Source organism: Acanthaster planci, linkage group LG19, assembly GCF_054643075.1.
Source record: "Acanthaster planci isolate LZ-2023a linkage group LG19, COTS_SCS, whole genome shotgun sequence".
Taxonomy (NCBI): domain Eukaryota; kingdom Metazoa; phylum Echinodermata; class Asteroidea; order Valvatida; family Acanthasteridae; genus Acanthaster; species Acanthaster planci.
In genome coordinates, this window is record NC_141795.1 from 12,168,294 (window position 1) to 12,226,944 (window position 58,651).

At 40.4% G+C, this 58,651-nt stretch overlaps 1 protein-coding gene and 1 long non-coding RNA gene across 2 annotated transcripts; one reads left to right on the forward strand and one right to left on the reverse strand.

Annotated features, from left to right (window-relative positions):
• Window positions 1-10,407: 10,407 nt before the first annotated feature.
• LOC110987869 (uncharacterized) lies at window positions 10,408-15,828 on the reverse strand. Its single transcript, XR_002599341.2, has 3 exons — window positions 15,515-15,828; window positions 14,604-14,746; window positions 10,408-13,835 (listed from the first exon to the last, which is right to left on the reverse strand). It is a non-coding gene; the product is annotated as an uncharacterized LOC110987869 (long non-coding RNA).
• A 3,315-nt stretch (window positions 15,829-19,143) lies between these two features.
• LOC110987872 (uncharacterized) lies at window positions 19,144-30,497 on the forward strand. Its single transcript, XM_022250997.2, has 5 exons — window positions 19,144-19,554; window positions 24,376-24,544; window positions 26,904-27,079; window positions 28,178-28,796; window positions 29,003-30,497. Exons 2-5 carry the CDS (start codon window positions 24,403-24,405, stop codon window positions 29,404-29,406), a joined length of 1,341 nt encoding a protein of 446 aa, XP_022106689.2. The 5' UTR covers window positions 19,144-19,554; window positions 24,376-24,402; the 3' UTR covers window positions 29,407-30,497.
• The last annotated feature ends 28,154 nt before the right edge of the window (window positions 30,498-58,651 follow it).

Genomic DNA, 58,651 nt, shown 5'->3' on the forward strand with positions numbered 1-58,651 from the left:
CTGTACAATGTGTTATTCAGAAACACGGACTAATACCATTGAAAGTGCGGTGATGATGAAGTTAACGAAGAAGACTGACCAAAACGAAGACCTAAGACAGAATATTCTGAGGAAAATATACAGTGTTGTAGTCGTCGAGACTGGTCTTGGCCTCCAGACCAGTCTCGAGACCAATTTGAAGGTGGTCTTGGTCTCGAACATGCTGGTCTTGGTCTCGAATCATTGGTTTCGGTCTTGGTCTTGATCTCGTGCTTCCTGTTCTCTGAATGTTCGGCCGAGACCAGTACAAGACCAATTGAAAAATGCACTTTGCACCCTTTTATACCTGATTGGTGATGAATTTCGATTGTTTGTAGGCCTACGAAAAACTTGAATCGAGACCCCGCAAGACGTAGGTACGGCCGTTTAGGACTGTGCGTACTAGCGTTCGTTGTGGTTACAGCTGGCAGTGGCGTGTAATGCGCAAACTTCACCCTCTGCGCGAATTACATGTGCACCCAAGGTTAAAACTTGCGCGGCCAAAGTTTAAAGCTTTTGCACTCGCAGTTAAACTTGTGCACGCAAATTTGAAGCTTGCACATCAGGAAAAAGATAGCGCGTGACAGCCCCCAAAATAATTGTCACTGATTACTGGATATGTGATATGTGATTTGTTGTCGTCGGGTTACCTGTGAATCCGTAATCAAATTGCGTGGTCTGGTAACTAGACGCTTATTTATGCACTGTTTGTTGATCTCAAACTTGACTAACAAGACACCATTCCGTGATAGCGTTTTTGGCACAACGTGTGCCGCCGCGTGCCTTTGCCTTGGTGGTGCGTAAGTCCTTGATGTCATGATTACTAGAAAGTCTTTTCTGGGTACCATGTCTGGCAATTCGGCAATCATAAATATGCATCCAACTACCACAAGGAATACGTTGGTTAAAAACGAGAAGAAAAAAGATTTCGCTGTGTGTGTTTTTGCACGAAAAACCCAGCATCAGCGATAAGGCAGGAACATAACGTCTGCCTTTATCGAACACGTGCACGCTGCCATCACCCCGTGAAGTACGTACATGTACGTCACGTGTACCAGGCTACTTCTGGGAATGATCTTTTAGTCCTCATGTTTGTTTAAATGTTTAAAGAATCTGAATTTAAGGTTGACCTGTTAAAACAATCAAAAACTGTTTCCTGTTTGATTTGTAATGGTATGTGATGCCATGTTTGCATTACAGTCCCTGGTTTGAAATGAAAGTAAATTCGTTTAATTTTATCATTTTAAAATGAATTGAGCTGAAATGCATAAATTATGAATTGCCGTTATTTGTCGTTCTTAATTTTTATTTAGGCCCCATTATTTTTATACTTGTTACATGGAAATGTTTTTCCTATTTCAAGATCTTTTTGTTTTTCAAACCTCACCTGCTTGCCCAAAGTACATGTAAATCCTAGGTCTGTCTCATTGTGAACCTTGTCACAACATTTAACACAGATGGATTACATGCACGTGCTGCCTGCTATACCTGCAAAATGTGAAACTCCCCAGTGTTCATGAATGAGAAATAAAACAGTTGGAAAGGAAATTTTATTTTAATTTCATTATCTCCTTAGGTTGCATTGATTGCATGCAATATGCATGTCGCGACATTCAGACCAGGTCAAAAAGTAAACACGTCATTGAATAATTCAAACTGCAAAGTAACAACAAAAACAATGCTAAATTCCAGGACAATTCTGTCTAACGCATACATGTCGTTCGGTGGTGTACAGCCCATCTTCACGGTTTTGTGTCAATGTACAGAGGTGATTTCTATCCATTTATTTACAAATGTGGTCTTGGTCTTGGTCTTGGTCTCTTGTTACTTTTTCTGGTCAGCTCTTGGTATTGGTATCGGTCTTGGTCTGTTGGTCTTGGTCTTGGACTGCCTGGCCTTGAATTGACTACAACACTGGTAATATACTGTAGGCTGGGTGGTAACTTCCTGAATCTGTGGTCAAAATTGCGACCGTACGATTGGAGACAAATTGTCTGGAGGACGGGGAGTACTACTTGGAGTTTACCGGGATGGACCACATGATGAATGGGTGAGATAAAAACTAAGAAACAAATCAACATCAATGAGCGAATAACATGTACTTTGCAAGCAGGGGGCGGAAATGAAAGAAAAAACAGTAAAGGCGCCCTCTATAAACACCATGAAGCGAAGGTCGTCAGCACACGACGCATCGTGCGTCGTGTCGTGCGTTGTGTCGTGCTTCAGGCGACGTAATAGGCGTCGCAACGCACAACACAATATACGACGCGACACACAACGGTGTGGCGTGACGGGCGACGGAAGGGGGGACGTTTAGGTAGAAAAAAAATGCAACAAGGAAAGGACCAAAGACAGCACGACGCGACGGGCGACAGCACAACGCGACGCCTCCTGTGTGTACAAACGTAATGACAAGAATGCGACGGTGCAACCCGATGGCACGACGCAAGGGAGCCGCCGTGCCGTCGCGTCGTATAGTTGCATTGCCTGGAGGAGGCTAGAGAGAGAAATGTGTGTCGTAAATAGTACACCATACCTTATTACCAACTATATTACTTACATACACCGTACAGTACATGCTAAAGGCTTAGATATTGCCTTATTCCGTGACGCATTCATTATTTCGTTGGCGAGAAGTGATGGGAGACAATAGGGGCAAAATAAGGAGAGGGAAATGAGATTGGTGTCCATTGATTAAAAAACCGTCCCGCTTACCCATGCCCACGTTTGGCACTCGTGCACACTGATATCCTGATTTATTTTTCTGTGGAGCGGGTAAGTGAACTGTTACTGCGCACATAGCCCGGACCATCCTTGCAACGGAAGCCCAGCCTGGAAAAAAATGCTTCCTATTGGTGCAGAGTGCACGAATGCGGCCCGCTAGAGGACTGCGGACAAGCAGCTCACACCGTCTCACTTTCCGTGCTTAAAACGCATTACGCTCCTTCATGTCGCTCTCGCGGGCCCAGTCTACTCGCGTATAAGTCACTTTGCCTCCTCTAGACTTCCGGCGCGGCCGCGATCCCGGCCGCGGTGAGCACCAGGATCAGTTACTCAAGTACTCCTCCATGGGTCCTCGTCGAAATGACTGCTTTTTTCAGCGGCTTCTTGGAGCTAGTCTCTTTGATTCTGTTTGCATGCCGAGCTACGCGTCATTAGCCAGCTACACCGGGAGAGTTGGTGGTTGCATATTCATGGCCTGTGCCCCATCCGACTCGCTATATATCCCCGCTTCTGCAGGGTGGCCACTTCAGATCGGAAGTGCTCCCGGAGAAAGATGGAAGAGACTCGAAAGGGGGACAAGGAGAAAAAAATCAGCACCTCTAAAACAAAAATAATCAGAAACAGGACCGGAGAGCCGAAGAGGCGCAATTTGAAGAGGCAGAGTGAGGCCAATCATAATTATTAAAAATTCACTAGTTGTAACTCGGGGCAAGACTTTCGTGTCTGTTGTTGTCGAGTTAAAACTCTTGGGCGGGAGGATTTAGCGGCCATTACCGGGGATACAAGAATGGACTGCTAGCATGCAGTCTAGTCATGGCCCATGAATGCCTGGTGTTTGTTCCTCTTTTGCTAGGCTGCCATCTGATTCTTCCTACCCCACTACACCAGATACGTTTACTCTGGCTACTGCTGGGCTGTCAGTCTTTATTGCCTTGGCTGGGGTGGGGAAAATCGGAGCTAATCAGGGGGTTTAGATCAAATTTATACAGCCACCGGGAGCGATGACTTAATAAGCCCTGGTGCTGGCAAACAAAGGGATGGGTTTTTTTTTCACTTTCACTACTCTGATTGTTGGGAAATCAATGGGTTTCCATCCTCATCTTCTAAGCCCTGTTATCTAAATATTTTATTTATGATGCGGAAGGCCGGTCGCTCAACTAAACCTTCCGGATAATTTGATCAAACAAAACGAAGATCGGGTTGGGATCCCATGGTAGCTGCGTGTTTGTCGAAGAGCGCGCAAGTGTCACTGCCGTCATGACAACTAATCCTACAAGAAATGAGCACCTGCACATACGAAGACGTATCAAGTGGCAGGTGGTAACATGTAAGTTATTACCTACATATCGTGGCAGAATCCGTCGCCTTCGTTATTATTCCCGAAATAAATCCTTTCGGGTTTTGTGAGTGGGGGGAGGGGCAGGCCTTCCCGCTTTGAGGGGACAGTTTCTTTTGTTGGGAGAGTCCGAATCGCAATTCGTCTCCATAACGTCCATATTTCAACACGTGTGTAGTCCCCATAACCCGGTAACAAGACTTGTGCAACCGTGGTAAATAGTGTGGACTTCCGCACAAAAAAGTCCAAATAATATAGGGCAAGAAGACGTTGTGTGGACTCACAAGAGTCTATACAAGTGGTTTCCCCTCTCTACAAAAAAAAATCAGAAGAGAAATGTGTTTGTGGACAAACACAGGCTGTTTTGGCTGTTGTTAGAGTGACTCTGTGAATCTGTGACTCTGTGACTCTGTGCCTTATGTCGATACATTTCATGTATCACACATAACACTCATTGACATGTTCATTGTAATATTGTAACTTGTAAAATTGCTTTAGAGACACATCTGAAAATGCACCTTTGTATCTTAAAGAAGCACCCCAAAGGCTCCAAATATTTGGACATCTGGGGCTCTGAAGATAGATTGGTCACCCAAAAACCCATACGCAATGAATTCATCGGCGAAAATCAAGACAAGAGGAATAAGAGGCATCTTTTCCCACGACCAACTGGGCCGATTTCGGAAACACGCGAGATCAACTTTTGGGTTTATGTTGATTTGATGACGTAAAGGGGAAAATACCCAGCAGGCATGCGTGAAGATACAAGTAAGCTGGCATCGTTGCGCCCCAAATGCAGTGAAACGAGGAGTTTTGATAACGTGTAGAAAATACACAATAATATAGATGGATAAACGTAAAATCTTACTTTTAGCTGGTGAAAATAAATGATTGTGAACATTTCCGAAATGAAGGAGTACGGGTCATTGAAGGTGGGGTGGAACGTAACGTATTTTGGTCTACAGTCAGACCGTACAGACTATTTATACTTTGGGGAGAATAACGCGGTCTGTGTAAGAGTATCCAGCCTTTTATTGGACAGCCTGTCATGGGCATGATGTGTGTATATGTGCAGCTTCTGGAAAAAGTCAGCAACCCACGTGCCATTCGCCGTGTGTACAGTTCTCAATGTGTCGGGCAAACAGTGGTAAACACAAATCGGATTCTTCTAGTAAAAGTGAGTGGATTCAATTCCTATGACAGTAACTATAATTTACTCATCGATGAATGACGGTACAGAACCTGTCCGCAATGCGGGTTGTGATTCCAAACCTTGTGGTGGCCCAGCAGCTTTTCACCCCGGCCGTGACAGCAGCTGCATCACAGCACAAACAGTCGGCGACACTGATCTGTCGCTTTCCTAACTTCAAATTGCTTCTGAGAACGCTGGATATTTGTCTAAGCAGTCCTCCAAAAATCGTTGAGATATTACTGATCCGTGACCACTGGAGATGTTTTAAAGCTGCCCTTATTATGTTAAGAGTTGTCCGGGAACAATCGATTCAACGCGTTATTGCACGGAAACCTAAAGAACATAAAACTTGTCTCAGTGTACAAGATTCCTGTCCGAAATTATGAACTGCTCAAGACTGGGGTACGGTTTATTTTATGACAAAGACGCAACAAATTATGCACTTACACGCGATATGTAACAATGAACGTGGTGGAAGAACCATTCCAGAACATTTAATTTCGAGCGTGCCTCTACCATGAGACACGCATATAAGCATGCACCTTACTTAAGTCATGCAGTTTTTACAGCAATAGCTCCCCCAACATTTCGGGGTCACCAGCATACCACAAATACAAAATGAACGTTTTTGAGAAAGGTGCACAAGTGTCCGGCGGAAGCCCACGTTTTTGACATTTTGTTTGACTGTAAATACGAAACTTGCCCCATTTTTTTCACGTTAATTTTGGAAGGTGGTCTTGTCACCTGTTGTGTCAAGGATATTACTGGGGAAAGAAAGGTTTTCTTTTTATTGCCTCTTTAACATGATACGTGATAAATTCCCCCTGTCTTGGTGAATGTCAAGTTTGAACCTCTGGAACTGTACTTGTTAAGATATAAGGCTTAAAAATGCACCTTTACATGACCATGACGTAACCTGGTATGTGATGCAGTCATCATAGTGTGCCTTCAGTGTGCATTTTGAACACTTTTCTTCTAGGTACATGCCAAGTTCGAACTGAATGTTTCTACTACTAGATGTCTGTAAGAAATGCACTTTTAACTTGCGGTCATGTGACACCTGACAACGTTACAGTAATGAATTTCTTCTCGAATAATTTCTGAATATCGACGAAAGTGCCAAAGTCTTATGATTAAAAAATGTACAAACATGCGCAATATGGGGAAAATGCACCTTTAATATGACGTAACTGGGCACCTGATGACGTCACAATGACAAATGTCTTCTTCTAGGACCATCTGTCCCGAAAGTTTTATCTATCCTATGAATTTCATGTCGATGAAATCTTACTTAGTATACGAATCCAAAATTAGTCTTTTGATGATGTCATCATGACCATAACATTTTCTAAACTATTTTAACTTCTACTGCCCCTACCCAAGAGGGTGCCAAAGAAATTTTTCAGGAGATACGTCGAAAATAACCCTGCAGAAGAATTAAACTTTGGTGTGTCACGTGACAAGTATTACTACATTCCAACGAATATCTTCACCACCTATCCTCAGGTGGTACTCTAGGTATATGCAAAGTTTGAAAGTAATCACTCTTACTTAAGTGCTATGGCTGAAGGAAAAACCCGGGAAACCGATTATTGGGTAAAAATGGATTTTGTCTTGAGTACAGTGTTACTATTCAGTGGAATATTTGATTTTATCATAAACATCGCTGGGGAATATCCTAAGCGGTGACACAATGAAAGAATTAGTGAAACAGTACCGATTAATTGAGTGGTCACCATAAATACGAGATTCAAACAACAGTATCTCACAACTGCATGCATCCGAAGCCGAGTTTTCTTTGCTACATATCGTTACGAAGTGTATGCCTATGCAGTAAAGAAACTGTTTATTTTTTTTACGAACAAATTTTGTTTTACAACTGCATTAGAAAAAACTCCAAAGACAGTGTCTCAGTTGCATGTATGTTCATGCTCCTCACTTAGTTTGTGCGCCTACGTACTGAATCCCACTACACCCAGAAGCCAGTGGCTCCTGAATCGGAGAGGTGGACCCCTAAAGTAATCGATCAACATCAAGCCCAGATACAGCTGTTTGCTTCTCATTTCCATACTGTTTAGTATTTAAACACTCAAAGTCCCTTTTGCTAACTTGTACATGATAACAATCCATTTAATGCCAAATTCTTGCCCGTCTTTCTTACGTACCTTCAAAGTAACAGAGTCAGAAGTTGGAAGCAAAGCCAACATTTCAGAGGGATTTTTTTTTCAGTTTTGCCGGGTTTCCCGTGAGGAATATCATAAACGCTCTAATGAGAAAGCATCATGCAAGAAGGAAACCGCAATTTATTCACACACGAGGTCTTCAAGTGAAATGGCAGTACAACGCTGTGCGTCGTCTGCTCGAATAATTTTTCAGGCCGACGCGTGACTATTGCGCGTGCGCAAATACACAAACTGAATGCACGCACAGTCTATGGGGACCGAATATAAGTGGCTGATTGACGTCACACACAAAAAAGTCAATTTTTAAATTCGTAATCCACAAGAGATAGTTGTCGCATAGTTGTCACACAGAAGAGGCTATAAAGTTGGTTATTGTAATTTCTGGCTGAGGGGCCAGGCTAAATATTTTGTTGTTAATTTTCGTTGGATAGCAGAATTATTCAGAAATCACCTTCAGCTGACCTTTTCAGAGGATGTTAAATATAATCAAAAAATTTTAAAAATATATTTAATTTTCAATCAAACTTTCATTTCAAACAGGACAGTTAATAATAGCAGAGGAATAAAAGAGAAATACTATCAAATAATCGTATTCATATTATTTTTAATTTTATCTTATTGTCAAGATGTGCACTGTTTTTTTCTGTTACTCCATTTTTTGTTTAAAACAGACATAGAATTTCTGGTCTAAATTTTGACCTCGGCATTTACATGTAATGCTACGTCTACTTCAGAGATATTATCTCGCACAAATTATGACACCAAATAGATTTTCAAGTGACAAGCGATGAAATCGTTGACGTCATCAAACCGGAAACCCATATCACCCAATCACCTCGTGCTTGTTACTAAAACAAACACGTCCTGTTTTAACTAAATTCGCTTGTAATTTGATGCCTAATGAGATCATTGTGATATCACACTCGTATGTTAATGAAAGATCAGGGTTAATTTCCGCGTTATAAGTTTCAAGTTCTTACAATATACTGAGTCAAAGAAAAGCTACAGAGACTTTTCGGGTGACGGTTTTGTAATCGTAATATTATTTTGTAAACTTGCTAGAAGGGCCGTCGGAAGACGTTATCATAATTTAATACTTTTCTTTATCGTACTACGTAAGTTCATATCAATATTCCGGGCAAAAGACACGCAGAGTGAGTAGCTTTGTATCAGTTTATTTGGAAGGTTTCGTTGATATTTTTTTCGTCCAAGAAGCCGAGGAAACCTAACTCGGATGATGTTTCGACATTTGATGTTTAATCCTTAGACAGTGTCATAACGTTCGTGACTCGCAATATGATAATTTGTATGTAGATTCGGATTTTGGCAGATTCGGATCGCTTTTCTTTAATTCTTCATTTATGGTTTACTGCAATAAGAAAAACCATAAAAGCACACGAGAACAACGGCAGGGAAAAGAAATTTCCTTATTGAAAGCATTTATGATTACTTAAGGGTTGATCATTGGCTCACTGCCATGTATTTCACTAAAGAAAAAGGAAGTTTAGTAGAGCCAAATATCCAAAATTATATATCAAGTTTTAATGCTGAAATAGCTGTTACATTGATGTTTCAGTGTCTAGGATTAGAATGACGTGACGGTGTTGTTCATGAACACGTGCATTCGCATAAGCAAACAAACAAAAAACACAAATAACACAAATAATTAATCTTTTAATTATGTAGCAAACCAAAATGGACATTTATTTTAAATGGGAGATGTTTTAATTTATTTTATAAAGGCTTCTTAAAACTCACAAAAGAAACCCAGCAAGATATGACCAATTGATAACGTTCGTACATGAAACTATCCAAGTGCTACCAAAGCCCATTCAAAGTATATTCAAAAAAGATCATTTCTAATGGTAATTAATTGATTCGTTTTAATCATTTAGTTGTGTTTTTCTAAGTTTGAGTAATTTTTAAGTTTGACACTGCATCAAAGTCAACACTGACAATATTATGTCCTTTGTAGTGGATTAATTTTTGGGTATCAAACTTTATTTCGACAAAAAGCTCAATTTAAAAGCACGATTATGAAATTCTTTATGAAAATCACACGATTTTTATCGGAATAATTGCACCACAAAATACCTAAAGAGAGAAAGCTTACGGGGTATGTCGAGGATTGACAAGTCCGTGGCAGTCGAAAAGGGCTCCCTCGCAGTGACACAAATAGTAGGGTCATAAGAGGTAATAAAAGCATGGACCGATCTGGCTACTACTACTAGCCTCAAGGCAGACGATGGCAGGACCCTCCTTGATCTGCTGCTGTGCATGCTATGCGCATCAACAGAAGAAATATAACTCGCTTTGCGCTAAGAGAGAAGCTGATACCACAGTGCTTTCAAGTTGCAGGAAATGTCATAACTGTTTCCTGCGTAGAGACAACATGATTCTGCAAATTTGTAGGTTTTTCATTCAAAAGAAGGAAACGATTCTCTCGTGTAATGATATAACAATTTTAGTTGCAAATTTACTCTTCTTTAGAACTGTCCTCCTGACGTACAAAAGCGTTTTTCCTGAACAGTTAAAGGTAATCAACGTTTCATTTATTTTATGAGTCCATTTACAGTGTATTAGAGGATATAAGGTGTGACGATCTGGCATCTGCCGTTGCAACCACCGTAAACTTCTTTAGAAACAGTCGTCTGAACCACCAAGACAATTACACAAACGTATATGAGAACGAATCAGGTGAACAAGCAATTTCTGTTCGTATAAACCACGGGTCTTTCTACGCCCTAAAAATTCTATAGCCATCCAGGTGAGGGGCATGCGCATGAGGGGTACTTCAAGTTGCGACAAAGCTGAACATTAAGGGTACCATAGCCAGGAGGCGAAACGGAGCGGTATTATCCCACATAAAGGGTTAGAGACAAAGGGCCTTAAGCTGGCCTAAGTCCTTGGACAACACGTCTGAGACCATGGAGGTGTATGCATAAGTACAACAAAGGAATTTTTTTCTTCTTTGGGGGCTGGGGTACGCGGGGGTCATGAACTTGGTTCGGGAGGTATAAATGGGTCCTTTTGCGGGGCAATGAACGCCCGTAGAATGACTATGGGGTTGGCCTATCTGCACTTTGGGTCTACAGGCAGATGTTAACACACAGGCAGATGTTATGTCGCTAAACAGAAAAAGAACAAATTTCAGCTTCAAAGTTTGGGTAAGTAATGAATTGTCCCTTATGCAATCGGTGTTTTAGTATTTTTAATGAGTATTCTTAATCTGCCATTTTTGCATAATAACATTTAATTTATCATCATCCTAAAAGCTGTAGTTTGTAGTGGATGTGCTCAACAATACACGACAAAACAATACAGACAACAGCAATTATAGAATCTGAAATGGTAACATTAATTGGATATACAAAGGTTAAATTAAACAAAGAAACATATAAAATCCATTTTAAAAATATAAGGATGATAACAATAAATAACAATAATGTATGTCTGGCTTTTTCAAGAGCGCAGAAATACTATAGGCGCTAATGGGAATCCTTGGTTTCGCCATAAAATTAAACAATGTATGAAGATTATACATTGAGAAATTGATATAATGAGAGAAAAGGGTTATCCTGGAGCATTTTGTGACATTCTTGACAATAGACGAAGATTGATCGCGGGGACGAACGATAATTAGACTCCAATCGAGCAAGCACAGTAATGTCTTTGTGTTATAGGATCCGTCCGATGCCTTGATCTGCAAAAACGTTTATTGTAGCTGACGTACGGGAAAGGAAAAACCCAATATCGGCTTTCCCTTATTTCTGAAAAGCTAAGACCGTCCAGGAGCCATTTGTAAGAGTGCAAATAGAAACCCAATAACCCCAAATCTCTGCAATTCAACGACCAAATAAAAAGCCCTTGCGATTTAACGGTTAGATTTAAAACTTCATTGGAGCCTATATCCACGGATGCTTACGTATTTTGACAGCTATGACTGAAAGCGGTGATAAATACCGCGTGAAAGGTGATTTTCTGTGGGTGTTGGGGGGTTTTTGTTTGAGCGGTTGTGCCCACGTCGCTTCTGGTTGAGGGCACGGGCGGGATTATTCGCGGTTAAATCGGATCAAAGTAACGGCTGAATGGGCCGCAGAAATATGAGTAAAATCCCACTATAACAGGGCGCAATTAGCTTCTGAAAATGACGGGGAACTTGCCCCGGGGGCCTCTTCACTCTGGGTTGCTTCGCCGTTTTGAACGGCATTATTTTCTCGAATCCTGTGAACGAAGGGATTCTAAATGGCAGGAGCATTATGCAGGGAAGCGCACACCTGTGAATGAAGTTCAAGAGAGGGAGAAAGAGCGAGAGCTGCGGCGTGATTCAAGCCAGCGATCAGTGGGGTTGACCGAGCCTTAATCACCGCCAACTCGGATCGCATCCAGCCCGCTTGCATGGGCCCCAGAAGTAATGCGAATTCCCTCCTTACAGTGTAACACTACACCGCTGATTAGAATTTAATTGAACATGAAAATATTACACGGGATATAGCTGAAAGATTCTGGGCCACGCTTGGAGCGAGAACTCAATGGACACTCGTGAATTGCAAAGCAGCTTCAGTGACGTGGCACTGCCAATTCAGCATCGACAAGTCCAGGGGTCTATTTCAATCCGAGATGAGGTGCACTTTTGTATATTCAAGCAACAGCAGACGAGTATACACAGTGCAGGATCTGAATTTCGCACACAGCCTCGCGATCAATCTTAATTGATGCATCTAATTTTAAAACCCCGAACATGAATTTCTGTAAGCCCAACGGATAGAAAGCATTGCCCTAGATTTTCTTTTCTTTTTTTAACGTTTTTTAATCAACAAGAACAAGGATGGCTACGAAATCACAGAGACAAGGAGCAACACAAGCGCAGATACGTGCTCAAGCGTCTTAAACCCCCTCTTACCGACCTGAGGCCCCTCAGAAAAACAGACATGATCAATTTGGGAGCAGTTCAATTTTGAGACAAAGCAGGCCCCTACATACTTGCCAGGATCGCGCGGACTCCATTTTAATTAGACGTGACCACCGCTGTCTCCAGAAATCCAGCCCGATCATGTCCGCGCAAGTTTTAGGGCGGGTGTGATCTAATAAGCGTGATAGGTGAATGATTTATTTTCCTGTTGGAGAAAGAAGGGGTTGCGGGACCACCAAACTTTAGGTTAACTTTGAAGCGGTTTATTCCTACTCTGACATGATGTACATCATGACAGATCTGTTAATTTAATATTCCGATTCAGCTCATGCGAGCTTAACAACCTATATCAAGAACAAGATTTCCGTTAATAAATACAACGGATGATATGCACCCCCCGTGATGCAGTCACAGATTCATAGACTCTGGCTTCAGTGATTTTATGGAAATGTCCCGAAGATCCACAAATCAATCGGTTGACAAAGAGTATAAACTCGTAAGTGATAGTGGTTCGATAAGGTCTATAATACACTTTGACAAATCGTGTCATTCACGGTTTGATAAAATATCCCCAACGTAACGAGCTTCGTTATAGAAATAAAACTGTAGACTTCAGGATGATGTGTTGGCATAACGGAAATAAATTAATGTGTATACAGAACAGGTTTTTGCATCGAGAGCTTAATAAATTACTGAATACATGTGTATGGAGGCACAAAAATGTGCATTCAAAGATGTGTCTGTTTTTATACACGTACTGAAATAAATTTGAAATTCGGTATTTGGTGGTGCCAGAAGGCCCATACTAAAGCTATCTCTCGCAGTTATCTTAATTATCTTCAAGTTGGAAGTTCGTCCTCCATATTAACAATGGTTTGCAATCTTAGCACCTCGCTAAATATTAAATGAAACGGAACGGAATGTGACAAAAAATCTATCAACCTCCAATCCAGATTTGAGGAACCATTTCTGGTGCAGTTAAAGGAAGGGAGACGAGAAACTTCCAAAAAATCTTAAAATTTTACACTTTAATTAAGACTTTAATGAGACTTCACGAGAAAAGTCAAAGTCAGAAAAACTGCAACTGCGATGTATGATGGCACCGTGCGGTTCATGAGTTTAGATGCTTAATGCTTAATCTCGTGATGGTGCTATGCTTTTTGCATTTTTTTTTTACTTTTTCTGTTCTGCTGGGGGATGACAAAGCCTCCACAATCCATCCATCTTGGTAGTAATTGGAGAATGTTTTCATAAAGAGAGGCCCACCCACAAATAAACAACATAATTAAGCTTCATTTACCACGCCAATGTCACAACACAACCTGACAGAAATATTTAAATACACAAAATTAGAATTAGTCACCGCATTCCTCCAAAATTATCATTCAACCTTTTTCGTTCCAACTTTCGAATGCTTAGAAATTGGCTCAGTAGGGCGTAGCGGATACGACAGCAGGACTCAGTCCTTTCCTAACAAAGGGAGAAAAGAAAAGAAAATTGGGCTAAATACGAAAGCAAACACAGGGGTGCATTTATCCTCCGAGTTCGAATTTACCTGTCAAAAGCCTCCGGGAACACAAAAAGTGACAATCCGCAAGACAAACACATCAGCCTTAGCTGGAGGGCAGCGCGCAGGCCTGACCGGTTTGTGACCAGAAGTGCGATAGGTCATATGACAATTACAGATGCATTCTGGCATTCAGCCATAAATCCTTCTATTTTCATTACAATTAACCTTGCTCAGTGGTGTTCCCGCTTCGGCCCTGAATTCCATTGCACCGTTATAGGTATCTGGTTTTAGATTTACTGGCTCAGTATGTCGACATTCTGGTTCTGTTAGCGTAAAGGAAGACATTTTGGTAAGGTGGTCATCAGCGGACGAGACCTCACACACGTCTGATCAACCACTTGAGAGTCGCAACCTCATGGGCTAATTCGTAAACTTAGCATCTGAACCAATGATATGATCATTTTAAAAACAGATTGACGACCTACCTACAAGAGCAAAAAGGATCGAGTTGAACTTCATGGAAATGAACAATCTTGCACAACTCTTATTATACAAAATGAAGAGTCGGTGTTCATTTTGAAACCATATGCATGAGCAAAGAGAATTCGAATTCCTGTAGGCACTCCTCGTTTTGGCATTCGTGAATATGAAACATTTTGTGACATTCGTGCAATGTTTTTAATTAAATGTGTTCTATAAGCAAAACAATTTTTGTGGATTCCTCTTACCTTAAGATTTTCCTCACGCTGTATTTTCCTTCTTTTCACTGCCAGTTCGATGTGTGCAAATGGTTGCCCGTAGTCGAAACTGAAGGTAAAAAATCGGGAGGGAATTCTACTTCCAGTCACGGTGATGAAGCTGTAGACCTAAACTGAATGCGTAAAAGTACACAATTCAATATAAGTAAAATTGAAGGCTCAAAGTTTGGAAATGAAGCATGAAAGTGACGAGAATGAGAGGAATCCTTGAAGCACGAATGCAGCTTAACGAATTTGCTGCGTTGACGAAGTTGGCTAGAAAACATATATTGAATGCTCCATCACAACAGGGCATTCAATGGGGACTGAGTTGGCAGGAGAATTCGGTCGACATGTGAAACTTTACTGGCTTTTCTCTCCATTTTTGGAACTATTTTTGAAAACACTACCCCCACCTTTCTCCTTAGATAGTAACACTGAATGTTCTTGTCATCGTTACTAGTGACAAGCCAGCTGCCAGGATTCATGGAGGGGTAAAAAATAAAGGGAGTGCAGAAAACAATAAACCTTTATAGGGTCACTGGAGTTTTAGCACAGGAAAACCGCCAGAAGACGTATTCTGACAAGGTGGTGACCATAAACACCCAAAGACACACATTCCAGAAACCTAAAAGTGTCCGATTTTTTTCCTCTTAAAATCTGACGTTTGCGCAATATAGAATTTTGTTCGGGCAAAGGAGTAATAATTAATCGATACTTCGAATAAACTTCGAGCTTCTAGAATTGTTAGATTAAGCACTCTGCATTTATTCGCAGGAATCTCAAAGGATGGAGGGCATCCATTCTTCTTTTTTTCTATGAACAGAACGATGGTGCAGAAGCAGTCAATACTGATTTAACACCTCTGACACACTGAAAATAACACACAGCGAATACATTACCTTCCAATGCTGACTTTCCTCCCCAGCAACCTTGCCACTCTGGCAGGACATCTGTCTTACTATCTGAAGTTTCGCCTAAACATTATGGAAAAGTCACATAAGAGCACGGCTCGGAGCTTTACGCCGACTTGTATTGACCGAAAAACATTTTTACTTTCTGCTTTGTGTGTATTATTCGTGTTGCACCACAAAAACGAACACTTCAGGAAAACCAAACAAGCACTAGACAGCTTTTAAACAGAAGGTGGACGCTTTATAAGAGTTCACTCACGGCGCTCCAACCACCATGGAGAGTTGTATAAAACACTTCGAGTGTCACTCCGTTCACCCCCTCTCCCTTGCGATGAAGCAGTTTAGAAAATCGATTTGCCAGAGAGGCATGCCGAAATTGCAGCTCACATACTTTGGAACGAAGAAGGTTTACGTATTCAAGTCGATCTCCATCTTGATAAAATATTAAGGAACTTAGATGTGTAAAGGTGGTGGCTACATAGACAAAATATTCAGTCGTACATGACATCTCATTTTGCGCAGAAATTCACATTTTTTTCTGGGATGTTGTAATTCTATGGCAACGTTTTACGATAATTATCATATATTTTGATAGGTTCATGGCAGCAGATACTGTCTACTTTAAATTTCTCTTTTTAATACCCATTTCCATTAGACCAGAGTGATCACGTGGTCGGTGAATGAAAACAATACTACTCAACATGACTTGAACAATTGTCTGGAAAAATAAGTTTATTTCTCATTTTCTCCCTTAGTGCGCAACGCAGAAATGTCAGTTGGGAAAATTATGGGTGAGGCATCAATCAGTGGTAGTCCACTATTATGGAATTCGATATCTGCCGTCGTCCGTCGTCCGTCACCTGTAGCCCGTATTTTTTATATATATATATATTGCTGGAGAAATTGCACCATTACTTGTGGTTGGTGTTTATTTTTTCGGTTCTGTTGTGTAAGTTATGAAAACTTGTTCTCAGGATTGATATTGTTCTTATGTAATACATTCCTTGCACTCTCATCAAACTCCATTCCAAGGTTTACCTCTTATTTCTGTTTTTCTTCTTTATTTTCAAGAGAATTCCACCAGACTGAAGCGTACTATCTAATACGGTATGGTATACACCACATACTGCAATGTGGATGTTATAGTTTAATTCATTCTTACCTCTAAACATGACATGAAGGTATGCAATGTTTCATCACTTGGAGAATTCCTTCTTAGGTTCTTTTGTTGCAGGACTCTGTGCAATGTTCGGAGGCTTGGGAGAAACCCCCCAAAGCAAAACAAAACAAAACAAAACAAAACATAAATTTCAATCAATAGCCCGGACACTCATGTATCTAGAAACAGAAATTGGGCTTACAACTTCTCTGTTTTTTATACCACAGAATATTTGCTTAAAAGAATATTTTTTAAATGAATGGAGGGGGATGAACTTCTCGGCTTCTGTTTTTTTATAAACAGTGATCAAATGGGTTGCATATGACCTGCCAAAACCAGGGTTTAAACACCGTTATAATTCCGTTCACATCTACGGATCTTTTCTCAATAAGGCAAGTACACATCCCGCCTGCAAAGTATATACCAGTCCCATAATTAATGTCAATCATGCTAGACTATCCCTGCCCCTTGACAAGAAAATGTCACCTTTCTCAGAATTTAACCTAGTGTTTTTAGGGGAAACATTTTTAGGAAAAATGTTTAGGTAAACTTATCCGCAGTGCAATTTACGACGGGCGAAAATGGCAGAATTGGGACACAACAAAAAGCAAGAGGCGACCGACGACGGGCGAGGGGCGACGGTAGATATGGAATTCCATATACTACCACCGATACCTTTGAGAGTGTTTCTGCGTAAGTGCATGACTCCCTCACTTGTGTGTGCCCACACGCTGGAGGCGCTATGGGAGCACGTTTGATTGGTAGTATTGGATGTTGAGAAAAAGCAACTTTTTCAATTTTTTTGCCAGATTTGCTGGGATAACAGCAAACTGTGGGTCCAAAGTTGTTCTAGGGTGGTGAAAATCCACGCATTAAGGGAAGGGTCCGACTTTTTCCATTTGCAAACATACAGCACTTTTCTCCGCACGCCGCCTACGAGTAGTCAACGCGCAAATTTGCCGTCGACCGACGCTTCGCTTGAGGAACAGGTTAGCATGCAATTAATAATTTTAAGAGCGCCCCCAAGAGGCTAGATTTCAACTCCTCAAGTAATGTAGTTCTTGAATGCTGCCTCTCGATGAAAGGTGTAGCTTCAAATTGAAATTTGTACATTTTTATTTTTTTTCTTTTTAACATTTACAGGCTATTTAGCCCACCTGGTGCGTCTTCTCATGGCTATTTTTCTTTTTCATTCTGTAACTTTATATTGGTTTCTGTATATGTATTTATTACAGTTTAGCACTCCATAACACCAGGCATTGTTCTTTGCAAGTACCCAAATTCACATTAACAACCATTCGTCATATATTATGAAAGTGTAGTAACTTTTAGATGGTAAAATACTCGCATGAGCGGGCGAAATACTGTAGTGCCTGGGTGAATATGGTCTTGTCGATCATTATTTTGCCACGGTAGACAGAAATCTAATTGCATATTTGCAACTGAATAATGTCAATCCGTGTAAAATGAAATTTGGTCTTGTCACCGTTCAGTAGTGAAAAAATAATTAAGATTGTTATAATCAATAATAAAGCCCGTGATCAAGAGTGACGTAATTATTATCCTTAGTGGGAAATACATTGCCCTAATTGTGCTCCCCATGTTGAAACATACAAATTCATTGGTCATCTAAGCACGTATATTTCAATTTAGACAACTGCTCAGGCTGGTACAGATGGGGGGATTGATTGATCTTACAGGATCAACCTAGTATTTATTTTTTCAGTAAGTGATATCATATAACCACTTTTAACACCACCAATAGTGACTCAAGTGATTTTTCTTTCAGTCTAATAATGCACGTTGTGCCTTCTAACGAGACCAAGATTTCTTAATTTTGGTAAATTTCACAAGTGACAGTTCAATGCAAATAGACAAATATGGCGACAAAATACACAATAAAGTTCATTTACTGCTAGATTTTGAAACAGATATTCCCCTTTGGCTCTTCTTTTTCAAAGTGTGTAAAAAAATGTAGCTTCATCTCCTAGAACGGCCATTACAGGTTACATTCAATAAAAGCTAAAATGTTTAGCCCCAAAATAAGTTTGGCCCTAGGAAAATTTGGTTCTGGATCTGCCCTTTGCCTTTTGCAAGAAATAAATAAATAGATAAATAAAATCTTAAATGGAGTTCTGCTCCTGCGGAAGGCCGAAGTATACATGTTTCATTTTATTAGTTGTCGCTCGGTAAAAACGTCTGTTCTGTGGAGAAAAACGGCACCAACATCAAGTTTCTGTTCAAATTTTGTGTTTGAGAGAAGGGAAGTTCACACACACACGTACATATAATTTGCCCAGTGTGTGTATGTCAACCCTGAATATCAAACAGAAATAACAGTTCCTGTGTGGTTTTGCATACACGGGGTTTTGCACGGCATAAAGGAGACAATGGACCACCAGCAAAAAGACTCCGCCCCCAATTTGCAAAGACCGTCGCTGCGTGACTGACAGAAGTCTGTATAGGGCCTGAACTATCTTAGTCGACGTACGTCTGTAGCTTAGCACGCCTTCCAACATTAATACCACCCAAAATATCCGTTCCCCCCTTGTGTGTGCATGGAAATCCTGTCCAGTAAAAAGCGTGTGAGGGCTAGGAAGGGAGCTCCATTTGTCGGTCCAACCCACCATTCACATCGCTGTCGCCGCGTTGCATGAGCGGATCGAACAAGAAGTCCAACCGGTGTGAATCGTATGTGCCCCGTTTGCTTTCGCTGCGAGCTCCGCTGGCAATCTACCGTTGTGAGTCAGGCAGGCTCCACGACCAATTTGAGGATTTTCAGGGGAGTCTCCTGGACTTGTTTACTTCTGTTATCACTGGAGTGCTTTTGGCCAGAATTAGTCTGCGGTGATTTTTTCGTAAAAATCAGGTAAGCTTAAATGGCATAACTGTTTTGGCATAACTGTATGCAATACAGTATGATGTGGCTCAAACCAGTTTTAACTTTCGATATGATAGCGTCTTAACCTTTCACAACTTTTCTTAACAAAGGTTTTGAAAACAATATCAAAAGAGGAAAGTCTATTTTTTGTATTATTATTTCCTTCTATCCTTCCTTTTGCGGAACTCGTAACATGACTCAGTGGTTAATGGTTGTACTATGAAATTCCAATAGGCTTTTCTTTCACCTGTTTGTTTTTAGTTTATTTGCTTGTTTATTCGCTTGCTTTTTTGCTTTTTTACTTTCTTGCTTGCTTGCTTTTGTGTTATCTGCTGTCCTTAGATGCCAAGGTTCTCTCCAAATTCGTGAGGGCAAACAACATTTTTCTGTTATCTGTTCAGTCTTAAAGGGGCTTGGGTACAGTTCATCTGATGGCAACAATTCCTTGTGTTTACGTTAGATGTTGTATTTCACAAAGTTTGCTTCGTTTACGTTCAGTTCAGGTTTCTCCCACAGTCGTGTATGCTTCTTTCAGACGCTTAGTGCACTTAGCCCTGCCGAAGTTAGGATTTTTGTCAAATGCCGATAAAGCTAATTCAAATGAAGAATCATATGTGATCATTTGTTACTTCATTGGTAGCATTTTAAATGTTATTCTAATTCTTTGTAGTGTTACATGGTAATTTTTACAGGATATTTTTGCGACGTTCTTCCGTTTACTACGGTAAAAGTTTTCCAATGGGCCTTTTCTTTTTCCATGCTGCTCATATTTTTGCAGCGCATAGGTCCGCGGGATAACCCAGTATACTAAGCAACTACTTAAGTCGCGCTTACAAATTAAGGGGACGAACCTAATCCCTTTGCTTTTTCTCCATATTTAGTTACAGTAATGAAAAAAATGTAGAAGCACCCCCCACCACACACACACACACACATAGTACACACTAGCCGCTTCAGCCGGCATCTCGGTCAGTAATCGGAACAATATTTGGTGCCATATGGTTGCCAGCAAGCCTCTGCCTGCCGTTTATTGGTATAATAGACATATTGCCGCCGGCTCTTTGCATTCACCCCCTCAGTTGTCGTCTGCCATTTCCCGCAGAAACAAATCTCGGGGAGATCTGTACAAGTGAAGCAATCACATTTTGCCGCTTTTAGGTGTTAATCGTGTAAGGCAAACAATCCTTAGTTTTTGGTGATTGAGATCCGAGGGTTTAAGCCTGTATGGTACCAGCCGGGCAGGACTTAACATCAATCAAGAAACAAAAAACTATCAGAGCTTAGGACATTAAATCTAGACTGCGTCAAAAGGGATACTTGGGGGGTTGATTGAGATGGCTTTCAAGCGCCGAATGAACCGAGACGATGCGCATTATTTGAGCGGGACAGAAGACACGATAGACGGTCGGCTACAGTCACTAGACACGGTCAGAATGATCTTAAAACAAGAAAAACGCAGTACTGGCTTTTTAATTTTGACGCCATGGAATTGTTTAATCTTTCGCACATTTATTTTGTATGGTGTGTTAAGTAGCACAAGTCTTCTTGTAAAAGAAAATCGTTCATTATTTATCACAATAAAGAACTACGGAATAGGTGTAGGCCTATATTTAGTCTTTATTGATTTTGTAGCATGTAATATGCCTTTGGGACTGCTACTTGAAAAGGAATTTTGAGCAAAGACTGACCCAGATGTCGAAAATGGAAAGTTAAAGAACTTGTCAAAATTTATTTCCAAGAACATCTTTGCATGGGTGTAGTAACTGTCACGTCACTCAATAAGCTTTGATTTATCAGTTCCAACCAAAAAGTCCATCCATTTGAATTAAATTCTTTTTGACAATGAAAAGCATAAAATCTTGATCACGGACGTAGAGATTGTGTAACTGTGGTCCCGAAGGAATACCCCCATTGCAACCTGTCTTTCCATGTCGCATCCTCCAAATCAATCAAATCACCTTTCAGTCAAAACTGTAACAGAACAGTTTCTCGCCCAACAAAGATGCACACGCCGGTCAGCTCGACAAATGACATTATCCTAAATAATAGAGACGTTCAGAAGTGATATCGGCAACCCTTTCATTTGATCTGATTAAGCTGGAGATAGTACGCTTCAAAGTATCCCTCCCCTCTGATGTGTTCATTTCCCTGTCAATCCCCCCCCAAGAAAAGATGTCTCGTGTGGGGACTCTTTCGCAGAAAAGGTCTACCACCACCAGCAGCCCACCGACCGATTGGTTTTCAACACGGCCAAGCCCCGTGCGTCTGTGCGGTGAATACGACCCTTCCTTTTCCCGTTTGGGATTTTGCTTCAACCTATATTATAACCAGTCAATTCAACTATCAACTTCGAGAAGAATAGAAGAGAAAGGAGAAGAGAGAGCGGGAAAATTGAGTAAATTAAATTGTCTCCCATTTCACTGAGCAATTGTCGACGTCTGTTGCCCCGAACTTGAGAGTGACTTTGAGCGTTATTGAATGAAACCACTTGGCCACCAACCGTTGGTTCGACTGGTTGGAGGAGAACCCAGCCGGCGTTAAAGTAAACTAGGCCCATCTGTCGTCTTAATGCAATGGCGTGCTAGGCCTTGTGATAATACTTCCATTAAACTGGTGGTCTTATGGTATAAAAGGCATACAACCTAACAAATATGACTTCCCGTCGACCCAGAGGGAGTACAGGCGCGATGTGTTGGGAAGGACGAACTGGAGGGCTCTCCGTCAAATGCACACGTGTAGGGATCCATTGGTAAATATTTGAAAGAGAAATTATAATACAAATAGATATCCACATGCGCGAATTCGTAGCAATGACTCTATGACTGTAGCAACTTCATAAAAGACCTAGTGTTGTTACAGTTATTTATATTTAACTTGTTACTCTGTTGGTCATTTTTGGGGGAGGTACGCTTTAAAGGTTTGCTTAGTTGGAATTAAAATCAACACAATAGTAGTCTCTAAACTTCCACGTAGTCTGACACATGAGTATATGGCAAGACTTTGAAGTGACCGTATCATATAGAGTGAGTCTTGTGTTTTTGGTTTGTTTGTTTGCTTGCTTGCTTGCTTTTTTAAGTTTTTGAAAGAATGTATATCGACTTTGGATGTCTGGCTTCGTTTGTCATCCACATTAAATATAGGAATCCTTCATATTCGAGCTCCCCAATACCTCAGCCAATTCATCCCCCTCGAACAAACAGGTTGAGTTCTAAGATCCTCGGTTTCCTACCTTATAACAGAGTGTACCTTCGCCAAGGCAGCACCCACCATAACATCGCTGGATATCTTCGAGAAGAAACTGAAATCCCATTTACTCCACTAGTTATATTTCACTTTTACCGTATTACGATTGTGTCCGTAGGCGTCTTGATCGGATCTCTGGACATCTGTGCGCTTTATAATCTATATATTATTATTACTAAGGTTATAAACTCAATTGTGGATTCAGCTTTTAAAGAAAGGGCGCCCAGCGTTATATTGGGAAGGCAAATTGGGTGATAAGAGAGGAGTCTTCCTTTCGGTGGTACTTTTTTTTTACATTTTGGAATAATCAGTTTCCAAAAAAACAAAGGAAGGAAAGGGCCTCTTAAATAATAATCGAAAACTAGGACGCCACGTTGATCAACGTACACTTGTATTTTGGGAAAACTCGGCATCGCAGTGTACGCTTTCAATCTAATACTCTGTTAAAAGGGGGTTGGACCAGTAATGAGCTCATCTATCCTCTCTACGTCCCCTTTTTATTCTGTACTGAATTTAGATGGGTACCATTTTTCAGATAGTAAATAGCTTTATGTTGCACGTCTTGGAACTAGACAGAAAGAAGTTTGGGGGTCGGGGCAGACCATCAGTGTTGTTGTTGTTCAGCGTTTTATCGCAACCACGCAGACTAGTTGTCACTGTACGCCGCAATTGGTCGATCTGCATCATGATTGCACTGTCGCAGTGCACCATTGGTCGATCCTGTAGGAAATCTCGGACTTAACTTCCCACGTTTGGAAACAATCTTCCACAAATGAATTAAAAAGAAGAGGTGATCAGCCAATGATGGAATCAACTACAGATCATGCCACAAGATCGACCGATCGCGGAGAGATCAGCGGTCGCGCAGATCACAATTCGCGGCGAACATTCCTATAGTTTGATTAACCTTGCACTTTAGAGGATTTTTGTCTCTTTCCAGTTTATTCAAAATACACGGACAGATGCTTGTTTCAGTTGAAACCATAAATATCTGCAAAGCTTATATTTGTAGGTCTCGTTGATATTGCTTTAGGCTTGACTTGTTTGACTGTCTTATGCGCTTGGACAACAGCAGCTGCAGAAAACTGACCAAAAAGTTGACTAAAAGAATTGTTGTTACTTCTTTTGGCAGTATTTATGTCGCAGTTTCAACAAAAATAGATAGAATTATTTGATGTTGTGTGTAATTTATCCTTTGTTAACTATTAATAAAGAAGAAAAAGGAAAACAAGAAAAAGAAAGAACAAAGCCTAGTCACCTCACCACTTTTGCAGCCAACCACAGATCAGAATCCGGACACTTCTTTTGGCCTTAATCTTCACTAGAAGTGAAACAAATATTGAAGGAAACATTGTCTAAGTTAATGAAAATTTAAAAGACTCCCTGCATTAATTTATAAAATGTTTTGCTTAATCTATTGTGTTCAAAAAATTTGGCCTTTGATTCCAGAATTTTGAGACAAATGTACGAGTGTCTTATTACAGACTGAGACTCCCAAATACATACACATTTGTAGATTATTTTAAAGCCCTAAACCTTATCGTCACGTTATCTCTCACTTTTCAGAATCCACAGTCAATATTTTAGCCCATTATGATGCAGCATTTTAACGGCTATAATCCCGCCACTTTGGGCGCCATGGGCGCCATGTATAGCATGCATCAGCAGGCTTTGCAACTACATCCAGGCTATCGACCCTCAACGCACGCTCTCTCATTGGCTGAGCGACTGGCAGGTGAGGTGCAATTTGTTTCTTTGTGAACCTTTCAAAATTTCAGCATAGTAACAAATGCAAAAAAGTGGATCAAGAGATCAACAGAGTAACTTGCTCTTTATTGACCCATGAGTAAAAGACAAAAATCATTTCAACTGATGATGAGCATATCGCAAATGAGTTTAAAGTACGCAAAAGACACATATAAAAAAAAAGAGATTGTGTCTACTTTAAGAAATGTTGTCTTTGAATTTGAAACACATATGCACAGAGTATAAAGTATAGTTTAGCTTTTAATTAAGGAACTTTCAAGCGTTACACCGTCTATACCCATCTACAAACCAGGATCCCTCTGGGCAAAAGTAACCAAGCCTCCAGTCGCACTTCATGACAACCCGAGAAAATCGCCTCCGGAACACGGGAGAACTTTGTGTTTTGTCGGATTCGAATACCCCGTCACTATATCAACTTACTCACCGTCTCTCGCTCCCGTGCAAGTCCAGCCAAACAATTGATCCATTCTCCTGTTTGTTTTCTCACGGCTCGCCCCGCATACGCTCCGAACAAACCACCAAATGCAGGGCCATTCACACCAAATATTTTGATTTCCCCAAGACCCTAGCTAATCCGAGCTCCACTCTTTTTGGACACCATTTTTTTGTGTTCTAGGATTTGCTGTTTATAAGACTGCCAAACAGTTGATTTCTTCTTGATCTTAGTCTTTCTTTCCCGATGCCACCTGCAAATTTGTTTTCAACTTTTAGGGGTTGCCACGAAGGGGAAAAGGCGGAAGAAAATAGAAAAATGCACTGGTTTGGAATAGATACGTCTTTGGGGAATATTTCCACCGTCGGCTATTTCACAGAAGCCTTGCTAATGCGCGGATTTTAAACTGTAACTTGAGACAGGCTTTTTTGTATTGGAATCGGCAGATTGTGTATGGCAACATATACATGCAAGGAACGGGACTGACACGGATTTGTCGTGCCTGCCCACACGGGCGAATCCTCGCACATTATCCTGGCCAAGTCAACGTACTTGGTAGACTATTACTTCAGGTCACACACCTGCCGGTGTTACTGAAAACGTTTTACACCCGTGCTAAAGGCCCCTCTTTTTCTTTCGATTTCTTTTATCACCTTCACTTTTTGCAGATGTTTTAAGTTAAAGGTGCACATCACCTGGAATCACCAAATTTCAATGTTTTGGGCCCTCCAAAGGTCTGAGTGAAAGAAACTTAACCTTACGTCTTACAGTCAACGAGAAATATGAAAAAGAAAAGAACTATATACATCCGATGCGGCAACTTGCGTAGGCCTATACGTATTTGCAGCAGTTAATACAAACGATCAAACTAGGAGCATACATGGCTACCCTCGTCAATGACTAGGGTCAATGTTGCAGTTCATTTTGTCGCTTTCTCCTTTTTCTCGTTTCTCCTGTTTCATCATCCTCTTCTTTATTTATTGTTGAAAATTACATGATGTACATGTACAACTCAACGTCCAGAAAGGTGTTTCTTTTGCACGATAAATGCTATATACTATAGGCAAGTTTCGTTCAGATGTACATGTAGTAGTCCGAGTCTCAGGCCGGTTGGTAGCTAGCTGCACAAGCCATATCAGCCGCGGGCAGCGTGCGGCCGAGAAGTGGACGCGTAATCCAAAGAACGTTATATGCAAGTTTCCCTTATTTCTTTATTTCGACACAATGCATGGAAGACTTGAAAACTGCAGTCATTTAATGAAAAAAACGCTGGCTGGATTTCAGTTTAAGACCTCAGAGGGGCGAGCACGTACATGTTCTTTTGATATTTGTAGGGAACATGTATCACTGGAACTAGGACTAGTCCTTTTGGGAGTTACAGTTTGGATTCTCGAAATTCAGTCCCTTAGCAATCAAACAAATCCCGTACATTTCGATGGTATAATTGTAAGAACTATTATATTCCACCTCTGGATGATTGTTCCAAATATTAACTTTTGATAAGGAACACTTTTTATAGCCCAAAGGGCACAATCCAGGACGATGAGTACACTTTTAATGATGATAAACATTTCCATAGCACTTTTTACTGCTACATTTACATTGACTTCAGACATTTTTCCGTCTCTCTGTGCCTCTCCTTGGTGGTTTATCACGTTTGATGGCTCTTGCGTTGGAACTTTCTACCTCTGAACCCCTCACGTTACTACGCCACTAAACACCCCGTGTCTCCAAATATATTTTTTAAAAGTACTTTCACATGAAAATTATGTTTCTCATTCTAAATCTCTTTTATTATAGTTATTTTTGTCAGGTATTTTTGGCAATACAACTTCCACATGTTGAAATCCTGAGCTAAAGCCTTCATACTCCAGTCTCCATGTTGCAATTTCAGACATAATTCTTGAGGCCCGCTATGGTGCCCACAGAAAGCAACGGCGCAGCCGCACTGCGTTCACCAACCAGCAGTTAGCCGCACTGGAGAAAACATTTGCTAAGACACATTACCCAGATGTAGTGATGAGAGAGAGACTCGCAATGTGCACTAATCTGCCTGAGGCGAGAATACAGGTATGAAAATTCATTTTGGGTCTGTTCACAACAATTGGTCTTCTTTTGAGGGGCAGTGTGACGGTACCTTGCATGCTACATGAATAGATTATGTTAAGGGCTAAGGTGAAATTGTTGTATCACTTGTTCGCAAAACAGAGCAAGCAAACGCAAACATGAAGACTCATCACGCAATATCGCCAAAAACCAGACATTGCACGCTCAATAGGAGCCAATATTTCTAATGTACATGTACGTCTAAGAAACGAAAATTCTTCATTGGGCTTTTCGAAATACATGTATATTACAGCTAAACGAATCTCTCATATACAAGAAGGCAATATCAGTGGTTAGGTAATTTGTTTATTATAAGCCTTTTCAACTTCGGTTTGTAAATCTGGGAATCAGGGCTCCAGATTTTCGTCTCCAAAAATACAAAAATGCATTTGCCATTTTACACAGGCCCTGATGGTTGCGTTTTCCCCGTTACACCTGCTGCCAGTGAACTTTCCAGAAAGCTTGCAAGCTTTCAGGCAAATTGCTTTAACTTGCATTAACATCATTATAAATGGAGCAGTTGTTAGACCACACGTCCTTTTTTTAATTTCTGTAAAAAATGGCACAGTAATTGAATATTTACACTTTCCCAAGCTTCTCTATAGGAAATAAGGTTCCTAATCCGCAAATTGCTTTCAAGTTCGCAGTCAGCGCGTAATGTGACACATCAGTTTAGGGAACTGCCTGGGAACAAAAGGGCAAACTAGAACTCTTGAGGAACGTTCATTGTGACACAGCGATTCAAAGGGAGTCCTTGTTGGTGTCTTGCGATTTTAAGAGGATGCTTTTGAGAATGTGCTATGCCTGGGGAATTGGGTCATTAATCAGAAATATTTGCATGGTAGTCTAGTTGCCAGAAGCCAAAAGTATTTCCTATTTTGATGGAACGACTTTTGTATAAAGCTGAAGTGTTCTTATTTCTTTTATGTCAGAAACGAACATTAGTGCGCAATCGGTAGTAAAGTACATACTACTTAAGCAATTAAGTCGAGAGTTTGTGTAATTTTCAACATTCTTAATCATCGGAATATCACAAATAACATCGTATATGACTTGTAATAGGTCTGGTTCAAGAACAGACGAGCAAAGTTCCGAAAACAACAGCGAAACAAGGCCATTGCGGAGAGGGACGCAGACGGGAAAGAAGCGGGCGAAGATAACGACGATGAGAGAGAGACGGAGGAGGTAAGCAGAGGTGCCGTATCACCCCATACAGACCTTGATGAACACCATGACAATGCCAGAGATCACGCAGAGGAAGATCTCCATTCCGAGGACGACGGTGAGGGGGACGAAGATTCAGGTGAGGCTGAGGCTGATGAGTCCTCTAGCGAGAGGTATACTTCAGCCGAACAGCACCTCACTGTAGATGGCCCCCGTGAGGCACCATCCTCGCCCCTTCGAGACTTTGAGAACAACAACACGAAGAAGCTGGCTGGTACCACAGTGGTCCCCTGCGCCGCCTTGGAGGCTAGACGCAGGGACAGCCCACAGGTCATCTTGAGAAGCGACGAGGGGACCAAGAATTACGATCGGGAAAGGAAACAGGAGGTGGTGCAGGAGAAGGAACCCTATGAGGGGGCCTCTCCCGGGGCATCACCTTTGATACCAATGTCTGAAGATACACCAAAATCCATTCCTTCGCCTCTCAGACCATCCGTATCCATCACGACAATGCAAAGTAAGTTTTACATTTCAACGAATATTCCTTTTCCTCTGTCTGGTTATGTTACTTAATCATAACCTGGAGGGTATTCCAATCTTGCTTTGTACGAAATCCCAGTTTGTACTTTGGACTTTTAAGCAGAGCATAGACCAACTGTGTTTCCTTTTCTCCTATTAATGCAAAACACTATTTAGAATTGTATTTTGCAAATATCTTTTCAGATCCCCTCAGCGGCTTCCTTGGCACTCCACACACAACGACCACTTTCCCAGATGCCATGGGCTTCCCACACTTCCGAGGAGCAGGTCAATTTGGTGCATTCGACCCCAGTTCTGCAGCCCTGCTGGCCCGGCCCGGCATGCCACCGGCCTTTGGACACTTCTCCGCCCTCTCCGGCGACCGACAGTCCGCCAATGCTGCTGCAGCTCTCTCTGGATTCTATTCTCCCCACATGGCCGGCTTCGCAGCCACATGGTCTCCGGCACACTTACTGCCCCACATCTCTCCAAACGGAGTGTCAGCAGCACTGGCCATGCCGCACAATATGCAAAGTAGCAGCATTGAGAATCTGCGTATTAGAGCTAAGCAACATGCAGCCGCATTGGGTGTCAACATTGGCGACTGATGAACCCGCTAGGGATGAACAACAACCAAATTTTTATTTTTAAACTACTGAAGTGGCAATTGCCGACCAAACTTTTAGTTGCACAAAATACGCTTAGATGATAATTTACAAATGGCTTTAATGTGTATTCAAAATTGCCCCTTTTTCAAATGTAACGAATTAATGTCCTCTCAACATATTGCAATCGCTCACCTATATTTGTTATTATGTATATGAGAAAATCCAGATTTCCAGTATGTCAAAAATATTATTATTCCTCAGGTTTCTCCTACAAACCCAAAAGAAGTTGCATGCATCCTGTATAAATAATTATGTAACTATGCCGCCAAAACAAAATTACGTAAACAAACCGACGATAATCAGAAGACAATGCAGCTGATGTGCGTTCTGCGTGATCTGGGACTCTACCTAAAGTGGTATTAGCTATTGGGTTGGCACAAGAATTAATCCTTTATAAACAGCTGTTTTGTATGATCGTATTTTGGTGTCAAACATACTTAAACTTCAGTCACTCATCTTTAAATAAAATAAAGTAAGGACAACGAAACCATCGACAGAGAGTAAGCGGTTTGTGTTTGAATTAATACAGTATGTATAATTTTAACAGAATTCAAAAATAAAACAATCAGTTTCTTTTAGTATGATTTTAAAAGTCTTTCCAAAGGTAACGCAGTGCCGCAATATTAAGAACTTGACTGTTAACTGTTAAGGTAAACAAAAGGTTTAGAACATTTTATGTGTATACTTCGGCGGTTGTGTTACATATTACTTAGGTGTAAATATTTAGTATGCTTAATGCAGTGTAACAATGGTTCACTCAGGTGAAGCATAGTGGTTTAAAATGCAAACGGGTTTGATAATAACCTGCAGTGATACAGTTACAAACAAGAAATTCTTCATCAGATTCATTTTTGGTCACAATAGCTCCAATAAAATAGCAAAATAATTCAAAAACTAGAATTAATATTTTGACATTATTCATGAAACTAACAGCATTTAACTTGGCGTAAAGTGATTAACCTGTACGTGTACATACTATTTCCTCCCACTGATAAACTTCGTTACAAATAGATGTTCTATTGCATAAACAATTGGCTTTTTGGTTTCGTCAGCGAAAAACAAATCTCTTCAGCCTATTCATACCTGTAAACAGGGGCATGACCAAAAAGAGTGCAAAGCTTTGACCGGGGGCATAGTTTTCAGCAATATCAAAGTGACATCCATTGTAAACAGGATTCAAATCTAAGGTATTTTTACACAATTTTTTTATATCAATCTCCTTTTCTCCTTTCGTTGTCTCGTCTTTTCCTCTTTATTTGTATTTTTTTCCATGGGGCAAGCGCCCCTTTGCCTCCTATATCGGTTTTGACACGGTTAAATTCACCTTAAACCAACAGAACTGAGAGATCCATTATGCTGATAATTGTGAATTTAATATTTTGCTTTTGATTTAAAAGCTGAAACAAGGTTCTTGGTGTGTATTCCCTTCTGGTAATACTGCATAGCAACGACATAATATGTCTTACTGCGTTTTTTACTTCTGACTAGCATTTGTAGAGAAAATACTTTTGAGTAAGAATTTTATTTTTAAAGGTTTTTTGTGAAATAAATTCTGCGAAATAGTGGGCTTATCTATTTGAAATTGCGATGATTAAGATTACGGGCTATTTAAGCAAAGATTTTCCTAAATATGAGTTTTGCAATTGTTATCTTTCAAAACCTGTGTATATTAACAGAGATCTGACTAATTAAACTATTCTCCAGAGACAACAATAATAATATTGGCATTGAATGACGTAATATATTAAAGTAATTATAAGCCTTGGTATCAAACTCTTCTTATTTAATCAATTCAGCAATTATATTGTTTCAATTAGTAATTTCTTTTTTCACTCTAAAAAAACGATAGGATTCAAATATACGTTCATAATCTAGCCAGTTTCAAGAAACTGGTGTTTCTGTCAGGGGAAATATCCAGTACTTTTCTATCATGCATCATACCAAAAAATGTATTTAATCGATTTCATTCCGTGGATCAAAATTATCCCTGTTTTGTAACAAAAGTGAGAGAAATGATCGGGGGTTTTTGTCATTGTCGTATAATTTCATTTTGGTTAATGACGCCCATAACGAAAACCAGTTTTGCATCAGCTACACATTTTTTCGGACTCCCTAAACGAGATCTAATCTACTGATTGATGCAGCAGCTAAGTTATTAAACTCTAACTTTTCCTTTACCTAATCTCTCTCATTAACGACGCTAAATGTCTCAAGCAATTGAGGAGTGTTTTTATTTTTTTTCACTTTTTCATCTTCCAAATACTACTTCGTGTATTTTGTACTGGAGAGCACTCTCTGATGCAATCAATCTTCTTCTGCTATTGTGGCCGTGTGATTAATGACTTTAATGACTGGTTTGCCAGTCAAAGAGCGATCATGCAACAACTTGACCACCAACCGAAAAGCTCCCCAGCTCGTGACCGGAATAATCAAAGCCTAATCATGCTACAATTCGGCCATTGCCTAAACAAAAAACCAAAAATAAATAAATAAATAAAAATTCTAAAAAATCAGCACATCTTCCCCTGCCTGTTTCAGAAATGTGACTCAAAGACTAACTGTATTTGCTCCGGGGGTAAATATTTCAAAGGGAGAAAAACCTGCAAATTATGCGGTTGCACCAATCGCGACGGATAATGCGGGACTTCAAGCTTAGTCGTAGATGGCAGAAGAACTGGGTTGATCATGAACGTGTTGAATCTGCCACCACTTAGTGGTTCGTTTGTTTAACCGTCTGTCAGCCTAAAAAGAAAGAACAAAGGCAAACTAGGGGATGGATTGCCTCTTATTCCCCCTTCTGTTTTTAGCGAGTACAGACGATACACGGGAACAGTGAAAAGGGATGGATAAGTGGAACGGTAAACTCTAAGCGCTGATGTGACGAGGGGATGAGGGGCGACGGGCCGCTGAATAAGCACACAGGACAAGATGGCTGGTTAAAGAGCTTTGTGTCGGGATCCGATTTGGAAATCGTTAAGCTAAGAAAATATCTTCTAGCCTTTTCTATGGCAGCGTTCCGGGGTAAAGAGCAAAGAAACTTAAGAAATAGTGAAAAATTACAAATGAAGGAAGGAAGAAAATAATAGGACGCTGAAAAAGCTGAAATTCCTAAGAATGCCACCCCAACCACAGCAAACACGCACATTTTTGCATACGTTTTTATCCAAGGTCCACATTTTGTCTGCAGCACACCTGCATCCGATTGATGGATCACATGTCATTAAGTTATTCGTTCTTTTCAATCATAGCACCCGTTTAAAGGAACTTTATTTCACATGACTGGTTCTAACAGAAGAGGAAATATTGAAAGTCAACGAATCAGTCGACGAGAACTTATGCAGGTATTTTATAAATAAATAATTTTCTATTCCACAAGGCTTTCACCCCATAATATTATTCTTATCGTTGTACTCATGAACGTTTATTATTTGTTTACAAATAATCAAGTCCCCCGACGAATTTTTTTGTTTTGTCTTTTTTTTTTTTTTTTTTTTGCTTTAGGGCCTACAAGGAATACCTTATACGTGAGTAGCAGACAAAGTAATCAGTATTAGCACCGAAACCCTGAAAAACACCAGCAAATAAAACCAAGGATGTCGGGACAGTGAGTAAGGCTTCCCCAAACTGCATTCGATTTTGAATTCCCCCCCCACACACACACAATCCAACATCAAAAGCTGGATACACTGCCGATGATGTGTTGTGTGCCCAAGCTCACTATCGCCCAACATTTTGTTGGTGTGAACAGCCGTCACCGCGCCCACCGCGTGCATGCTCCCCCCACCTTTTCTCTGTGCGTGAAAAGCAGCGACTGTTCCCACCACGCATACCGCGGCGTGCACACAGTTCAGCGGTGTAATATTATTAATAGGGGAAACATAAAAATGTAAACAGTACTAACCGGAAGATGTTTGATACTAGATGTGCAACTAGATCCAAATATGTTCTGGTGAGTGCTGTCTCAATTTTAGTTTTATCCATTCTCCAGTTTCCCTATTTTTCAGTTCATCGGTATAGCTAAACAATTGGGTTTTTTAAGAGCCGTCAACACACTCTTTGCGTGCACGCGTACAGTGCCATGTTCTTTCTGTTCGAAGAGCCACAATGGACCACTTCACTATGTGCGCCTGTGCATAAATAACACGGAGGCAAATAAACTTGAACAGCCCACTGAAAATGTACAGAGGGCACAAATTCCAACCTCATTTCTCTCAGCTTCTGCACCTTTTTCACTTTCGTCTTCGGACAACCCGCTAAAATCATTATAGCTATTACTGTCTGGTCTAAAAGGATTTTACGCAGCGCTAAATTAAAAAAAAAAAAAACCAAAAAAAAAAAAAACAGTCTTTGCTTTCTCCCAGAGCGCACGACGTCAAAAGAAATTAACAGGGTTCCTTCCGAATCGGTGCGATTAAATAGTTTTGTACGTCAGAGTAGTATGCACCATTCGTACAACGCTGAATCGTGGGCTGAACGGAGGGTGAATTGTGAGGTAGCTTCGACTGGTTTAGGTTTTGTTTCGCTACTTACGTTGTCGACCGAGAATGGTGGTTAGCATCTTAACGTATCGCACGATTTGTTTTATAGCTCACCTTGAACGGAACTCAACTGTTTTCTTTCGCCCTTGTACGACTCCAACGAACGAATTTCTTTTCTGTTTTGCTCTCCGAAATTCCTATTACACCAGAAAGTAATAGCTATAATGATTTTAAGGGGTTTTCCGAAGACAAAAGTGAAAAAAATGCAGAAGCTGAGAGAAAATGACGTTGAAATTTGTGCCCCTGTACATTTTCAATGGGCCGCTCGAGTGTTTTGCCTCCAAATGGCATTTATGCGCATGTGCAAACAAATTTGAACTTATTAGTGAACTGGTCTATGCGCACCGCAGTACAATGGTGTCCTGTTCATGACTTCGTCATACACTCCATGCAGTACTGACCACAAGCTTCTACGGTGAAAACTCAGGTCGCGAATTAGCGTCGCTTTTGTGATTCCTTGCTCGCCAGGATGACGTCACCTGCTGCTGGTACTACTTTGTGCATTGGGCTTGGTTTAAGGTGACATCAACCCGGTGAGTATGAGTGCAGTAGGTCTTTTCTTTTTTATGGTAGCATACATCCCCTCTGCAAACTGCCTCGTACGCATATAGGCTGGTAATAGTAACGGAACCAGTTTCTTGTAGTTCTTGCCAAACATGCAGAATTTTGCTGCTCAGAAACAAAGTTTATGTTGAATTTGTTATTTTGTCAGTTTGCTCATGAATTTTTATTATGAGGTATTATGAATTTTGAGGTACAGTAATCAAATAAAGCATGGTTTGTTTCTAGCATTTTTTAATTACTGGTCCCACTACTTCCCCTCAAATTACGCTGTATTTGTACCTAGAGAAAGGACAAAGAAGGGGTAACAGCCCTGGAACTTTAAAGTGGTCGATGAGACGAATAATAGGAAACATTACAATGACGCAGGGTTACTGCCTGCATCTTAACCGGACAAGAGGGGCCAGTAATATCCTAGTGATATTTGTGGTGCGTTGTTGAAATTAACTACAACTTATCGCAGTAACCAGGAAATAGAGAGAAAAAACCTAACGTTAGACCTCCTTTGCCTTCGTGAATAAGCTTTTTAATTTTAATACACTGTTCCATTGACCATACAATGTTTGTAATTTTATATTTGTCCATCCAAAGCTTTAGTATTCAAAGACTTGGTACAAATTTGGCTAAGAGTGGCTAATAACATGTTGACCACCACTGGAAAGCTAAGATAACAAAAAAAATGTGCTATTCATCAAAAGGAGTGATCATGAGATCTCATAAAATACTCTTTTTTATAAATGCCGTAATAACAATGACTTAAATAAAACACAAAATCTTACAAACTACTAGGCATTTTCCCAAAAATAACTCCAGAAGAAAGAGTTTGAGATTGCAATAACTGTACATGAAACTGTAGCGCACGCAGTCTAACACAAGTATCTACGCAGGCATTAAATTTGATACTGTTGTGAGACCGCACCAAGCACCATCAATAAGACGTGAATATTCAATTTACTTTACTTCACAAAGTTTTAAGGATGCAGATTACCAGCGACAAATGCGGTGATGATCATTAAGTACAAAGGGGCACTTTTTCATGGACTCGGACTCGGACACAGATGTGGTGAACTTGAACCGCAGCACAGCAAAGCTGTCTCATGATTGTCAAACAGATGGTGCGTATCAAGCGCTCACTGCGCTCTGGCAATGGACATACCAGGCATGCCAGAATGCGGTAAATGGTCAGATGTTATACCCAGGGCAGTTCCTTGTTATCCTTCCTCCATAATAGACCTTTTTATCAATAAACTCATAATTACGCACACATGCGCACAAATGGCCCCGGCGCCAAGAAGTGTGAGCGGGCCATTGAAAAAAAGGGTGCAGGGTGCGACTTTGATGATCATTTTCTTCAAGTTTTTCTTCAAAAAAATCCCATTAAAACTTTTTTGCTATAACTTTCTAATCTAAGTGGGATTTTTAGTTCTTTGTAAACAGCTTTATAAAAAGATTTTTCCTGCGCACACGTGATCGCTGTTTCTCAGTATGAGCCCCTTCCATCATAAGTGGTGTAAATTACATCGTTAGTGTTCTTGGGGAATCTGAAGAACCAATTCACTTTCTCCGGGGAATCTGCACTTTGTCTTGTCGTACAACCCCAAACACAACAACTGGATACCATTTATTTCGGCATTACTCGTGCACATGCGTGCATAGTTATGAATTTATTAGTTAAAAGGTCTGTTTGAATAATGGGTAATTCCAGAAATTAGGGGTCCAAAAGTGTGACATTTTTGTGTCCCTGTTACATCTGACCTTTGTATTTGACATGGGAATATCACCGGAATAGATTTCAAACTGTTACTAATTGTTTGGCAGGTAATTTTGCATTAATTAATCATTCTTGGAAATTAAAAAAATATGTTCTGAACTTACAAAAACATAGTCAGATGTGACAGGGAAACTAAAAATACCCCAATTCTGGAATTACCCTAATACGTTGCTCTGTGCCTGTAGGCGCGATGGGCCGACTCGCAGCTCTTCATACAATGAAGTAGTGTTTGTACTACGCGGCTCGCAGTAAGCAGGGTTGTATAGCTCTTCACACAAGCACTAAATTTCCATCTTTCTGTCAGCTTATAGGATTTATTAAGGCGTTTTATACATCAATGATAAATGTTTCACATTCAAGAGATCGATTTAAAAGTCACTCATAAACATTCGTTGTGCACCACTGATCTTATCATGCACGTGACTTAAGCAAACAACGTTTTAGCTAGATTTTTTCTGAACTCAATAAAGACGGTTCATAAGTGACACTTTACCTCAAAGGTAACAGCCTCATAGCACCTTTTTGTACCACTTAATCTCATTTTCAGTTTTTACTTCACTACTTCAAGGGCGTTTTGCATTTTTTTGTTTGTATGCTAATGCGATTTCCGTATTCATGAGCAAAACTGTGATGTCATCACAGGAAGGTAACCTCAATGCTGCATCGGTTTGTCCACAACAACTCCTGCTAAAACTGCTAATCTAAAATTTATTCTTTTGGGAATAATTTCTGTGGAAGTACATAGCACTAAGCAAGCAATCAACACTTTCTCTGAAATGTTTTCAGTGACTAAATTCTGGGTTTACAATTAGAACGGGAAAGCCTGTGTATAGAACCATGTCTTCCCTGGATGACATCACAGCAACAGCGTCTTCAGTTGTCCAGGAAAGCATGAGTAATCTTATTATTTTTATTGTCTTTTTAATACTGTTTAACCAAACAGAAAATGTCAACACTATATAGACTTTTCCCAAAAGAAACTATTTGGGGGGAATTCATTCAATTTTCCTCTTTTCCGAAAGCGTGTAAAAAGCCTCAAAGTGAAGCCTTAACCCAAAGAAAGACGTTTCCAAGTTTTGGTTCCCAAAGAAAACAAGTATAGACCCCCATGTGGGTCTGGATCCGCTCTTGAGCGCATTTTCCAGTTGATAGCAATAATATTTCAGTAAAAGAAAACGTATTTGATTGTCACTATTTACTCTTGATCTTCAACTTTCCATTTAACGTATATGCTTATGCCAAGGGAGTAGACAGGTTGCTAACAAACTGGAAGATTAGTTCACAAAGAAAGGTTTTTATGGTTTGGTTGGTAATTTTCCTATCTGAAAGTCTTTAATATGCACCTCTTGTCAATTTAAAGCTTGGAAATGGGCCTACGCTTCTTAACCTAAAAGCTGTAGGAGTGCTCCAGGGTTAATCTGCTTACCGCTATATGGCCCGTCACAACTTCAGTTTGTGATTTATCCAGAAGCTAAATCTCTTTGGGCTATAGGAGTAGAGCAAATGACATGAATGAACTCCTGACGGCCATTAAAGTTAACGCATGATTTTGTTTGTTTGTTTGTTTCTGCGTTTTTTATTTTTGTTTGTTTGTTTGTTTGTTTGTTTGTTTTTTGGTTCTCGCTTGCATGAAGTCAGTAGTTAGAGGTCTTTTCACTTTCCCTTAACCTACACTTCTACCAAAGATGGAAGGGATACGTAGTATGGTTTGGATCAGAGTCAGGAAGACTACTAGGTTTTTAAAGGGAAATGGCGTGCTATTCCAACAATGTCACCGTTTGGCCACAAAAGACAACGGAAGTTGTCACTCTTCAAAAAAAGAGAAAGCTATTCCTTGTGCGCTTCACTTTCCCTAGTGTACTATTTGTCACACTTGGCAACACAATGTCCTTCGTGCGTTTTAAGTAATGGCAGATTTTCTTTTCTTTTTCTGCCATCCATGTTATAAAGTGTTAGGGAAATGAAGGATTGTCTTCTTTAGGACAGTAGTATACCATCAACATGGTTTGAAGGCTGAAAAATAATATCATTAATATATTCGGCCATAATGAACTTTTCAGGAAATATGTTTGGCGCGATTGGTCGATCAGCAAGATCGCTTGATCAGCAGATCAGATAAGAAGTTTTGTTGATAATTCAACAATCATTTAGTTTCCTTTTCGTTCTAGTTCAGGCTGTAAAAGATTTTATCAAAAAGGAGAAGTAAAGCTAGAGATTACACATAAAATAGACCACTCGAGCAGAGAAATATGCAGATCGGCCGATCGCGCTCAATAACATAGGCAATGCTTTCAGCGTGAAAGTGTGTAAAGCCAAATGTAATCATAAGTATTTGCTATAACCAAAGAGACCAAAAGGTTATATTGCATTTGGGATTCCAACTCCGATAAATCGAACTAACATGTATGCCAAGTAATTTGTTGAGTCCAATTTTTTGAGAGCTCGGCTAGGGTTCCACTATGAAATAGCACAAAAATGTTTGGTTAAAATCTCAATCTATACACGACGTCGCTTAACAGTTATGCCGTTACCGCCTCGTTTAGCATTTAACGATTATCCTGTTCCGCTAACTGGTATCGCTCCTATCATGGAAGGGAAAAGCTACAGACCAGAGGAAAAACCTCAGCTGGCCTGGAGACGGGAAGTTGCGATAAATGCAATTAGATCTGCAGACGGGAATTGCTTGTTGCTGTTACGCGTCTGCAGCTCCCCGCGTGTAGTCGATTGTTTAATGCTCTCAGGGCGGACTTGCCCGGGTAGTTTATCAAATCAAGTGCTATCGTAGTTAGATGGTGGCTGGAAAATTGGAATGGGTTGGGAAAAAGGAGAAATAGGAAGATGGGGAGGGGAAAAATTAAAGTTGATTTGTTTTAGGGTTTCAGGTGGTGACTGGAATGGATTGTTTTTGGAGACTGAAGGCTGTGCATAATATGATAAAGGGAACTATGTCGCGTTGGCGCGGCGGAGGCTGGGAGGGTTTCAGTGCTGTTCTGACGATTGCAGCCCAACCGTGATTCGGGGACAGGCAGACATTAATGCGTAGACAAGAATGAGACAGGCGCGACATATCCCTGATTATCCAGAGTCATTTGAGGAGATGTTTCCCAAAACGATCAAGTGCTAACGGAGGGTCGGGGGTAAAAACGATTTGTTGGGAGATAGTCATGGAAGGACGTTTTAAATTCGTGGCAGTAGCCTCTGCATGAAAGAGCAGAAAGTTCAGTTATTGTTATCGGTGATTAGTTATTACCCATAACTCTCTGTGTGGAGCAAACGGAGTGAAATGTGGAACGAGTTACCACTAACATGAAAGTGTAAGCAGTGCTTTCTTGATCATTATTAATGAAACCTGAAAACCTGTTTTTTCATTTAAATCAGTAGGCTGAATGTCAATAATAAGAAACCAAAAACATAGTGTTATTTTGCAAATGTAAGCTTGATAGACAAAATGGAATGCAAATTTCTTTTGTGTACCTCGACAGCAAGTGGGAATTAAGAATTAATTAAAGAAAAAACTGGTAAATGGTTTTCTTCAATAAGAAATATTATAACCATGGTATCGTGACTTTCCCATTACATTTAGGCGGTGTGCGTGGAGGTGAGCAGGTGTGCCCTTGTGGCTTTGCTGCTAAGTTTTTGGCTTGGCAGGACGAGGCCCCACTTTCCATAATGACAAAAGTAATCCTCCGCTAAATTGATGGAAGCTGTTTGAACACTGCTTAATCAAGCAGCCTAAGTTATTTGAGTTGACTTTTGCTTAACCGATGTTCATACAACCAAACAATACTCGCAATAGTGCACCCCACGCCACGATCGATTCAACTCACTGGAGTTAATTTGACAAACGTGTACTTTCCATTTACGTGAACGGTCGCAAATATTTGAGTTAAAGAAGATTCATCACTGTTGGAATGAATGTTTTCCTGTCAGGTGCTTTTAAACCTATATTTGTCACAATAAGGAACTATTGAAAATATTTTACACAAAAGGCAAATCTTTTAAGTCGATTATGGACGTGCTTGAATGGAAACTTTCAAATTTCAGTCTACATGTGTAACATTCTACCTGAATAACGTAATGTGGCTAGTCGATTCTTGCTCTGACAGAGCGTGAAAGTTGACCCCTGGTGATGAACTTCTGGAACCCTTGGACAGGAAAACAGTGTGTAAATTATTATTTTTAGAAACTTCGGTTTTTGTTTGTTTACATCTTTAATTAAAAAGTACCTCGAAAAAGCCCTTTTTAAGACATTTGCTTGCATATTAATTTAAGAAAGCTGAATATTACCTGACCTGAAAGAGAAATATCCTGCCAAACCTGACCTCTCATTTCGGAAAATCAAAATACACGAAAGCCAGTGCAATTCAATTTTTTTCGTACGCAAATAAACAGTTACAAAATCATATTTTATGGTAGTCTTCCGGTAAAAGATAAAATAGAAACGATCAAATATTTTAAGCATTTTTAGAATTGATAAGGTAATAAACTTATAGGAATGATCTGTGTTTACGAAGGATTCTAGAGTTTAATCTAACCTTTGCGGACAAGAACTACATCAGGTCAGCCGGACAGAATCTTGCACCCATCGACTGCAGGTAGGTAAATCTTTTACAATGTTGTACAAACTCTGTTTTCCAAAGCACGTGAAGTGAAAACAAACGAACATATGAAAGGCGACGTAGGATCGGTGTTGCCGGCAGTGAAGAGTTGTTAATGAAATTTCTTTTTTTCCCATCTCCAGGTGACTTTTCAAAAATATTACTGGAGAAACACAAGGGGGGGTGATTTCAAAGTGGAATCATTCTTCCAAAAATTAATAAACGTGGCAACAAGGCCTCATGTAAAATCCCCATAGGCGGACCGCGCAAAGGTTCGAGAAACTCGCTACATGACCCTTTACTTTCTGGCTCTATTTCCTATCATGTGCAAGATATCAAAAACAAACATACACAAGTGTGTAAACTACTTTAACCTTGGAAGTTCCTTCTTTAATTTTGGTTTAGACCTTTTGAAGGGCTGTTGTGGGATAAACAGACTTGCACGATAAATGACTTCCATTTGGAGACCGTAATAATGACCTCGTCCTCTGTGTGTCATTGTCGCCGACTGAACGTAGAAACAAACTCGCATACACCCCACACGCAATCCAAAAACGCCATCGCACCCTAGGTGGTCTTCTTTTGTGCGGAGATCCACACTGCCAGACGAACAGGCGAACAATTCCTTCAGACAAATCGAATAAGTACCTTGCTTTTGTCCACCACATTTGAAAAGGCCGCAAAAGCCGGTCAGCTAACCCACAGTTTGCACATCTAATGGTGCTTTGCTGATTGTTCAACAAAAAGACAAATGTGTAGCATTTCTGGGATATTTTAAGGGTCCCTGATATATAATTTGTGATGAGATAATGCCGACACGCTTAGTTTCTTTTCTTCACTTCGTGACTTTCCAGCGTTACATTATGCACTATATTAACGAAGTTGACGTGGCAAAAATGAATCCCAGTTAACTGTTGCCCTCGTGATTTGCATTATGGGCCATTTAATCAGGAAAAAACAGCCTATAATCAGGCGTGGTTCGGGGGGGTGGTGGCTTTGTCCCCGACAACTTTTGTCTAGCCCTCCCCCATGCAAAAATGCAAAAAAAGGCTGGAAGATATGACAGTGGTTACTGTTCCGTACCAAATACTTGAAAAACGCGTTGTACACGACAATGTATATAGGGCTTTTTGAGCGAAAGTTAAAAGACGTCAGGTGTGAAGGGTCTACCCCCCCCCCAAAAAAAGTGGCTCTAGATACTTCATTCAGTAGTACTAATAAATAATGATTACCTATCACTATTACTGATATATTATTGTCATTGTGTATGTATAATTGAGATGAAAGAGTTTAAGAGCAGAAATAAACCTAACACGGACCATGCAGTACCCGCTGATAAAAATTTTCTGTGCAATCACCTCCTCTTATATACTGTTTATGAAGCTAGTTTTAGTTTCAACACGTGGTGGTGGTTATTTCAGTAGGTGACTTAAAGTACAGGGAAGTTTTCTTAGAATCACTTTTGCGCATTTTAACCTGTTGTTCAGTGCACGAAAACTCTTTTTGGAGTTCAGTGAACTGTAAAGTGAACAATTTTTAAACATTTAAATTTGACTAAACTCATTCAGACAAATGAGGGCGCTATTAGTTTGATGTAAATCCAGGAAGACACTTTCCATGTTTTCATTTACAAATTTTGAACCCCAAATTTGCTCTTCGAAAGCATTTCCGCGAAAAGGTTGTTAACTAGCTTATTGCCAAATACTTATACAACAGTAAAGGAAATTAAATCTGGATCCCCGAACTGAAAATTCCTGACGACTCTTGATAAAAATGTTTTGTCAGGTATCGCCCACGACAAAACTTCGAAATAAGAGTAATTGAACTACAAACAAAAAGATGCAGCTGCAAGGATTTTAGTAACATATTTCTATACATGGTGCCTTTAAAGGAAACTGCTTTTACGTTAGTTTAGCGGCTGTACAGCATAGTATACCGTGTGCAAGTTTCGGTCTTTGAAGGCCGTGCAAGGTATGGCCAAAGATTCGTCCCAAATCCGGCTGAAACTACGCAAACAGAACCAAGCCTGAATTTCCTGTCGGTTTGTTGCAATGTGGCACATACCGGGAATTACAAAAGACGGGATCTAAATTGACATTCCAAATTTGTAATAACGTTGTCCAGTACAGAACTTGGAAATGTTCTTTGCGCCTTCAGGCCAAGACTTAATTCAAATGAGTGTGGCAATAGCAAATAGGATTGCGCGACAGTTTCGCTGAACGTCGAACTTCGTTGTCGTGCCACTTCCATTTGGAGCGATGATAGTGCAGCATACCTGTCGAACTAAAGGGCTTGCCGTGCCGATTTCAATTTGCCCAACCGAAGTGGTTCTTTCCCACTTCTGCTGTCCATTATCTATTCCCGGCTTGGTTCACGTGTGGATTAGGTGTTTAGTCCCTATCTGATAATCCGTTGGTTTTACCCAGAATTCCTTTGGGGTTTTCCTCACACTTCTGAAACTGTAATTTCTTCTCATTGTCCCCTCTCTGTGGAGATTTACACACTTGCTTAGGGCGCTTCTGCTTGGTGTCATTACCAGATATTATTGGTCATCTCAACTTAATACTTCATCTTTTAACAGTCCAAGGCATTTGGAACCCTTAAATCATTTCGAGACATTACCACAAAAAAATACATTAAAATTATCAATACAATTAGCTTGGCTGTCGAACCAATTAGCATAATTACTATCTTGTCAAGATTAACTGCAAAGTAATTTGCTTTTATACAGTTTATAACTTGAGCCACACCACTTTAACAAATGTCAAGACCAATTCGAGAACCTCTGGAATCGTCCGCAAACACAACTAGACCCAAAACTCTCATACAGAGCCACCAGAGCACAAGAAGTGGAGGTCTGTGCGATCAACGAAGTGAAGAAAGGTCTTCACAAACTAAGAGTCGGTGGATGGCTGATGAGATGGTCGCCATCAATGCTTTACTACTCGGTCGTGATTTCTCGTCAAGATAGCGATCAATTCCTTATCAGAGTCCGTGTCATTGATCCCCCCTTTTTCGCCTCGTAATGAGGGGACGTCTGGTAGCGAGCAATGCCACTGCCACCTTCCTGCATTTGGGCAGAAAAGAAGAGTCCGAGTAGGATTGGATTTATTCTAATAAACCAGGTTGCCAGGAGTGATTGTGGTGACCCATCAAAGGTATGCAATATACCTATATACTCGAGTGTATGAAAATTATTTTCACTTTTTGGTTAAATGTATTAGAAAATCCAGTTTACCTTTTAAAACATTTTCAAAAGAATATGGAAATTTTCATCAGTATAAAAATCACACTGGCACCACCAAACTCTGAAAAGGCCCAGACAATAATTAAAAAATAAGCTTAATACCGACATTAGGATTCATTTCAAAGTTGCTGCTACCCTAAAACCACTCAAACTAAAGTGTTCAATGTTTCAGATTATTTATTTTGTATATTTCAAAGTTTGAAGCTTGTGTAAATGTCTTTCCGGCAGGGCGTAACCACGGGGGGGCACGTGCCCCCACAAATTTGGGGTGCCCCCAAGCCCCCCCCCACCCTAAAAAAAAAAGATGAATGGATATTGAACATTGCATACTTGCCCCCCAAAAAACACACCACTGAAAGCTGGTGCCCCCCATGAGATGATGGTTCCCCCTTTGTGCCCACACTAGTAAAATCCCAGCTACGCTAGTGTGTACGTCGTCAAACTGTGGGCATAGTTGCCCCTGCCCCCTCAAGTGACCCGGGCGGAGGACGTGTAAGCCGTAGCACAGTGGGCAAGTTCCCATTTCCCGGTTCCAAACACTATGGAAAACTGCCATCATGTAATGAAACAATACTTGGTGGTTCTTATCCCGTTCATTAAGTATTTTAAAGTGATGAGTACATGCACAATTTGTGTGTATGTATTTAAAGAAAACGTGACTGAAATTACGACTGGCACTCTAACCACTCAAGTTTCAGGAGTCAAAATTTTGACCCTCAAAAATCCTTTTTCCGACAAACAAACACCGCACATTTTGAGGATACAGATGTGTGAACAACTACATTCTACTTTTAAATTTCGTATAGGGCCTGCAGTTTCATGACCCAATAGAGGGCAACCCAAGACTGCGTACCTCAGAGTTCCAGGCCTAGAAATCATGCAAATAATGAATAAGAACCATGACTACCGACTTACGTGATAAGGTAGAATATAGATGCGGAATGTGCCGTGTGGATTCGTGAGGCGTGGAAGTAAATGGGGCGCTTGGTAAGGTGTTGGTGTATGTGCATTTACTTATAAATACCTCGTTAGTATCCCTGTTCGCACCCTTTCAGTCTTTTGCATTGAAGCATTTGAGCCCCTTGGGAAAAAAGAAAATACGACCAGAGACGCCAAACAGTTTTATTGGAATTTAGACCAGAAAGAAGATTCTTCCCATGTTAGACTTTCTACGTCAATGGCATTCGCCAAACCAACAGTATTCATCAAGCAAACGGTAATTTACATCTCCCCAACGCTAAAATGATAAACTTTTTGAGGCACACACCACGTGGCCGAATTGAAAATATAAGAGTTACACTTGTTGCTTCCTTTTTGCAAAGGGTGAAGGGCTTACTGCCGCATTTTATTTAATATGCCGTTCAGTTCTTCCTCCTCCCTTTTCGCGTCTACTTTGTGTGTGTGTTGTAAGGGTGTGTGTGTTGCTGTTAAAAGGGTGTTTCAACCAGTGGTCTTTATGCTCAAAGAGTAGAAGCTGCAATCAATTTGTTTTAATACAAGCGTGCAAATTACACCTTTGTGTCTGTTTTAACATTCTATTCAACTTCTTTTCCACTATTTCCAAGGTTGCTGTACTGTTTGCTTGTTTTTACGCTAACGGAAATGTTCATCTTCATGAGCAAAATTTTGAAGTCATCCAAGGAAGAAAGCCTCAATCTGACACTCGTTTGTACACAAAAAGGCCTGCAGTTTTCTTCTTTCTTTTTTTTTTACTGGACTAAATTTTTCTTCTTTCCTGTTTCGTTGTTTATGTGCATAGCGGAACAAACATCAATCCCTTTCTCAGAAATGTTTTCAGTGGGTAAATTCTGGGTTCACAGTTTGAACAGAAAACCTCTGTACTGAACTGTGTCTCCCCCGGATGACATCGCATTTTGAACCAATTCAAACTGGGTAACACGGAACGGGAAGATAACCTGATAAGGGTGGCCAATATTCTTGGAGGGAATGGGCAAACAAAAAGATTCTTATATGAGTTTTCGTTGATTGAAGGCTACATTCAAGGGCTTTTTACACGCTTCAGGTATAAAGGAAAATGTAAATAGTGCAAAATGTCTTTATTTAAAAACGTATTAAAGGGCCTAGGTGGTGCATAGCTTATTTTCCCATCCCCCAGATCCGCCGATGGCCCCCGAACAAAAGTTCATGTTTTAACAAATAAATTTCTGTCACGCTTTCAGCAGTTCAAAATCCAACCATCATTCAACTACATACGTAAAACATTTACACTTTATGTCTCAGCCTGGCATCATTTGTCTATACATTGATCGATCTTCGCCGAAGTCGCTACTTGTAAACTCCGCCAAGCTCTTCGCGCATCCAACATTAATGCGCATCCGATATCCGCTGTACGTGCCCAGGACAAAGTTTTCTGGCTAGGCACCCCACGATCCGCGCGGCAGACACAGAACGGAAGGCGAGGTTCCCTGATTGTTACAGCATCCCCGTGTATACAATCATATGCGAGCCAGTCCTCGGTACTCCGCCTAGCGAAAAAAGGAGGGTCAGCACAAAAGATGAGCACCTCATTATCTGATCCGGTTGCAGCTTCATCTCGCACAGATCGCGCCGTTGACATGGTAACGCATCCCGTCCGGCGTTACATCCCTAGACGTGCGTCATCTCAAAGACTCAGAAGAGTCAAGAGAGAGTTAGCACTTCGTGTGGAGATAAACAATACGCGTCCTCGTCCACGGTTAATTACCGCCGCTCGTGCAGGGGAGGGAGGAGGACAATTTCTACATCTTAATCTTCATATTTCTGACACAATGATTGTTTATCACGCGCCGCGTGACATCGGATCCCCTACTTCTTTGTAAGCAAGTTTTTTTTTCTCTAAACTTCTGCTCTCTTCAAAAAGATTAATTTTTTAGAAACAAATTTTCTCGGGACATAAAGCTGCGAGTTCTAATTTCTTTTATCGAAGAACTATTTCTTTGAAAGGGCAATCTCTGATTGATCTGTCTGTCTATTATAAAATATTTTTATTCATATTAACAGCAGTCGCAAAATACAATGACACAATGACTGGCTGGGTGGCTGGGCGGTCGGTCGGTCGGTCGGTCGGTGGGTCTGTCTGTTATTCATCGATGTACCCATAACAGTCGTCTTTATATGCGACCTGCTTAAAGGAAATCATTTACCTTGGGACCGTCAAGACCTAAGGAAGGGACGCCATCCGCCCCCCCCCCCTTTGGAGCTCAATACAATTGGTCTTTTCAGTCTTGTAGGAAATTTCCGTGGCAACACGTTTTTATTCTTCCGACCAAATAGTAAACATGATAGGGGATCATTTACCAAGAGTGGGAGTCTGTAAGAAAACAATAATACGAGAGGGCATTGCTCTATCTCATTATAATGCTTTTGGCATGTTTCCCATGGGTGATACTTACTTGAACTTGTAGCAATACACATAAGATTCATTGATGCAAAGTACTTATATCAAACAGAAAAAAAATATGTAAACTTATAAAACTTGTAGAGTATAGCAATAGGCAAGAGAAGCAACGATTGGCGAATTTAAAAATAGAATTTGCCGCTGATGATTACTTTTGCATGGCTTCAGATGGCAAGCATTGTGCACGCAGTCTTCTCTTCTCTTCTCTCAGAACAGACGGATTTGCACACATATCGGTCTTGCCATGAAACCGAAACGGCGGGTTACCAGACTATCTGTCTCCGTAGTGGCTTGTTATGATAGCGGCTGAAGTGGCCGCAACATCATCGACTCCGGCAAGATTAAGGAATTAGATTGCCAGTTCTTAGGGGCGTAGTTTAGTCGGGTGCTTGAGAGTCCAGGCGTGCAAGAGAATTTTTTTTTTAGATCTAGCCACTCTTGAAGAGCATACCGTGGTTGGATCTCTCTCCACCCACTGGGCCAACAGCGCTGTATTCATGATTTATGCAATCTGGGGGTATTGTTTATTCACTTGAAGGAGTCGTGAAGGCTTTTGGCAACTTGTGACGGCAATTTTCAGGGCTTAGGGTTTCACACTTGAAGTGCCAAACCTGATTATTTGAGTCTGGAATCATGTCTTCGACAGAGCAAACGATGAGAGATTATGCATTCATTATCAGTTATCATCGATACCCATCAGACAAGTCTCAGTGCCGTGGTAACTCGACAGTGTTGAAAGTGCTGAATTCAAGGAAGTTTAACAAAAGTGATATACAGAATGTGTAAACAATGACAACAAAGCAGTAAACAAAACAAAAGAAAACAGCAAACCATCCTTTTAGTGACCAATTTATAAAATGTACTTGACTAAAAATTTGCCTCTAGTCGGCTTTTCATCTCATTCAGAGCTAATTTGAGACGCAACCTTTTTTATTATAAAGGCTGGTTCATTCTTGGAGCAAAAACGAACACAAACGCGAACTTGTGACGTCAGATCAGATATTCCGAAAGTTTGCTGCAAATCTTGCGTGACCTGTTATCGCCTGTAGTATGAATCGGCCTTCACATGTAAGAACAAACTGCACTGGTAACCCGTGATTCATTTAATGTCACCATTCATAATCCCTAGCCGGTTCATATTACTAAAACGAAGCGACTTCGGCGTCACGAAAACTTTGCTGTGATATTCTCTGCAAAGTGTGTTCAACTTTGTGAATTTGCAGTGCAAATGAATCGGTCTTTCGGACAGTTTCACTAAGCGTCACATAAGTATGAAATAACATTTGATACCATACTTAAAAAAAGCAAATGTCCACATTTGAAGATCTTGAAATCTATGATAACGAAAACTTTGTAAATTTTGTTAAATTGAGAAAAAAATATATGGAAACACAATTATATTTGATACCATACTTAAAAAAGCAAATGTCCACATTTGAAGATCTTGAAATCTATGATAACGAAAACTTTGTAAATTTTGTTAAATTGAGAAAAAATATATGGAAACACAATTATACCAAATTCAGTGAAAGTGAAAGCGTTCAATTAGGAAGATTTCCTATTTTGAAGTGTACTTCACTTATTCCTTTAAAATATTAGAAATATTGGAAACACTGAAAGCGGAAAATACTGAATATTGGAAATATTGAAAGTTCTTTTGGCATTGATTTGACAATTAACTGCGGTCTTGCACGTTTCAAACTAATTATCACGTCCGTGTGCTGAGATCAATACCAAGGTAACCATTGTGTCACTTCCCAGGCGCAAATTTAGGGAATATCCAAAGAATGTTCCTCTAAATATATGCCATCTAACCGTACTGGTCTTGCACAAAGAGTGATTGATACGAAATGCCTCTAATTTGGTCCGGTGAGAGAAACACTATAAAGTGTATGGTTCTTGAGTCAACACCCAGATTGAGTTATAGGCGGTCATAATGGAATTAGGCTAAACTGCAAATCAGAACTGACTGCTGCTAGGAGGCCATGGTTCGCCCAAGAAGATGGAATAGGGTAAAGAAGAGAGGGAAAGCGTGCTGGGGCGGAACAGTGGAAGTGTGTTTAATTTGTAAGTTTAGATTTTAATGTCGTCGATACTTGACGCGATTTCCGTTTAGCGTGGCGCGAGCGCAGAGAGAGAAAGCGAGACAACGGCGGGTAGCGGGATCCGGAGTACCCACTGTCCTGAAGGAGCGAAGTACCCGTATCACGCCTGGCTGCGACGAGCGCTGTATTTGACATCTTCCATTAGGATAATAACTTATTAGCAGGAATTAAGTGGCGCGTGCTCGGATAGTGTTTCGCCCCGCGTGGATTGAGTGATGATCTCACGGGCGGCGGGGATCGGAGGAGGGAAAAAGCGAGAGAAATGGTGAACAAGGTTTGAGGAGAAGATGGCCAGAAAGCATGGAAGAATTGTTTCTTTAAGAGGAGTATCTAATGTAACCGTATGAGGATGTGCGCTGACTTCCGCTCAGAGAGAATGGGCTGCCTCCGTACTCAGGCACAGTCTGTCCTGTTTTTTTCTTCATCCTTTGTTGTCTCCACGGCAACTGGAGGGCCTTGGGATGACTGAGGGACAGACAAGATCCGTCTTTCTCCGAGCTTCTGACAGGAAGTTAGGAATATTAAACGCTACACCATTGGAATCGTTGAATAATAACCGGCTTGGGATATGGAGAGGGGTTGGTGAAGAAAGTAGAATGCGGTGTAATGGAACTCAGGGGCTGGACACTCTGCCCCCGGTTATTGTTTTAATCTGGAAATTCAAGTATGGCAGATCCAATTAGGAATAATTTGGTGAAAAAGCAGTCTGAAATTCAAGAATGACTGAACATTGAATTCATATTGAAGATATAAAAAATAACAGCGGCGAGTGGTTAGAAGGTTGGTGAAGATGGGAAGAGGCTGATGGTGACTGTGGTGACTGTAGTAGTGGTGGTGACGATGACGATGACAACGATGATGTTATATGTTTTAAAGTGTTTATATCAACTGTTGGAAATTTCTGTGGTGGTAAATATGACAATAATGAAGTTGTAGTTTGTAATATACTCTTAATATTTTTAGAGAACCTCTGAAAAAATCTCGTGGACGACATCCACTTATGAGAGTCACATTCAGTACAGAAAAACGTAAGCAGAGTCCAAATAGTCAATTCAAAACAAAAAAAGTAGACGAGAAACTAAACAAAAAGTAATTCCAGTTTTTGTAGAGTTCTTTTTCCACAGTCATCCCCCAAAATACACGAGGATGGTTTGCAAAACAACCAAGACCTGAATAGATAGGACAACCACTTAGTGCCTTATTGCCAACAGAAAGTGTGCGGATAGGAAACGGAATGATGGATTGCTTGTGAGCTTTTAGACCGTCTTCCTGAAGCAATCCAACGGGGGCTCCGGCTCCGAGTCTCGGTTGGGCTCAAGGACCAAATGTGACTCGCGCAGGAAGGGCCCGGACGGAAGTTACACGTATTACAAAGTGGTTCTTTGGATGGATCACTGTAGCTTTTTTTCTTTCTCTCTCTTGTACTCTCCCTTTGCATTTTAACGGGCAATCTTCCTCTCGACAACCGGGGTGATCGCTTAAAAAGTCGTCACCGTGAACGGGGATTGGACAGGTATTTACAAATCTTGTTTCGTGGGAGTTATCAGAGCATTTCCGTTCTTTATTTCTTTTTCTTTTTTTAAATTTATTTATTTATTTATTTTTTTGTTTATCTGTACTTTTTGTTCACGCCTATCTAGTAAGTTTGAGTTCCTTGCCCCCTATGGTACAGATATAGGCTGGTAACTGATGTAGGCAAAGAACACTGGACTGCGCAAACAAAACTGCAAATTAGCGACACACGGAAAACAGATCTAGAAAAGTGAATGGGAACCTTAGCAGTCACATTCATAATCGCTTTCAATCTATAGATGACGGTCCCCGTCTTCCTTCTGTCTTTTTGCGCAGGTAGATTCATGCTGTGACCACAGTTTGACCCAGAAACGTTACCCGACCGAGGTGAATAAATTATCATGCATAGTTGGGCAGTCAACCTGACTGTTGTTAAGATTTATTTTTCTTACCCAAAATCAAAACATGCTTGTACTCGGAAAAACCCACGTTTTCATTTCTTCGATGCCTTAGCACACAGAAACAAGTTTTCTTCCTGCCCTAATGGGTAGCCGATGAAATGGTGAAAGGAAGTAAGGCAAGACGGAAAAAAAGAATACAGTGAGCCAGAAGAGGGAGGTAAAAGTCACCAGCAGTGTGATAGATTGTCAGTGCTGGACAAATACTCCAGCCGGGCTTAATGTAGTCTCCACTTGTGATTTTTGGAGAAACATTTTAACCGCGGAGTGGCAGGCCGGGATCATCTTTTGCTTAGTGTTCGTAACTGGGCCATCGATCGATGGAGGCTGGCGCTTCGCTGGCCTGTGGAGGGGATGGGGGCCGGCCGACTAAAAGGATGACGACAGAATTTTTTTTTTAATTTACGCGTTACATATCAAAAGCTGTTACTTTTTAAGTGGAGGTTTACGTAGTGACGCTTTGTGGGAATTTGTTTAGTCGCCAATTTTGCACAATAATAAATTATAAAGGTTGTTACTATATATGTATTAGTTCGAACCAAAAGCAAATTTACATTAAGATTTTAATCATTAGGTGAAGCTTATTCAAATGTTCTGGATAATACACAAAGTTACAATCACAGACTGAGATATCCACGATACCACGATGTTCTTCGTAGAAATTTATCCCCATAGAGAGGATATGTCTTCGAACCATTATATTGGCAAGAATCTTTGCTACAGAATTAGGGTGGCTCGGATCCAGGTATCACACGGGAGTACATTGGTTTGTCGCTCGTGAATAACAAGATAGGCTGCACGATTTCCACACGCTGATACGTCAGAGTTCGGGACGCACTATTCCATATAAGACCACACTAATTAAACGAAGGAAAAACAAGACTTTTAACAATAAGGTTAAGGGTATGTGAATGCAAGACATGTAAATATCTATTTAAAATAGATAGGTGTGTCCATTTCTGTTTACAATCAAGATACATGTAAACACCAAGATATTTGTAGGTGGTGACCATTTACAACAATATCAATATGTTCATATCTATCAAGTTTTTGGTTAGAACGAATAAATTCCCTTTCCGTTTTGTAGTATTAAATTTCGATCTACTGTCATTGAGCAAGTATAATACTTTTCTGCAGATCATGGTCTAGAAGCAAGTTAATCTGATGAATAACAAATGCAGTGTCTTAAGTGTAAAGAACATACACTCAATCACAGACACAATATCATCAATGAATGTAGAAACTAATATGTGAGCCCAAGATAGTTCCTTGTGAGACTCCAACATTGAAATCATCAGATTTGCTCGACAAGATATTCCAACCTGCTTGTAACCCTTCAAGAAGGCAAGACTGGAGCTAATCGAGCTCCAGACCCTTTATACCTAATGTGTAATTTGTTCAGCAAGATGAATTGATCAACAACGCCAAAAGGTTTACGAAGATCTAAAACATTGCTCCCGCAAATTTACCATTAGGAATTCTCGAAAATCAAGAAGTGCTGCGTGCGTGGAATGAAGCGGTAGGAAGCCTGATTGCTCCTGTACTGAGCAGTAATTTACTGTAAGAAAATAAGAAAACCTAATATTAATAATTAACGATTTTTCTAACAGTTGGTATAACTGAAATAGGCCTGTTTGACTACAGCTAAGAATTGCACCGCCTTTCTGTATAGGAGTAACCTAGGCCGATTTCCATTCGTTGGGAACAAAACCATTCTGCAAACTTTTAAACTGAAAAATATTATTGAAGCAAGCCAGCACCACAGTTTTAAAAAAGGCCGTAATTCCCATCCTTACCTAAGGCTTTTCTTTTCTAGCCAAGATTTTCTTAAGCTTCAGTACTTAATCAGTAAAAACTGGATAAAATTTGAAATGTTGTTGTTCATTAGTCAGACTGATATTCTCATTCAACTCATCACTGAGTATAGTTTCAAAGTGATCGTCTGAATTTGGCACACACACGTAAAATGTTCCTTGAACTTACTTGGAATGACATTGTTTATCTCCAGTATAAGGCTAAGTGTGAGTTGATTTCTTTTGAATAGCCCCCTTAGCGTCATACAAAAAATCCTGAAATACTGTCGTTTAACACAGTTTGAATAACTATTGCTATTTCATAAAACCCATCCCTCTTTGTTAGTAAAATGTTTGGACCTCATACTTTCTTGTCCTAGTTCCACATATTCATCATGGATCCATTCAGCTTCCTTCGCTCAAATTCAGATTTTTAACTGGACAGTAAATATCACAACACTCATTAGCACACCTTTAAACACATTCCATGTCGCATTTTGATCCATAAATAGTTCCAGTTTATTCCATGATTAATGTTTAAGATGCTAATGAAAATCTTGTACTATAAAATCTAGAATTAAACGAGCACGAATAAAGTTATGATCTTCAGTAATTTTCACCGACTTGTGAGAGTGGAGCATGCCATTTGAAAAACACTGTGAATAGATTGCAAAGGTTCAAGAAATGACGAATGGGAATGGCTTTGTTTCGACGAAGACACTCTAACGTATAAATTTGCTGTCCCTGCGTCACGCATAAAACGGTATGATCAGTACCGATGTACCTAATTTCAGAGTTTGTGTTTACTGTCAAACATGGAGGTGGCAAAACGTGTATATAGCCACAAAACACAAAGGTCGACGCAACATGAACATTTGTCAAGAGTGGGTCCCTATAGGTTTGACCATGCTGTTTCTTGCTGTACAAAATAAGTATTTCGAAAGGTTTCCCCTTGATGGGACAAACATTCCGACAATGCCCGTGGCTTGACTGTAAGCAAACCCCCGCTGTTGGCAGTTTGTTGTAACTTCCAAGAGAAATTCTGTAATAATATTGTTATGATATCATCCGTAAATCCTCTCTTACTGCAACTGACGTCTACCCGATTATGATCTTTTGACGGTGACTGGCGAGGGAGAAACGATCCCCGGTAAGTCCCAGACTAATTCCTGTTTTCTCGCCCGCCAAATTACCCCAGGTGAACGCTAATTAGTAACGCCCAACCGATCTACTCAAAGGGCCCCCACAAATGCCAGCTCACACTTATATTAATCCGATCAAATCAGATTTATGAAATTATTATTCCGGGGACAATCGTTCCACAGAAGAATGAAAAGAGAGAAAAGAAATTGCATTTATTGTTTTGGTTTTAAGAACGGATTTATTGGGAGTATAATGTAAAAATTGTGACCTTTATGTTGTCAGTATTTGATGGAACGGCAGGCCTCAGGTCGGAGCAGACAGACTGACTGGCGGTCGTTTCAAGTCCACGGTTAAGAGAGCAAGTCAAGCGTGGTGTAATCGGTTTATAAATACGGGTACCAAGCACAACTATTTCTCGCTTGCAGTGATCTGTGGCTAAGCCCCCGTCGAGGCTATTCTTCCCTGATTCATGGTCTAAAAATTCAGTGAATGATAATAAACAAAACATACGTCAACAATTTTCCAGGTGTGTAGTTTCTCATCGGGGATTTTCGGGCAGCCTTGGTCGCCGTGAAAGAAAATAGAAAGAGAACTGTGTAGCAGTGCGTGAGAGAAGCATAGAAAAGTTGTCAGCATCATACCGCCCAAAGGATGCAACCTTGGTTGACACTCCCGGAGGACACCACTGTCCGTGGGAAACTTATGAAGATTGCTCTGACAAACCAATTTTTCAAGACATAAATGCTTCTGCGAAGGAACTACTTACCTTGTGTCTTCAGAAGGAAACGTGAAATCCAGCTTTACTGATTTCTTCTGGTTTATCCTTATATCACCCTTTGGGTAGAATACATGCATTCCCGTGTGGTAAATGACTCTTAGTATATTCGTTTTTCCATTTCATTTGTATATTGTGTGTACAGGCCAATAAAAGAAAAATGACCAGTTAGTAAAAGTTTAAAAATTGAAAGTTGACAAATTTCCAAAAGAGTTGACGAGCTTGTTGTATGTATAGCATGCTTTTCGACACCCATACCCATATTGTTAACAATGAAAGGGAAATCCATTTGCAACGCTGTAATTACAAGAAACCTGCCGCCTATATAAAAGGGCCAATTCCACAGTCTCGCACCAATGGTTTGGGGAGCTCAGACTGGAATTACCCCTACCTCTCCCCATTTTATATGCTTGAACTTTATTGCTTGTGCACGTTCAAGTAAGTCCCCCTCCCCCGGTTGTGCCACGCAGGACTGGGATGTGCGGATTTATCAGAGCTAGTAGTTTAAGATTTAGGTGAAAAATTGTAGCTTGGCGGCGCCACCAAACTTCCAGGCTATGTTAGGACTAAGCTGATCCCTTTACTCACGATGTGTACCACTTCAACAATCAGGTCAAGGTTATGTTTAGCCTCTATTGAGTAAGTCGCGCCCCAAAATGCGCCAACAGGGCGTGGGAATGTGGATGCAAGTATGGGATCTGCTTCAGGTTTCTATCACCTTCAGTCAAAAACATTTAAAGGCAGTGTACAGGATTTGCATATACGTAATTTTTTTTTAAATTGCCAATTATGGGGTTTGTGATTTTCTTTGTGTCTCATTTCAAGGGCCTGTTTCATTTTTTTTAGATCACTGCTTTGAGGGTAATCGAGAAAAACGCTGTTCATTTTTATCTCTCAAAGCCCAGCTCGTGTAATTTGTCTCGAAAAAACTAAGGGCCACTGGACATTATTGAGTGCCTGGACAGTGCACAGGCGAGGTCGATCAGCAGACCCATTATGGCCCTCCAAAAAATGCATTTTTCCATAGTTTTGGCCAGTAATAGTGGTTGGCAGATTTACCTTCAAGTTTGTGCTTCCTCTTCAACAATGCAACGCTGAGAATTCGTCCAATAAATACCGTGTCATCGTGCTGTGAATTGACTACAGTCACTCACGCGACCAAAATGTAGGCCTACATTGTACACGTACGTGTAACGGTACAAGTACACTTGCACCATCCACCGTATTGTTCGCTCTTCACACGTAGTCTCCTACGTCAGACAAAAATCGTCCACACACCGTCAGAGCCCATCATAAACACTTTATAAATCAACAAATGTGACAATTATCCTTACATTTTGGGCATAAGAGTTACTGTCATTGGAGAAACAGAAAGCTAAATGTCTCGAAATTTGGGATTTTTATTTTCGAAGAAACCGACCATGATCATTTTGGGCTATACCATTGTATTAAGGGGTGATGCCGCGATGACATATTCACGTGATGTACCCTTCTACAGTTTCATTAAGAAACTCTAATTTCAAACCAGTCTAAATTATCCTTCTGGCTGTTAGTTATGGTTATATATCTATTTTAATAGCTAATGAGTTTAGGCGTACCAAAGACGCGCTGGCAATTTGTATTTTACCCGATAATATAGACTCTTCCAACATTTGTCTTATATTTTCGTTGGGCCCGTTAACAGTTGCGGTGTTTAAACGAATTGTTTTATTTTTTCAAAAGATGTGGAAAAAATATAAAATTTCTCTTTTGTCAAAAATGACGACATTTCCTGCGGTAAGATTTCACAGATTGTCTGACACTTTTAAGTAGCCTACTTACTTTACACTAAGAAATTTCAAGATAATTCAACAGTCCCGTTTCAGAGACCTTGCAAATCCCGTACACAGTCTTTAGGCCTAAGTCATCAACAACAGTTGACAGACAGAAGCTCATCAGGATATCACGACTTAAAAAAAAATGGGATTTAGCGAAAGATATCATGAACTTACTTTTTTTTTGAAGAATGCAACTGAACATCAACTGTTGATTCAAAAATTTGCATATATAGTTTGACGTGAAAAGAGGGGAAAAATCACTCTTCTGAAGAGACTCTTGACGTTTCAAATACTTGACTGTACATAAAACTGTTTCACTGTATTTGCCGAATTTTCTAATCAACTGACAACTCGTGACCATTAAATTAGCAATGAATTTATCATATGTGAAACTGAAAAGCTTTTTATCCAAAACGCATCGGAAGAAATGAAATAGCAGTGATAATTGTCTAAGACGCTAAAAAATCGAATTACAGGCGAGTCACAGACACCAACGGCAAATGGTCGACAAATAATATTCACCGGCTGCAGGCGAGGAAATTAAATCATGGTCGGAGATATTTTGTCACATTAAATTTCCTGTGGCAAAGGTGACCTGTTTATTAAGTCATTGTCATCTGCTATGGTGCGGTAATTAAAGCGAAACAAAATTAATTTTGGAGCATAACATTCAGCAGTTTTCAAATTCTTCAGGTGCATGATGTGCAATACACGGGTATAGGCCTATATCTGGTGTTTGTTGATGTATGTGCATCAAGTCTTTTATTTCATTACGTAAGTTTAAAGAAATATATAGATATGTTTATAATGAAAAATTGTGGAAAAACTTTTAAACTGGCCATTTTCCCAGTCAATCACATTTATGAATGAACAGTCAGACAAATTTGCAAATTTTGAGCACAGGGTAACTTCCAATTAACCATGACTAAACTTACAGGTAAATGTAATGTCCTCCCCCCCCCAAAAAAAGATAATAAAATAAAAATAAAGGCTTAATGCTCACAACATTATACCCATAATTTAACACATCTTTTAACTGTCAGAAAAAACTGAAATAGTATGCAAGTCAGACATGCCAAGTCTAGATCCAGGGCATCAAAATTTATCGTAAAGTCTGAAGTACACAAATATGTGTCATGTCCGTATAGCGCACAATTGCCAAAATATCTCTCCAACCACATACATTTGTGTTTCCGTGTACCTTTTAAATTGAAATCGAGAAGAAAAGTCGGAAAGGTTCTCAAAGAATAATACATGCTATTTTTTTTGGGGGGGAGCGCTTAGTGCTAACCATGAACACACGACAATCATGGAAAAAAAATCATAAAAGGCAGTCCATGTCCGCTCGTATACAGCCCGCGCCCCGTGGCACATTCCAAGCTACGGCGCACAGAGCGTTAGTTGACCGGCCTCCGCGCACGCAGGGCCCGCTGCTAGGCCACCGCGCACACTGGGCCAGGCGGCGTCCAT

Excerpts from the sequence above, each read along its gene's own strand:
- LOC110987872 (XM_022250997.2), top strand. The coding sequence starts at position 24,403 with ATGATGCAGCATTTTAACGGCTATAATCCCGCCACTTTGGGCGCCATG. Across the intron at positions 24,545-26,903 it reads ATTGGCTGAGCGACTGGCAG|ACATAATTCTTGAGGCCCGC; the intron begins GTGAGGTGCAAT and ends TTGCAATTTCAG. Across the intron at positions 27,080-28,177 it reads TGCCTGAGGCGAGAATACAG|GTCTGGTTCAAGAACAGACG; the intron begins GTATGAAAATTC and ends GACTTGTAATAG.